The 72089-nt window shown below is 37.6% G+C and overlaps 2 protein-coding genes across 2 annotated transcripts; both read right to left on the bottom strand.

The window, feature by feature from the left end:
- Positions 1 to 23477: 23477 nt before the first annotated feature.
- Positions 23478 to 56935, bottom strand: LOC139694030 (organic cation transporter protein-like). The gene is made up of 12 exons (XM_071592428.1): positions 56688 to 56935; positions 39435 to 39715; positions 36642 to 36761; positions 35320 to 35423; positions 34985 to 35139; positions 32766 to 32934; positions 31131 to 31365; positions 30112 to 30289; positions 29477 to 29605; positions 25484 to 25665; positions 23908 to 24047; positions 23478 to 23652 (listed from the first exon to the last, which is right to left on the bottom strand). Coding segments are annotated over exons 1-12 (1734 nt in total). The 5' UTR covers positions 56689 to 56935; the 3' UTR covers positions 23478 to 23612.
- Positions 56936 to 59888: 2953 nt separating this feature from the next.
- Positions 59889 to 70298, bottom strand: Tap42 (immunoglobulin binding protein Tap42). Its single transcript, XM_071591997.1, has 5 exons — positions 70004 to 70298; positions 69615 to 69897; positions 68565 to 68839; positions 63626 to 63807; positions 59889 to 60253 (listed from the first exon to the last, which is right to left on the bottom strand). The coding sequence occupies exons 1-5, from the start codon at positions 70121 to 70123 to the stop codon at positions 60052 to 60054; spliced, it is 1062 nt and encodes a 353-aa protein (XP_071448098.1). The 5' UTR covers positions 70124 to 70298; the 3' UTR covers positions 59889 to 60051.
- Positions 70299 to 72089: the final 1791 nt, after the last annotated feature.

Here is a 72089-nt window from a genome sequence, read left to right as displayed (position 1 = left end):
CGAGGAAGCAAATTTAACAAATCTGTTAGTTTGCTTTACTAGATACCCTATTCCCTTATCTAACATTTAATGCGTCATCCAATGACCCTCTTAAATTTATGTTAAAAACTCTTGTTTCAATTTCGCATAGTATGCGACATTCAACTTAAAATTATGTCACAGAAATGTGCCATAATTGTTCAAGGAAGTAGCATTTCGCCAAACTGCATTTAAAATATGCATTGAAAATTAAAATTAAGGCGTTTTAATTATTAACGATTACTTATATTAAATACCTCTATCTCCTGTCCGGGGATTGAAATTTTGCTGATCGACCTTTAAGAAATTTACGGGTATAAGAGTCAAAATAGTTGAGGTTTATCCGTGGTAAATTGCAAGGAGCCAAAATAGCATACACGTTATATGGATAGCAATTTTGATTTGGATAATTTTTCAAAAGTCATATTACGCATATAAAGTTTACTAAAACGATAACATTTTCATTTTAAAAATATTACTATATTTCAAATATCACAAAACTAGGAATATTATTTGTCAATAATACTAACCTGATTTTAAAATTCTTCTTTGGTCAGATTCTCCATATTGTCTGTTGTTTTCAACGAATTTATCGAACATAAATCAAGGGAAGGAGATATTTAAATAAATCTCTAAACTGGTGTATGAGAGAAGAGTAAATAGAATGAGAGGAAAGGGCAGATTGAGAATGTCATGAGTGAATGTGGTCTAAGAGATTCCTCTCGAGACAAGGAATAATAAAAGTCTCAGGAGCAGAAGAAAATGAGAAACAATGTATGAATGTGACGGAAGCGAAAGAAAAAGCAAAGATGTAGCAATATGGAAGAAGAACTTAGTAAATATAATTATGCTTTTAGAAACAAATCAAAATTAGAATTTTTTTAGCTTTGCCTACCTTGAAAGGAAATGGCGTGAAAGTGGAGGGCGTAACTGTGTAAGCACCTGCGAAATTTAACTCCTTCTTTTCGAAAATTAACCAACACAGTATACATTTGCTCAGTACATCCTCTTCTTGGAGCTAATGCAAATATAAATTAATCACATTACAAAAGGAATGGAGTATGGTGAAGGGTCTTCTTATATCAGAATAAAATATGACTATGAATATGTATGACTGTAAATATCCAACAGTATTATCAGGTTTCGAGACCCTACCATACGTATTAACTTCAAATAATAGTAGCTACGGCCGGATTTTTGCACGGGCTCTGATCATTAAATCAGAAATATGGAGATATTGAAAAAAACGAAAGCCCTAGAAATATCCTAATAATTTTAGCTCTAGGTTCAATGCAACCAATGTCCAAATAATATTTTCTGAAATTTGCGTAATTCACAGCGCAAGAAATAATAACTAGTTTACTTCTTACATTGAACCATAGCTATAAATTTATGCTTTTGAAATTTACAGAACCGATGAAGGTAAGATATTAAAATCATTTGACCATCTTATATAATTATTTGTTATCATGAGAATGAAAGTTGAAGGATTACGAAGAGTATTCCTTACTGAGGGACTAAAAAATTCTGATTCTCTAACAACGAAGACAGCAACAGATTCAGTTTCAAACGGTTCATTTTCAAAAATAAATAACTGAAAATGTCACGCTCATGCGCTGCCATACATATTTTCTGCGTGCATCCTCGGGTGTGTAGCAGGGGGTGAATACACACCAGGCTAATTTTTACCCGCATTTTTTTAACCCTACCGCGGTCGGACAACTTTATTCTGATCCCTAATCGTTCGTGGAATGACATCTTAGATCTATCTGTTTAACACTTATCCTCCCTAATTTTATTGAGATAATCTCGCCACGTAGTACGATGGGGTAATAATACATTTTCAATATCATTGCCAAAGGGGCATAGTACTTACGTCGGGTTCACGGGCGGTTAAAACTTCTTCCCTATAATGCCTAGGTAAAATCCCTTCAATTAAAAGGCAAAAAGACACGCTAATATCAGTTTGATCCCACCCAATGAAAGAAAGCAAATATGTGATGTCGTAGGTCTCATATTAAGGTTTTCAAAGCAAACTGTCAACATTTTAGTTTAATTTTCACTCACACATTCGCCAACAAATGCATTCCGTTACCCTAAAAATCTGCTACAATCACCAGGAAACGTCGACGGAGATGATTTCAAATAAAACCAACTCTACTTTGTAATATTTATGGCATGCCGATTTAATCGCAATCAGAAGTTTTCTCTTTCATCTTTGAAGTGAAAAAAATACAGCACCATCTTATGAATGCAACATGTACTCTAGAGAAACCCTAAATCGCTACTTAAGAGCATTCTTTGAATCTCTGACGTCAAAAACCGAAAACACTGAGCATTCAAACTGAATCCCATCGCCTATTCTGACCCCCATCTCCGAAAGTAAAAAAAACGCCTTTGTAAATAACGTCGGGAAACGTCATGCGCTGACAGCGACGATTCGTTTCCAAATCCAATCATATTTTTACCAGGGTGGTAATACACTTCCGCCTTTCTCTTCACAGAAATCGCTCTAGTTTCTCATTCCACTCGGAGTCTCCGCGACTAATGCCTAAAACTCGTAATCCTCTTTCAATTTCCCAACTTCCTTTTCCGCACCTCCGTATTCATAACCATCCCTTCATTCCGCGCTTCCTCCTCACCCGTCCCCTCCTCCCTCACTCATCCCCTCCCCGTCAACGCGTCCCACCCCCATCACCCCAACCCTCTCCACCAACCGAACGCCACTCTCTGCAAGGAAAAATAAAGCCTCGTAATCCTTCAACGAGTTTGCCCGGCACGCCAAAACCCTTTCCTACCCTCCGCTTCATCCTGTAACGCCTTCCCCCCCAATCCCTACAGCATTACTCTTTGTTGACCCCCGGCCTCCTCCTTCTTTCTCCCTCGCCCCCATTCTCCCCACACCGAGGCTAATTCTCCCGCTCCCACCTGGCCGCCTAAACGGCGAGGGGCGGGGGATTGTGGGAATTGGGCGGGGAGGGAAGGGGGAAAAGTGTCTCCCCTCGTCGGAGGACGAAGCATGGCGGGGCGAGAGGCGACTCGCGAGAGGAAGAAATGGGGATACTCGATAAGCTAAACCAAGGTGTGCATGGCGGAAAGTTACGCTACCAGTGTAGCATGAACCCTAACAGATTGGTTGGACCACCCAAAATAAAAAGACATACTATTTGGCTGAATTTTTGGTGACATATATATATTATATATAATACATATATATTATAACAGAATGCATACATATACTATATATTATAACATAATGCTGATTTTAATATGACCCTGAAAATTATGCGACCAGTATCCACCGTAGTTTCGAATGTGCGGATTAAGTGAATTTCTCAGCTATATTGGATGCATTAAAATTGAGATAAGTATTCAGAACATTCGAAAACTTCACATTTTTTTCCCTCCGATCATCTAAAATTAGTACAAGAATCAGAAAAAATAGAATGAGACATAATTACTACCACCCTTTAAGATGTTCTTCGGTTGATCTACATCCCCGAACACCCCCAGCCCACGCATATCCTTGTAAATTGCTTATCGAATGACCGATATGAATTCCAGGTATTAATAATTAGCCTTCATTAACATCAAATATCTTATTAAAAAATATGTACGGAGACACCTAAGTTACCCGTCAGGCACCGGTAGTTACCTCCAGTTGGTAAGATAAAGATGAAACTAACACTAGTATCGTTCTTTCATTGATATTAGAAATATGTGCTCTTGCGTCTTCATTGAAACCATTAATATGTACAGCTAAATTCTTTAATACCGACTAGTAGTTTAGTACACCGAAATTAGTTGGTATTAAAGAATCTAAAAAGTGGAAAGTTGCAAGTGTATTTATCTGTTTCTACTATTATGGAACGATTCCACCACATCACACCTGAATCTCTATTGGCCATGTACAACCTAACTCAATATTATATGACGAGAAAAGATTTTTGTACGAAACAAGTTTCTAATTGTATCCTAAGAGTTGATGTAAAATGTTAATTCTGAGGAAATTGAATGTAGACAAATTAACCAGGATTAAAAAAAAAGGATTACTGGAGGCAGTTGAAAAAAATTATGAGTGAGGGCAGGGAGATAAATAAAATAGAAGAAAAATGGGAACATTTCAGAAAAGCTATTTAAAGGATATCGAAAGCTGAAATGAATCTACATATACGAACAGTAAATGGGAAAGGACGAAGATATCACCAATCACAGATGAAATGGGTAACTAGATCGACGAGAGGAGAAAATAGAATAATTTAAATATATAATAAGGAAGAAGGAAGTACAAAAAGTTAAAAAAATAATCTGATGTGGGCAAATGATAGGGCAAAATAAGCGTAGGGGAGGATGAAATGCGAGGATATCGATAATTTACAGAGGAGGGGTGAAATGGGTGCGCTGCACAGGAAGGTGAATTCACTTCAGGAAGTAAGTAGAGAAAATCCGTGAAAATTATAAAAGGCAGGAAACTCATTAATAGACCCAGGAACATTTCAGGAGATATGGAAAGAATATATGGAGGGTCTATATTGCAAGTATATTAGGCCAGCATGTTTCGACATTGAAAGAGAATATGACGTAAATAAGGATAGCTTGGGTTCAGACATTCTTGATTGCGAGATAGTAAGGGCGTTAAGGGGATTGAATTTGAAAGAAGCCGTGGAGGTAGATAATATCCCCGGAGAATACTTCTCTACATATAGAGTTAGGGAAACGTGGAGGGAAGATTTTTTATGGACTAATTCATAATAATAATCATTTATGAGAGAGGAATTTGGCCGAGAGACCGTCAGATCAGTGTGAATTCCTCCCAAATAAGGAAAGTTAGCCATTAGTGAGAACTACAGAACAATAACTTTCTTTCACACGCAGATATTGTGGTTCCCAGGATCATCAACAAGAGGATCAAGAGCAGGGGAAATAATATCTTAGGGGATAATCAGTTTGGGTTCTGAAAGGGGAGGGCACGGGTGATGCCATAGCAGTAATAAGGTTAATAACAGAAGAAAAACAAGGCTACCATCACGATGCATTTGTTTGTTTTTTGGATTTCAAGAAAGCGATCGATAGAGAAAATTGAGTGGAATCAATGCATTCATAACAGAAGATAGAATTACACATAAATAGAACGTATGTTGTGAGGTTTTCGTGAGGGAAGAAGTTGAAGTAGAACCTTAGTGTGAGAGAGCAAAAACTAGAGCAGGAAGCAGTTTACTCGTATTTATCTAAAAAGTATTTTGGATCAAGATAGTCAAAGTGACGTAGTAAGGATGTCGAGAGAATTGCGGTAGGAAAAAAGGCTTTCACGAAGACGAGAATATTGATGAAAGGGACGTTAAGTAAAGACCTTAGAAAAATGATCAGTTAAAACTTAGATAGGAAGTATGGTGTGGCACGGCGCGGACACGTGGTCGTTGAAGAAAGATGATAGGCATACATTGGAGGCTTTTGAAATGTGTGTGTGGAAAATAATGGAAAAGATGAGGGCAGAAAGGAAAAAACGAGGAAGTCCTGGGAGGAGAAGGGATTGTTGGCTGCAATCCAAAGGAGGCAGGAAAGGTGGATGAAGTGCATTTTGCAAGGCGATTGAGTAATCAAAACTGTGATAGAAGGGAGGACGTTAGGCAAGCGAGGATGAGGGAGAAGGATGGGAATGATGAACGGATTGAAGGGAGGTATGAAGTATGAGGAATTAAAGGAGGGTTATTTGCAGGGTGGGGTCAGGTAGTGTCTTGGAAAGTAGGGGTGTTAGGTTTTGTGTTCATCCAAAACCTGCTACAAACGGTAGACTATCAGATAATGCTGCTATGGATCCGTACGTCTATAGACATAGCTCCATTAGTAGCAGGGTCAGTAAAAGAGGTAAATACCAGAGTCAACAGGATGACACATATACATTGAATTTTGCAGAAGGAAGCTCAAGGGACTCCGCTAACTCCCATTGAATTCAAATTGTTTGCTCTCGATACCTTTTCAAAGTTGTGAAACATTTATCATTCACAATTCAACTGAATTATTACTGTAAAACGTAAATGTAAATAGAAATTTTCATTACAATAAGAGAGGCTTTTTCTGAATTGGGGGAAAAGTTTCAAACATAGGAGGAAAAGGAAATTCTCCCATTAACTGAATGATCCCACTTGGTGGAGAATTAATTCTGTAAAATCTATATCAACCATCAATTTCTCAAATTTGGATAGGCACGACCAAAATAATAAAGGATTCTGAATTCAAATAACAAGCTTTTGTGGGTAAGGTGAATGAATTGGCGCAATTTGGATATTGTCTCTTTAACTACAAAAACAAAAATTTTATGAATTCATGCTAATGGAAATCGACATTATACTTTTCATAAACAAACCAGCTAAATGCAATAGGTTGGTCAATGTTTTCAATTGGAGAGGTTACTGCTTTTTAAATCTCAATGAAGTGGTCGGAGCTTAAGAGTTAAGCTCACCGATGATGCCGAGATAAGCTAACAATTTGATAGCTTATTAAGATATTTTCCATATTTTTCAAAAATATCGTACAAAATAATCGCATTTTTCTACATTTCATATCTCATGTTGGAAATTTTTTTCGGCACTCTGCGTAAAACTGCGAAAAAATAAAATACCTCATTCCTTAGTAAAATAGTGGAAAGGAGTCCTGTGAAAATTTTCTACACAAATTATAAACTTGTGACGGAAACAATGAAATCCAATTTATCAAAATTTCAATAGATATCTGCCTATTACTGATTGACTGGTGTGGCAGATTTTTTCCACCCATATTGTCTGAGGTGGTTTCCAGGCAATAAAAATACTTTCATAGAAAGCACTAAGCCGGCATATTTCCATATCATACTTGATCTTTACCATCCAACAATGGAATAAGACGTTTAGAGTATTTTGTTACCATCAGAAAGAAAGTCTCATTTTATCCTGTGATTTGAACGCTAGCCAGACTGGAACAATGGAAAACTCTTAAACACAGTTTTTCAAGCTTCGAGAAATACTAGTATTCTGTGTTTTCCAAGTTTTATAAAAACATTTCAGTTTTCTCCAGGATTTATTAGTCACATCCATCACCAGTAAGTCAGAAATTCGTTCGTAGATACAAGTTGCTCAAAGTATGAAGATTGAAATTACGATTTTTTTCTCTAAACATATTTAAAAAATCATATATCATAAATACTATTATCTGTAGTATTATTAGTAATCTACCCGGTTAGGGTAGGTTGTTGATGGACCCTGGGAATATATTCTGTGGTACTCCCAAACTTAATCGAATATGATACAAAATAACTTTAACCCCTATACAAAAAATATGATGGATAAGTCATTCTTTAGCTCTGCATACTTCTTTCATCCTTACATTTCATCAAAAAGACCTACTTTTTACTTCTTTCTGCCTCGTTTTCTCACACTTCTCCTCTCTATCACCGTCCTCAGTATTCCACTACCTCTCAGTATCTCCTACTCTCTATGTACCTGCCTTCTTCAAAACTCCTTTTATTTTCTTCGTTCTTCTCGACGACCACATTTCAAAAGCCTTCAATTTTATCATCCTAAATACAAAAAGCATTTAAAAAATGTTTCCAAAAGTCATCTCAGACATTGTAACGTTTCCCCGTCACCCGATGGAATTTTGAACTTATTATGCAGTTAGAAATGACAAGCGGGGAACATTTTTCTTGAAATGGTGTCTAAAACACAGATTTTTCCGGAACAGCCGCTACATTTGCTGAGTTTTCCAGAATACGAAAATTCCCTGAATTTCCCAGGTTGGCTGACACTTTGCCTACCCAAGTAAAATTAGTAACACACAATTTTTTTACTGAATCGTGCCTCATGGAAAAAATTGCAGGAATATATATCATTTAAATTTGGGGCCAGTAATATATTGTTAAATGCTTCACTTTTAATATTTGGCGGCAACACGCATTTTTACAGTCAGCATCGGCTGACTCCTGACTCCACTCTCGTACGCTCTCAAGAACAAGCACTGTTTGCTAGCCTATCACTATTTTAATTACAGTTATCAACCAAACAGCTTCTGTGACAAGACTAAATCTCTCACGAGTATGAAGCACTCTCCAATAGTTCGAAAATGTGATATAGCCATCCCCAGCTAATCATACGCTTTGTCCAAGGAAGAAATAACTTAGCAAAGACATTGTCCCACGAACAATGAATAACATGAAGGAATCCTAGCTAGAGGACCGAGTCCTCATTTCAGCGATGAGATGACTCCTTGATCAGAAAAACTTCACAATAAACACCGTTACCACACACGCCCAGTTGAGAAGAAATGAAATACATACAAATTTAGTCATCAACCTTCCATCAGCGCCCAAATTGACCTTTTTCGCCAAAATAAATTCCGCGAATCGAGTTTTAACTCCTCAACTTGTCGAGCTGAAATAAGTATTGATAATACAAAATTAACGCTACAATGGTGGAAAACACACCATTTCGGATTTATGAAGTCGGAAATAAACACGTGAACCAATGTGAAAAATGGAGTCGGCTAAATTCGCTGGAAAAATTGAAACTTACTTTTAAGACTAGTATTCCATTAGTCTACCACGAGTCTACCTTCCGAATGGTTAAACGATGTTATCAATCACGATTTTTATCTCACAAATTGCCTATGAGAAACTTCAGTAAGTTTTCAAAATTTTTCGAGTAATATACAAACTAAATATTTTGAAAAATGTTATCTCGTGGCAACCCATGGTTATCGAGGAAAAGATGAGGATCCTTTTGATTGATAAAATAGAATGCGCTGTAATTTAAACTAAATTACAATTCTTTTTTATACGCACTTTTTAACATTTAATCATACCTTGCATGCCGCCATATGGGGGCGCAGCAGTATGATACATAATTTTAAATATAAGTAAATAAAGAATCTGTAATATTGATTGTTTGCACAAAAACCTCATAAGGCAACTGGATCAATGCATCAGAACCGTTTTGGTATTTTGCTATAATGCGTAGGTTACCTTCAAGTTATTTGCATTGGAAACAGCCTCAAATGACAATTATGCCTGCTCATCGATGTAGTCCTCTTGAGAACATCTCAAGGTTTTGTTTTAATTCAGATTTACATCTTATCTTGCTTTTTTACCTTTCTCTGTCTCTTATATTACACACAAAATGTTACTCTATGGAAACTTTGATCATCACTTATTGCATATATATATATAAACAAAATATAAATAGCATTTTGGGTGTAATGGTGAAGGGATGGTGAACCTCATCTCTATAAAATCCTTTGATACATGATAACTTTATAAGTAGGACATTTGAGTTCACAAAGCTGCGACTTTAGCGTTAAACCGGCTTTGTATCGGAAATATTTCATAAGGTTTTGGTTGTCACGTTACCATTCAATAAAAATTAGATTTGTGACATACCACTCCTTCAATTCATTCCTTTTCGGAATACATTGAATTTTGGTTAATACAGGAAACTTATTATATTTTATTTATATCTGAAATGCACATAAGCGGATGACTCCGTTAAAAGTTACTGTTGCGGCATCTCCCGCAGTTTCTTTGGAAATCTTGCATAATATTGCCTTGGTTACGACACGGAACCCAATTACTTCTATTAAGTCTCCCATACTACTCCCTCCTAAGATCTCCTTTAGCCTCGACACATTCGCATATGCTTTCCTGTTCCTGACACTTCCAATATTCCTTTTCTTGAGAATCGTTTCGACGATAATCACTCATAAGTTTCTCTCGAAGCGTTTGTACTTCTTTCACATGTGTTTTGATTCCACTATCATCCATTTCATTAGCATAACCAAACTATCAAAGAGTTAACCATATTCTTTTATACTTGTCTATTTGGTACTGATCTATCCAATCTACAATACATTCTTTCATGACCCACACTTTCCTCAATTCATTTATTTTTTACCAAAAACACTCCTCGAGTACCCCACACCTAAAGAAAATGCTTGTTCTGGCAATCAAAGTTTCAATTTCATACAGCAATGCGGTTTGCACAGTTATATAAACCCTATTTTTCTGCCGTAAACCAAGATTTTTATGTACTACACATTCTACCTATAACCTTGCCACCAGCATTCACGTGCCTGTTGATCTATCCATCTAAATACTATTTTTCACAAACGCTCTGCCAATCCATATAAAGCCATCTAAATTACTTATTCCGTCATTTATAGTTGGCATGCAATCATTCTTCTTGTTCGCCTAATCATACATAACTAATTTCGTTTCGAGATATGACAGTGAAATAAAATTGAACCAGGTACCCGGAATAAGGTCGTCACGGTTAGAGAGCCACGAGCTACTAATTTAGACAAATAAAATTGTTTTCGTTGTTATCTAAGAATCGAATGGCTTCATAAAATCAATACATTAAAAACACCATTACCACTTACGGATGAAAAGGTATTACCGAACCTTTAATTAGTATCAACACAGAAACCAATAAGTGGACAGTATATTTCGATTATTAAGGGCTACCTTGACGCAGGAACCGAGTGAAATGGGATTACATGAACGAAATTTTATATTGAATTAACGCCTTTAGAAATTGATTACACAGCGTATTATTTTATTATCTGCAGGCCAAAGAAGAATGCGAAAATCAAAATATAAATGGGATAGGATGTGAAATACCAATACTTCATGTGCTTGACGACCCTAAGTCAAACTTTTAAAGGTCTTAGATGATGCATAGAGATGGATAGGGAACGGGAGTAGAAAGTGGGTGGCAATGACCGACTGAAAGGCCGAATTAGTTAGAATAGGAACTTGGAATGTTATGACAATGTTGAGGAGAGGAAAATAAGATAATATAAGGCGAGAGATGGAACGAGGAAATATAGATATTTTAGGCCTATGCGAGGTGAGATGGAAGGATAGCGGAGATTAATGGAGTAATAATTAATGGGTAAATTACAGCGGAGGGAACCAGAGCCAACGAGGCGTTGCCTTAATGTAGTATAAAGAGGTAGGAAGAACCGTAGTCAACGTAGAGAGGGATCGGGATGGTACGGTGGCTAACGAACTGGCTTCCCAATCTGAGGGCCCAGGTTCGATTCCCGGCGACGATAGATATTTTTCAGTGGTTTCCTGACCCCCTACTTGAGGTGTTTTCTGGAGGACACTGAGTGAGCACGCCGTCCGTCAGATGGGACGTTGAGCAGCGGACCCCTTGGCGCCTTTTTTTAAGAGCAGGTTTTACGCCGACGCCGGGTTTCTCTCCACCCTTCATCCTTTCCTGTCCATCCGTAATGGCGCAAATTACCTGAGCTGTCGGTCGCCTCACATAAAAACTACTACTACTCAACATAGAGCAAACAACGGATAAGGTATTACTAATTGAGATAAAAGCAGAACCGACGAACTAGGTCATTGTTCAGGTATACATACCACCTAGCAATCATAAGGAGGAAGTAGTCGATAGGATATATGATCAGTTAGAGGACATAATCGCATGTGTTCCTGCAGGGAAACATTTGATAGTGATGGGGGATTAGAAAGCAATGGTAGGCGAAGGAAGAGATGGTGATGAGGTGGTGGACTACGGTTTAGGTACGAGGAATGACCGTGGGGAAAAATCGATTGAAATCTGCAGATGACAGGGGTTAATCATCACCAACACTTGGTTTAGACACCATATTAGGCGTTAGTATACATGGAACAAGTCAGATGACTCAGAAAGGTATCCGTTAGATAATATTGTGGTTAGGCATAGGTTTAGGAATAGTTTGGTCCATTCGCACAGCTTCCCGGGAGCGGATGCGGACTCCGGCCACAATTTAGTTAATATGAAAGGTAGCGTCCGATCGAAAAGGATAAGCAAGGGGTGGTGGGTTAGGAAATAGAATGTGGAATCGTTAATTGGACTGACGAGGAAGGAATATCAGCAGGCTGTAGAAAAAATCATGGATGAGGGAAAAGAGCTGAGTACTATCGAGAAAATGTGGAAATTTATAATAAAAAGGCATACTGAAAGCCACAAAAGAAACTATAGGAACCGTTAATGGGAAAAGGGCAATGAAATCATGGATCACGGATCATGGATGAGATGATTAGAAGGATGGATGAGAGAAGCAAATGGAAGACGATAAACACAAAGACGGGCAGAAGAAAGTACAAAGAGCAAATAATAAATTGAGACGGGCAACAAATAAAGCAAAAGAAGCATGGTGGAAGACCCAATGTGAGGATATGGAAAGTAAAAAAAAGAAGGGTTGAAATCGGTGTACTTTACAGTAAGGTAAAATTACTATCGGGAAGTAAGAAGGGAAGATCTGTGCTAACAGTTGGAGATAAGGCGGGTAAAATAATCGTTGACACAGGAAAGATCCAAGAGAGATGGAAGGAATATATAGAAGAACTGTATAGTAAAGAACTTAAACCAACAAAGTTAGACATAGAAATGGGACATGACGTAGAGGAAGATAGCTTAGTTCCAGGCATACTCGACGATGAGATAGAAAGGGCATTAAGGGAGGTGAAGCTAAATAAGGCCGTGGGGGTGGATAAAATTCCTGCGGAACTACTGAAAGGTTTAGGAAAATGTAGGAGGAAGAGGCTATATGGGCTGATTCGTAGTATCTATGAGGAAGGAATCTGTCCAGAAGACAGATTGTGAGATCAGTGTTCATTCCTATTCCGAAAAATGTCAGGGCTACATCATGTGAGGACTACAGGACAATAACTTTAATATCCCACGCAACTAAAATTGTTCTGAAGATCATCAACAAAAGGATAGAGAGTAGGGAAAATGATTAGTTAGGGGATGATCAGTTTGGGTTTAGGAATGGGAGAGGTACGCGTGATGCCATTGCCGTCATGAGATCACTTATCGAGAGGAATATAGAACACAAATAGGAAGGATTTTCCTGTTTCGTAGGTTTCGAAAAAGCGTTTGATCGAGTGAATGGGGAAAAACTAATGAGTATATTGCAGAAAATAGGAATAGATCGGAGGGACAGGAGACTAATCCGCAACCTGTACATGTCTCAGACTGCTCAGATACGAGTGGGGAACGGGCAGTCCGGATGGGCAGTGTTTGGAAGAGGTGTAAGGCCGGGTTGCCCATTATCACCGTTGCTGTTCAACGTATATTTGGAGGAAATGATTAAAGAGGCATGGGAAGAACTGGAGGTAGGAATGAAAGTCGATGGGGAATGTGTAAAATCAGTTAGGTTCGCTGATTACCAAGCTTTAGTTTGTCAGTCAGCCAACGGGTTGCAAGCATTGCTAAGTGAATTGGAAACTCAGTGCGACAGATATGGGATGAGAATCAATATTAATAAAACAAAGGTTAAGCGATTTTCCAGAACGAAAAAAGCTAAGCTAATCATTAAAATAGGAGGGCAAAAACCAGAACAAGTAGAACAGTTTACGTATCTCGGAAGTGTTTTGGACCGACACGGTCAAAGTAGTAGGGACGTAAGGAGAAGAATTGCGCTAGGCAAAGAGGCTTTCACAAGGAGGAGGGAGTTGATGAGAGAGACTTTGAGTAAGGATATTAAGAAAAGACTGATAAAACTTTGATATGGATCGTAGCTATGTACGGCGTGGAAACGTGGTCATTGAAGCAGGAGGATAGACGTAGATTGGAGGCTTTTGAAATGTGGGTTCGGAGAAGAATGGAAAAGGTGAAATGGACGGAGAAAAAATTAAATGAGAAAGTACTTGGTATGGTGGGCGAGGAGAGGGGTTTGTAGGGAGAAATCCTATGGAGGCAGGAATAATGGATGAAGGGCGTATTGAGCGGTAGTGGGATGTTGAAGACTGTAATAGAGGTGAGAATGTTAGGCAAACGAGGAAAGGGAAGGAACAGGATAGGGATATTGGACGGGATGAAAGGAGGAAGGAAGTACTCAGAGATGAAGAGGGACCTGTTGTAGAGTAGATTGCTAGATTTTGTTTTGTTAGGAGTCACAAAATATTCAATTGGTGGTTAAGTCCATCCAAAATCCTACCTTAACTCGTAGATTACCTAATAATAATATATTTCAGAGAAGCATGCCCCAGTGACAATAGTCTTCATTAAACGTTGTTATCAAATATTAACTCTCTAATTGGGGTCAGGTAGACCCCAATGTAGACCGTATTTGTGACTTTAAATGTTTTTCTTATATTGAACGAAAACTATCATCACAGAACATCAAAGTATACTTCGTAAAGGCCGAGGTAATCATAGATGCGGAGAGCGATTTGCACCTTTGGAAACCGTTCCCTCGTATACTTTCGAGCAATTTGTGATACGAAATTAGAGACCCGCACGCAACTGGCCAGAGTTGGCCAGGCATGAATAAAATACCTGAATCCCATGGGATTTCCGATGACAACTCAATTGATGAATCACTCCGCGGGTCTTAATGCCTTTATGTGCGGTCCAATGCCAGTAAATTACGTCACTCTCGTCAATGGTCTTTGTGGTGATGGTATTTATTTCCTACTGAGAACGTCTTAACTTTCCCACGTCTCTAATACCGTCGTAGTCATTCATGCGGCCCCTGCTCCTTATCCATCTCTTCCTTCTGCTCTTTCCTGTTCCTTACAACCAATCACCCCTCAATGGGGATTCACCACACACCGCCACACTCCCTCTCGCCCCACTCTCTTTCCCTTTAAACATCTAAACGGATCCCTCTTTCCTGTCCATTGTAGGGTCACGTTGTCCCTCTTCCGATCTGTCCTCTGGCCGACTGAGTCGACGATTCAACTCCGCCTCGGTGAAAAATATCCAAGTGCATCCCTTCTCCCACCGATCTTCCTCTCTAGCACATGAACGAAACTAAACGCGCCCACACCCTTGCCTACGCAAAAGGATTCTAACCACATCCTCGCCCTTATTTTCTATCACTTCATCGTCTATAATAAGTTTTCCGTACCATCTCACTTGTCATGAGTCACTAATACGGATGTGGCATGTGGGGGCGGCGGAACTGAGGATCGCCCTTTAATATAACGAAGGGGGAATGTATCCAAAAGTTTAGGTTAGCAGGGCACTTATAAAAATTTTACCATTGATATCAATTCAATTTTATCACTAAATTTTTTCAAATGTTTACAGTAGTCTAATAAGTATCGAACAGGCGTGGGACAGGAAATAAGAAAACCTTACAAAATGTCCTCGGTAGTATTGGCCTCCCTTGATCCTTTCGGGCAAAATTCGTCAAATATACGTTTTTTTTATGGTACTTAAACTTAAAATTGAGCTCATGCATTAATAATTATGTGTAAAGTGTGCTAATAATACATAGGAAGTCGTCACAGGAGCGAATTTAAAATCTGTATCAATTGAGAAACTGGAGTAATGACAACAGAATTCCAAAGAAAACAATTTTAGAACATAAAACCCAAAATGCTAGTAAAAATTTGGAATTGAATTTACTTAGGATCAGAAAGTTAATAAGCTACTTGAAAAGATACCTGCACACTTAGGAATATAAGTAAATCCTTCATTTAAGGACAAAAACTGACGATAGAGATCGGTAGAACATGCTGTATACTAGTATCCTGGTGGTAGGTCGGCCGATTAAACGAATATATTCACTATTAGTAGACGCATGAACCTTTCTCCGAGGGAAATAATTAATACAAATGACTAATTACTCCTTAACTGTCAATTTTTTGGTACCAAATAATTATTGCATGAATTATTGCAAAATATGCATGTCCGATTCCCGCGAATCACAGTTAAATATGGCATCTATCAAAATGGCATGTTTATCGTAAAATCTCGATCACTTTTCCCGTTGATGTGTCAGTGATCCGCAACACCCTCATAACAAAGGTCAAAGTAACATTTCGCAAAACTACTTCTATTTCAGGCGATATGTGATGAAACGGTATCATGATTTAATTGCGTGCAGTTCCTTTTATCAGGTAGTGTGAGAATGAATTATGTCCAAATATGCCGATTTCCTCGAACCGTTTAAGATGGATGTTAGACACTTCCCTTTACGCTCGTAAACACCGCTCGAGTAGACAGAATTAACACTTTGATTTTTATTTCCTCATCTAGTAAACCTCTATTTAAGGTTTTTAACCAAGGAACAATATTTTAAATTCCTGCCGGGAGAATATGTTCAAGCGATCGAATTTTTCGATATTACGATTGAAAAAGTCATTGTGCTCTATTGTTCAAAACTGCAGCTAGATATGCAATCATACAGTCAACCATGGCCAAGCCATCTCTTTTCTAGTATGTAAATGGAAATTGTTTAGCACCGAAAGATTGAATTATAGTCTTTAATTGTAATATATCATAAAGTATGGCCCTTTAAAGAACTGAAATTGAAAATGTTTAGGAAAATATAAGTAACAATATGAAAATAGAAATATGAGTAACAGAAACGATGGTCAAGGGCGGGGATGGAGAACGCGGAGGTGATTTTCGGGAACCCAGAACGGACACCGCTTGACACTGGCACTACAAACCAGCAAAAACAATATCTCTACGTGAAAGTGCCAGGGGAAAATCCAACGCATAACTTTCCGGCACAAATAAGCATACAGACGGCCAGGTTACATTTAGCTTACCGTTATTAGGCAGGGAGGACCTTCTACCAGCGATGGAAGACATCTTCTACCGAGACTCGAACAGTGGTGAAGAATTAATATACACCAGTCACTGCATATTTATCCCTGTTGAATGAAAAGCCATTCGCATTGCATAAGCGATCAATATTCCTGCAAGTAAAATATCACACTAAAAATTGAATCTTAATATAAATCAGAGGTTTCTTTTAGGGAGGGTAGGTTAGGGCAATTTATTTGTTCCCTGGGTTTTAAATTCTTGCATAAATGTGTCATTTTAACAGCAAGGAATTGTATGTCAACTGCGATAAGTAAAAAACATGGGTGGAAAATAGTTCATCTACGAATTGCACAGTATGGAGGGAATGCACTAAGCGATATACCCTCCCAAGTCTTCCTTAAAAAATCTTACCCCCGCTGGTAAAAACTGAAATCATATCTCTCTGGCGAACCATAAATTTACCGTATTCAATTGCAATACTTCAAATACAGTCGACCGCTAAATATTTCAAAATACATAATGGTACTGAAACTCTCTTATACAAACGTGTCCTTCTTACAACCCATCTGTCCATTTTATCCCCCATCACGATAAACTCACGAGCAGGTTTCGAAGACTGACTTTTAATTTCGAAGGTTCCGATCGTTCTCAGGATTTCCTCCGAGCACATTATGCATCTTTGCATTGGCAATAGACTCCAGGTGTGTGTTATGTCGATTTACGCAAATGCATTATTATTCTCCCTTTTTTCTATTTTCCCCCAGGCAAACAATCGGGATGGTGAGGTGGCTTCCCTACGCAAAGGCTCGAACATTGGCGGTGGCCGGATTTTTCAGTGGTTTCCCGATACCTATTTCAGGAGATACTTATTTTACCTATCATAGGAGTACTAGATGGAGAGCACTTCAATTGGGGTACATCGTCCGGCGGTTGTGACGTTTAATTCTAGATCCCTTGGCGCCTATTGTCAAGAGCAGGCCAATGCCAACGCTGGGTTTCTCTCCACCTTCATATCATTTTCCGGAAACCCTACCCCACCCGAATTACCCTAATGGTGCAAATAACCTTTTAAAAAATAAAATAAAATTTTTAAGAAAGTGAATGGATCTTTTACCGTGCCTTTACTAATTTAATGATATCCTTCTGTTGAAAGGTAAGACGTCAGCATTATTTTCTTGAGAACTTGTGGTGTACGTACTATCATCAATCATGTAATACCTCTCAAAAAACCAACTCTATTGTCGGCATCGGTGACCAACCAGTTTTTATCGCCAATTGGCACAGTGAGAAAGTCGGCTACCACCGCCTAACCGCAAAACCTGAAGCTGTCTACGTAAATAATGAGTGACAGGCAATAAAAAACCTACTGAATGGTTTTATTATTATTCCTAATAGGTACAGGAATCAGATATCTGATTAATCGGAAAGTCATTTTATTAAAAGTGCTTGCTTAAGTTCATTGCCGATAAATTAAAACCAAGGCTTCCACAAATGTGAAAATACCTCATTGACAATCCTCAGACATAAAACTCTTCGGGAAGTGCAGCAAAAGGAATATACGATACATTAACTGTTCAACTCAATTATTTTATTTATTTTTAAAATTTTCATTTCACTACCCTGCAAGCCAGTGTGTAGGAGGGGGTGAGTCTAACACCAGACTAATTTCGACTCGAATATGACCCTACCGCGGTCGGACAATGTTATTCTAATCCCATCTTGTTCGTGAAAAAAATGAAATCTTACATCTATCTGTTCTACACTTAATATCTCTAATGTTATTGGCATGAACTCTCCTACCGTTGTACGATGGGGGTAATAATATATTTTCAATATCACTGCTAGAGACCTTCCAATTCATGCAAGAGCTTCAATCGGTAATTTAACCTTCGCTCCGTGAGTGATTCCCAGCCTAGCTGATCTAATATTTTGGATACGCTTCTAAGTTTACATGTATGAATCATAACAACGTTTTAAAAATCTATTTCCTGTGCGCTGCAAGCGATCCAATTCGGCAATCAATCCAACTTCGTGAGGGTCCCATATCCTTGCAGCATATTCTAAATGAGGCCTCACCAGCGACAGATAGCTATTCTTTTTGACCTTTTTATCACATTTACCCAGTACTCTTCTAATAAATCCTATTTTTTTATTAGCTTGCCCACATATTCCCCGTAGCATGTTCGTGTCAGCTCATTTTCGCTCAGCTAGATATTCCTCAAGCAGTTCTTGCAGGCAGACAGCTGGGAATTAAAATCCCCTATACATACTAAACCATCAACAAACTTTTCGTTTTCAAATAGTGAAACCTCGAATCCCTTTCTTGAGCCGAAGTTCGTCTTAAAAAAGAAACCTCTGCAACGAGTTCGATTTTGTAGTTGTAGAACAAAATATTTGGCCGATCAGGGTTAAAGGCAACCCATATTTGTAAACAGTATCAAAATTTGCTATTTTCCCGAGACTTTCGCTGAAGAGAAATTGATATTTAATTACGTGCTAAATATCAATTTTATAGTTGCATGGAAACTCCTAAAACAGGGATGACAGACCTTAGGGAAATAGTATACCAGCATACAACTAGAGGCAGACTAGCGTAGACTATCATAGCTAGAGGTAGTCCAGGGGTAGAGCGTTGTTCTACTGATCGAAGGGGCCGGGTTCGATTCCCGGGCCCTCCGGTGAGCTCCATCCAAGCTGTGCGATTTTTAGGTTACCTGATCTTCCTGGGAAACGGCACCGGGAAACGATTTGGCTCCCCTATCCTGATGTACGAATTTCACACGCCATCGGGCTTAATACTGGGACAAATCGCTCATTTAATATCGATAAAATCAACTGAACGCCACCAGTATTACTGTTCACTACGCATGATTTCAATAAACACAAATCTGAATGGGTTAGCGCCAATATCGATTGAACAGTCCTACCACGACCTCCAAAGAATTAGGCACATCACAAAAACTAGTTATGAACACGGGGTCATTCACGGAATTCTTAACACCAATGGTCGTGGTGATCCAGCTTCCGGTTTCCTCGACGCTTCCATCACGTCAAGGCGTTCGCTTAAAAAATGCCAAACACTTTTGGGAGTTTCTCACCTGAGGCTGAGCTCACATTTGATCGACTCCGTTCATGTAGAGCAGTCTTATAACCTAATGCCACTATTCACGCATTTACATAACTCAGAAAAAATTAGATACAGTGATGGGAAAACTAAACGGCTGAGATTTCACTTACCTTGATATCCACGATGGACCCGGAATTATCTCTTCTGAAGTCGGCTTTAACATTGATCTATATTATTCCTCTGTTCTTCCTTCGCTAATATGAAGTTAAACATGAATTTTCGGGTAATGTGAACCCAAGGTTGGCAGACAAGTTTTACAGTGACCCGTGAAAATACCAAGGCCCAAATTAGTAGTCAAGGATTTATAATCGCCAAGTACTGCGGTCCTAAATTTTTTACGAAAACTCCGAAGGCCTCAATGAATCTGCTGTCCTCACACTTTCTCTTGATCGATCACTGATTGTAATCTTCTTTCCTGCATATTTTTCTATCAAAACCCACAGTTTTAGAACTTTCAAAACGAACCAAAGCACTCTAATCAATTCGACGTTAAAATGCGTTACCTTCATATTAGAATTTGAATGTGAAGGGTTTATGGGAATGACAATTGAACGTTACTTAAGAATGAACAATGGAAGCGACGTAGACGTAAATTCTTTTAATTAAGGCTAAGTGGCTGTAATCAACATTTACTATTAATGTAAAGCAAGGAAATGTAGTTCAAGTCTATAAATGTTTTTCCAGATAATTTTGGTTTGTTTATTATCAAAATACATTCATTGCGGCCAATGGCACTGTGTTCTTCTGTTTCCAGTAGCATTTTCTTATGCATCGGTGGTTTTTCTTTCCTTACGCACCGCCAATTTTGAACTCAGGCAAATTGTTAACAGCAGTTAGAGAGGGAAGGAAGAAAAGTTGTCCCCTCGAAAATACGTTCACTGAAGTAACGTCTCGGAGCCTTCAGAAATTTTAGTTACGATATAAAGGATCATGGGAAGTTGTTATTAGTGTTGAAAATGAGAAGAATACGAATGTCTGCCGAGACTGATGCAGTTATAAATGATATCTCATTGGCTTGATTCCCAAAATTTCCAGTTGACGATGGACGAACTGGTACTCCGGAATAAAATTCTTATTATAGGTAGGTATGAAATGGAAAGTGGTGATACAATATCCTAGTTCCATAGTTCTAAAAGACCATAAAAAGCTATGCCTTGATACGTCTGTTATTATGCGAGTTGAAGGTATATTAGCTATACATTTTACCTAAGTATATAGTTCCTCTTGTGTTCTAGTGATCTGGAAATTCTTATAATGAATTTAAATTAATATCATTTATGGAATAAGCTCACTCGACTAACATTACTTAATGCCTGCCTTAACAATTTGAACACTGTAACAGTTACATATACCCCATAAGATTAACTTCAAAACGTATTTGTTGTTAAGGGAAAACTACTTTAAAAATCAAATCTAATTTTAATAAATTTAGTCATGCATTCTTAAAAATCGGTAATAAAATAGCAATGATACCAATAACTGGCATCAATAAGTATAGATACATATTAGCCTCAGTGACTGATACTAATAGCTAGTATTAATTGGAGTATAAACTTCATTTTCCATCGTTTATTTCTTTTTCTTTTCCTGGAATATTGTTTCCTTTGAAATGTTTATTGTCACAGCCTTCGACTGACAATATTTAGCGCAATTAAAGGAAAGGATAAATTGAGCTATAACTGCCTCTTTTTAGACTGACTACATAAAATAATATTTCCTTAAGCCGTGAAGAGTTTTTTACACCACTAAATGCAACAAAGGAGGGGAATATTGAGATTGATGTGGTGAATTATGGGGAAAGTTAATCTCTCGCCGGTGATCAGAGACACATTCTATTATTAAGACATTGACGTTTACATGGGGGTATTTCAGAAATAGGTATACAAGGAAATAAATCATATTGCCAGGGACCATGTTTGGGAACTTGCAATTCACATAATCACTCTGGTTACCACAAAGTGGTTTACAGGGAAGTTTTTACCTTGCCAGGGACTGGCTCTGGGCTACTTTAACCACTTACCAAATAGGCTTGCAAAGAAAGTAATCCAGACCAATCTGATCTTGTCCAATCAGGTTTTTCCCTCTAATTTGCAGAATTTCAGTAATGGTGATAGGTCACACTAGTATGCTATTTGTGCATGGTTTCTTTATACTATGAATATGAAAATTAAGGGAAACCTAATATTATTTTATTTAATTTGCTGAAGAAGGAGTAGACTTTTTAGATCAGGTGTTTAATACATAACCTATAGTGCTGTGCAAAACACAAAACAATGGATGATAGCTGTATTTTTGTTTATGCTGTTCACTTTTTGTAATTTTTATTCTCATAAACTAAATATTTTCTGGTTAAAAAGGACTTATGATATTGTCCAAATGTGGATTTTAATTTTGGAAGGACTTCCTTAACCATAAAATTACCTAAAAATAATAACCAACTCCTGCAACTTGGCTGTAATTTTATATGCTCATCCTTTAATTACTATTTTTCTTCATTTTAAAACCAAAAATGTATATTTTATTTTCAGTTATTTATTGTAAATTAGGTATAATATTTAGTTATAGGAATTTAGAAATAGAATAATTAAAGGCTCAGCATAAAACCTAACTGTTGAACTGTAAATATTAATTGTTTTTTCTTTGAGAGAAATAGTAAGCAAGGAAAGTGTTGGGGTGAAAGTAAGTGGAAAACTTTCTAAATCAGATCTGCAGGTTATCAGGTATTAGTTTACCAGTCAGTCAAAAGGTCATTACTGAGTGTATATCAGAAGCACTGTGATACATATGAGATGAGAATTAATTTTAAGAAAATGAAGCCAAAGAAATTCATTAAATATATGAAGGCTAAGATTAACATTAAATTTGAGGGCATAAATTAAAACAAGTAAAACAGTTCACATAGATGAGAAGTGTTATTGATGAGGGTTGGCAGAGTAGTGGGGACATTAAAAGAAGAATTGCATTCGATAATGTTGTAGGAGTTGATGCCAGGCACTTGAAGTAATGATATAAAGAAATAATAACGTAAACTTAATTGTGAAGCAACGTTTTGTATGACTCAGAAACTTTGGTCTTGAGGCAAGAGGGTAAGCATGGATTGAAGACTTTCCAGATGTGGTTCTGGAGAAGAATGGAAAAATAAAATGGGATGGAATGGAAAAAAACAATGGAAAAAAACAAAACAAAAACAAAGTTATATGCTATGCTTCATGATGAAGTTCTAAGTATGATAAGGGAAGAGAGATGGCCATTAGGAGAGCTTTGAAAAAGGAAGGACAAGTTAATTCAGGAAATACAGAGAGTCAATGGGATGATGAAGAGGTAACCAAGGACAGAATGCCCAGAAAGTTATTTTGGATGAAATTAAGGGAGATAGAAAGTATACAGAGCTAAAAAAATGTAATCGTAAAATGTAGTGTTGAGTCTATGGATATTTTTAATCATGCTAGTTAGTGTTTATAGTACCAGAGTACATTGTCCCAGTGTCCATCAAAAACCTACCGTAACCAATCAGACTACTGCTTATTATAAAATAATATTGTGAGTACTAGGAGAATATCTTGAAATACAGTGTGATTATTTGAGTAACTTCAGTGTGACCAGGAGAAGCTTAGAAAGAGGTGAATGACTGAAACAAATCATTTAATATTATTTTCGAAATGAGATGTTATTCACATACCCCTGTGTTCATTCAACTATTAGCACTAAATTTTGGTACATCATTTTTTATTAAATATCCTGCAAATAAGTTAAAAAAAGGATTTTTAATACTATGAATAAATAATGATAACAATGGATTTACTTGTGAATAAAAATCTGTACTTTTCAAGGTAAATTTTTTTAGGTAACAGTCAATCATTACAGTATGTCATTTTACTTGAAATATTTTCTCATTGAAATCTTCCATGAGAAGATGTATAAGGTTGGAGATTTTAATCTTCATTTTGTCCACCTGTACCCTTATTCTTGTGCCTGAAAAGAAATTGGTAGATATATTGGTAATGGAAGGCTGATTTCTATAGTCATAATTCAAGTGTTAATCCAAGTTATACCTGTATGTAAGTAACCAAATTCTTCTAGTTTTTTTAATCATAATTTAGTTACTGAATCACTGCTTAGTTAGTCAAGTATTGTGGTATGAATAGCACTTCCAATAAATCAGTATAATGTTTTTAATTATATTTTTATATTTCACTACATTTCATTAGCTGACAGACTTTTCCTTACTTTTTTCCAAAATCTTCTCCTTCTTGAATGGTATCAGGTAAATGTTGATTAATCGTCTCGGGTAGTAGCAGTCCTAATATGCCAGCCAATAAAGGAAATATTCCAAAAATAATGGGCGGAATTACGGGGCTGAAAATGTCCTGTATTATGAAAAAGAATATTTGAGTAAATTATATATTTACCTAATATCTGATAATTTTCAACTATTCTGCATATGTATATCTTGATTCCTCAAGTTAATAAAATATTAATTTCAACATTTGTCCAAATAACTACATTTTAGTGCCACTGAAAATTAATGTTTTTCTTTATTCAATTCCAATACCATGGGCTACCACCTTAGTATCATGCCCATGTGAAACTTATTTCATCCATGGGTTTACATTTGCACCCGCTAAATGCACATGTCACTTTAAGCTTGAAATGTTAACCATCCACTTTTAAGTTCTCTCCAGACTACTCTACAGGAAAAAGTATCGTATGAAATGATTTAGTGTACCAGTAAACCCTTAGCTTGCATATTTTCCATTATATTCCTCCATTGAAATATACTTTGCAAATTTTATTTCTGGCAATTACTTCATGGACTGACTTGGAGCACCCTCTGCAGAGTGCCCCCATGCCCACTGCTGATATCAAGGTTTGGACTGTCAACAAAGTTATCTATAAATCTTTGCATAGATTCCAAAGAAACTGCGGGAGATGCCGCAACAGTAGCTTTTTAACAGAGTCATCCGCTAATGTGCATTTCAATGCAACAATTTCAGAGTGTAAAAATCATCCGCCTTGACTGGGACTCGAACCCAGATCCCTCAATATCCGGTCGAGTGCTTTAGCCACTTAAGCTACCGAGGCGTCCTCTTAAACTCTGAAAATTTAGGGGCTTTTAAAGGAACTAGATGTTGTGACGAAATACCGTACATACAATGTCACAGGCATTCGTAGTCGTGCGCGAGGCGCCACTGTCCACGAGGTTAAAGCCAACTTTAAACACTTATGGTGTTAATACTTTGACAAATTCCAAAGAAACTGCGGGAGATGCCGCAACAGTAACTTTTTAATGGAGTCATCCGCTGGTCTTGTTCCAATTTCTCCAACAACTTCCCCTCTTCACTGCCATATCCAACACATATTCATAAACATTCCGTATTTATTTCCTTCAATCTTCTCAAATGCTTATAAATTTATGTTAATCATCTTTTTCCTGAGTCAACATTTCTTAACCTTACAATAATGTCTTAAGTATTCTATTATTTTCATCTCATGTAACAATAAAAGTCACTTTTCTTTGTAGTCAGCACTGTTTTTATAATTTTTCTCTACATATACCATGTCTATTTTATCCAAAATAATTATAATAATACTGCCATAATAATTCTGTCTAAAATGGGCCTAATGACATGAATTTTATAATCTTCCTTAATAAATGTCCTCCTTCTTTAGTGCTTATCTAAGATGACTTGGCTCACATATCACAAAACACTTCTTACCAAATGTAACCCTTCTGCTGTCGTTGTTAAGGGTTATACTTGTATGTATGAATATTTTTACATTCTTTGATTAGGAAAATACTCACCAAGGTGGTGATAAAAGGTGCTATCAATGAGCCAATCCTGGCACACATGGATGCTGCTCCAACACCTGCATTTCTGACCACAGTAGGAAACAGCTCAGCTGAATACAAGTAGTTGGTTGGAAAAGCACTGGACATCCCAATTAATCCAGATGCTGATAAGGTCACAACCAACCATTCATATCCTGTTTCATGGAAAATGAAATGAGATTAGTCAAACTGTTTGAGAGGCATTAGCGCTGTTCATGTCTGGAAACTGATGGTCTAGCACATCTTTTAATTTCTACATAACAACAAGTGGGCATTTGAATTTCCTGCAACCCATGTATGTTGGTCAATATGTCCTTGCCCAAAGCTGAAATTCTCTGTATGTGGTGGATTCAGACTTAAGGTTTTTATCATAGAAATATAAAAGATGTGCCTTGGTTTGGTTCAGAGAATGTAAACCCATCAACACTAAAGAAAGGGTAGCATTAATTGCAACCTGCCTTAATGTTCAGAAATGCACCTAATGAAGAACTTGATAATGATTACCCAGGACCTCATGAGATAAAAAATAAATTATTAAAGAATTAGCTCTCTGTAAAAATGTTACTGAAAGTACTGTTAAGGTTCTTTTGGGTTGGTTTAACTTTTTGTTACTTTACTCCACTGGACTAGCTGGAAGATTATTTTTAGGAGAATGGATACATTTAAATCTTTAATCATTCCACCTAGCTTGACCATGCATTCATCTCCCACATATGCATCCAATAACACATTGAACAGCCATGGTGACATTACATATCCTTGGTTCACGCCATGACTTATTTAAGACAAGTCACACAAGGTCCCACTAGTTTTAGACTTGTCCTATTGTTATTATAATTCTATTTAATAATATTCTTCCACAGCTTGTATGCTCTCCATTTACTATATCAAAAACCTCCAAATCAGTAAAGTTACAATCAACTTCAATTTCCCCATATATATAAGCAGGTATTCATAAAGGGGATCAAGTTGGTGCGGTGGCTATCGTACTGGCTTCCCACCCAGTGGGCGCAGGTTCAAATCCCGGCAGTGTTGAATATTTTTCAGTGGTATCTCAATCCCTACTTGAGGTGGTTTGTGGAGGGCACTTTGAGTGAGTGCATCGACCGTCGGATGGGACGTTAAGCTGCGGATCCCTTGGTGCCTTTCATAAAGAGTAGGCTAATGCCGATGCTGGGTTTCTCTCCACCGTTCATACTTTCCTGTCCATCCCTAATGGTGCAAATGACCTCAGCTGTCGGTCGCCTCCACTAAATACTACTACTACTAAGTATTCATGAAGTATTTTCTGAAGTACAAACAGATGATCTCTGCATTCCCTTATAGGTAAATAACCACATGGAACTCCGACTCTTCCCCTCTGCAAAAATGCACCCAAATCTACACTTTCCCAGGTGTTCTTAAAAGACTAATTGCTCATTAATTCTATCATTCCACCTAATTTCCCTGCTCTTAATTCAAAGGAACGGTTACAACATTCATCCAAGCTAAGGATTGGAAACATATTTCATAAAGCAAGTAAAAGGTAAATTTACCATATTCTCATTCAGCCCAGCCACAAGACTCTGTGAAATACATGGGCATCACAAAATAATTTTGAAAATGGAGATGGGAAAGGAGAAAATGGCACTGGGATGTGGAAGCATAGTGCAAGGAGACCTTAACTATTGACCATACAGCTCAACTCCCATTGCCTTTGTAAACCTCTAGCTTCACCCAAATAAATAATGTTTTAAAACCAGATCTTCCTGGGAAACTGCAGGTAGCACAGGAAAATTCATTGAGCCCCTTGCCTGAATGGGTGAATTTTAATTTCTATCAAGGGCTTAGAATGAGTTTATCTCTATCTCAACTATCAAACCAACCTTTAGATTGGTAGCTGGTTTTTTTTGTCATTATCATGTGAATTTGAAGCAATTGTTACAGGTTTTGGCTATCTGTTTGTGGAGCAAAACTCATTTTCTATATTTCTTGTTTTATGTATTTCACTGGAAGCCCTTTTGTATTTTACACATTGAGCGTGTTTTGCATTAAAGTTGGAGTAGTTTGGTGCAATTTTTCTTTCCAGCCATTTGAATTATTCTGAAAGCAACACTAATGATTCCTGGGGACTTATTTGCCTTTATTTTCTTAACCATGGTGTTGAAATGCATCCTCATATTATCTACTTTACCATTTTTGTCAACATTTTATTCCTCTTCAGTTATTTTTTAGCCCAAATGCATTCCTTTACAATAGTTAACCCTTAACTTTCAGAGTTTGATTGTTCATATCCTTTATTATGTCACATAAAAGGAAAGTCACAATTTTCTACATGAGATGTTTTCTATTGGCCTGCTAGCCTTTTCATGCCTACATATTAATGTTTTTGACATCTAAAATTATTTTGTTGTATGTGTCTCATCCTGGTTCTTCCTCTATCTCTTCCCATACACTTATCCTGAAAATTGCCTTCATTAGACCATTGTGTCACAAAACGTTTCTGACAAGTTTATCCTTTCTTACTCCAGTTTTCCTTAGGATTCTCTCTCTACTCTTTGTTAGTAATTTAATTTGTCCATTTAATCTTTATCAATCCCCTGAAACAATGCATTTCAAGTGTTTACAATCCTCTTTTATGATATCTGCATTTATTGCCCATATGTCAGTAACACAAAGAAGCATGCTCCAGATTTACAAGGAAATATTTCCTTATATCAAGGCTTGTGTTTACAGCTGTTCGTAGACTTTTCTTCTATTTGAGTATCTTATCCTAGTATATTCAACTAGTTACCTCCTCCTTGCTTTTCCGTATGTTTATTTGTATGACAATACTCTTCCACTTATTTTAGCTTTTTATTCCATAAGCTAATTTCATTCCTTATTATAATGAATAACACAAGACCCTCCAATCCAACTCATAGAAGAGGTATGTTTAAATGCCATAAAGCATCAAGAAGGTGGGGAAGGGTCAAAAAGTGGTCAAAAATGCATCACATAGTTAATGAATGCCTCCTTTGACAGTTAAAGAATAGGGGGAATAGTTATTTAGTATCAACACCATAATAGGTCGAAGAGGATGGTTGAAAAACTTATCTGCCTTAGACGGTGAGAGGGAACTAGGCAGGGGAAGGATTGAGTCCCGAGTACAAAATCCACTTATACCTGTATATGCCTGTCTACCATGCACCATTCTTGTTTCTTTTGCTTTTTAATGTCCTAATCCCTGATTGGACATTTTGATCTGATTTCAAAGAGAACAAAAGGTCTTTCTTTTGTCTAAACACCCAAGTCCCAAATATTTCCTAGGCAATAAGCTGTTAGCTGTACATAAATCTCTTTAAGATTTATCTCTCCAAATTAATCAGTATAAGTTAATTTCATGTAAGCTAGGGGCATAAAAGTTTCTCAGAATGTAATTAAAATGTAACTTTTCGTAATATTGTCTACTGCTAGTCAGAGGGAGCAGGAGGGGAAATTGCATCTCCCCCAAATAGTTAGACCCTCAATGGCTGCCCTGAAGTTGCTAAGTACTTAAGATCCAGATGATTTATTTCTCATCTGTTAGTTTATTCTGTTTAAAATCTACTTGGTTTTGCGGAATCATAATTTATTGCTGAAAAATAGAATGTTGGAGTCTCATGTTAGCTTCCCTTCCTGAGAATAGACAATCCAATAAAATTTATTTTACATTCAATCAATCCATGGGGCTACACTCTTCATATTAATACAACTACAATTTTCAACACAAAAGGTAATTTAGTTGGTGATTAAGCCAATATAAATAGCAGTGTGGTTCAAGCTGTAGCAATTAATTTGTATCATCAATGATTTATCAAGCTGCCATCATATGCTTCCATCGCACTCAAAACATTATTTCATTCCTTGACAGTCTTGGGAACAAGATGAATGATGAAATAGCTAAGCCACACATCTCATCTTCATAGCATTAAGAGTATAATCAAGTTTAATTTTATTTACCCTTACCTTTGGGAACAATAGTGATGAGTAGACAGGAAATTCCAGCTAGCAACTGAGATGATGTTAGTGTAGTTCGGCGTCCAAGGTGAAACATAGCATACATACATCCTACTGTTCCTGGTATCTGAATGGCACCTTGATTTTAAAAATTTCATAATAAGCATGCTTCTTAAGTTATCCAAAGACAATACTAACAGTTTATTATTAACCCTATAGGAGTTTTGCTAAAATACTATGTTTAATCATATCATTAAGATCTGAAATATTAGTTACCTTAGAAAAAATTTAAAATTAAATTCAAAAATACTAACAGAAATTTGACTGATTAGGTAATGCAATAAATGCTGATTTTTTTAATTTCCATCTGTCCAAAGGATTGTGCTGCATTTATATGTGATTTCATGATACAAATTGTTGGCAATAGTCTAAAGAGAAATTTGTCATCTTATGCATTATAGTCCATTTCAAAATCTTTTTATCTCTTAAATGCTTTGTGTAAAAACATTTAGTGTGTCAAGGTTGGATTTTGTAGAAAACTTCAAAAACAGTGTACCATGAGGAAGTATTTTCTCAAGAGGATTTTAAAATAATCACTCAAATTCAATCTTTTTTCATAATTATTCAGCAAGTTTATTTCTTACCTGATATTGCCACATTGATGAAAATATTTCCCGCCAGACGACCCATGTACTGAGCAATTCCAAAAAAGCCCAATCCACAAACCAGCCAACTGTACATTACAACTAATGTTTTCCGTCTCAAGTTTGGTGTTTTAAATAAGTCAAGTACATTTCCTCCAATTCGTTTTTCCTCATTTTCCTGTTCAAGACACAAGAATTAGAACCCATTTATACAATAAGATATGAAAATGAACCACCTTTATTTTTTACAAGGTCCGTCCCAAAATTAGTATGGCTTATTTTTTCCCGGATAGGACAAACCTTGTATAACTTAAAAAAGTACATGTATGACAAAACTGCTCCTTGAGTTTGAAACCAATAGATGAAATATTGATCTTATGCATGCTCAAACAGCGGCCTTGTATATTATTCAACCCCATCAACTATTATATTCTCCTGATAACAGACTTTAATACTTCTTAGAACTATATATTTTCACTTTCTTTCAAATGTCTATCTCACAGTCATTGATGAAGGGGATACAAAGAAACTTCATATTTTCTGATTACATCATTTTTTTGAGGTTTGCTTACCATCATGCTAAAAGTTTCACATGAGATAAGTCAACTTTAATGGAGTGGTTGTCTCTTTTCCCACAGTGCATGCACACTAACAGTAATAATTTCTATTTACCTATGGTCTTTTATGACTTCCCACAGCATAATAATTTACAGTTATCCCCCAGTAAATGAAGATTTACCTTGGCATTTTTCCCACAATAATTTAAATTGTGTTCAGAAAATTAACTTTGAAAGTTATAGAGTAAACTTCGACTAGGGCTTACAAATTTCTGTGATACAAAGCTAACTTTCACAATAGTACACAAAGAGCCCTCACCAAGCATCTAATGGGGGGAGAAACTCATCCCCACTAGGGTCCCTCGTGGCTCAAGTGGATCTATCTTATGATACTATTTTGATGGCCACTATTCCATATAATTGCAAAATGCTGCTCATGAAAAACTGTCTTTAACCTCCTACCTCATGTAACTTTTCTGGAGAATCTTTGGGATATTTCAGTTCCTTCGAATTTATTTCCCCTTTTTCAATGTGGACAGATTCATTCACTTCTCTTTTGCGATATTTTCCTTCAATGTTTGATGCAGGCATGCTGTTCCATTTCCTGCCATTAGTCTTGGCTGCTTCCGTCAGTACCTTGTTTGCCTCTTTGTGACGACCCATGGCAAGTAACCAGCGAGGTGATTCAGGAATCAGCCTAAAAATATGAAAATAGGTACTTTGTTTTAAGGAATTCAAGTTGAGTAGATAATATGAGAGCAAATATCAAGAGAATTTGAAAAATGGTCTGTCAGTAGTCAGTAAATGTAAAATTATGCGACTAACCCCTGGCAGACTTGAATGAAATTAACATGAGGAAATGATGGTTAACATATTAGAGTTACTGTGATCCAGCCAAATTGGTTGTGTGCTTGTGACAGTGATAGCATTTCATTTGTGTCTTACATTTACTGATATTGCATCATTCACAAAAAGCATTTCCAAATATTTTATACCTTTACAAAAAGCTACATGGCCATTTTATACCTTGAACACTTTTCCAGCATGGAAATTTATTATTTACAAAAAATATTTTTATTGCTTGATTATATTTGGCTTGTCTTCATTCTTAGTATTGTTGATAGTATTTTTAAATTGCCTTAACCGTTTTTGTGCAATGTCTAATTACTTTATATCATAGGAGTATTGCCTGTCGATTATAAAGAGAATTGCAGAATTTATTTAAAATGTCTGAAAAACATTATTCATAATAATTTGTTGAAAGTTAATAAATGTTATTTAATGAGGCACAAAAACGAATAAAAGAGATTAAAGCATAAAAATAAGACTGACTATATTAAATAATATTTCCTTTAGCCGTTAAGGGTTTTTTTATGCAACTGTAAAAGGAGGAAAGGAAGGGAATATTGGGATTGGTGTTGAGACCTACGGGTCAAGTTAATCTCTTGCCAGTGATTGGATACACATTCAAAACACTAAGACATTCACATTTACAGAGAGGGGAGGGGTTGTTTTCTTCATTAGGTATACAAGGAAATTAACCATATCGCCAGGGATCATATTCAGGAACTTGCACACAGTCACACTGGTTACCTCAAAATGATTTATGGGGAAGTTTTTCCCTCACCAGGGAACAACCGGCTCTGGGCTACCTTAATTACTTACGTGTTGACTAAGAAGAGACTGAATAAGTTTGTAAAGAAATCAATCCAGACCCAATTGGACTAATCCTTTCTGTTTTGGCATATATCTATGGCTTTCAGTACTTGTGTAGTCTGTAATATAAGTCTCTGCAACCTTTAACCAAGTGAAAATCCAAAAAAGGTCATGTGATAAGTACCATGGCAGTAAACAAGGAGGTTTACCATGAATAATGAGAAGTCAATGATTGAATTTTTTGTTAATTATTTCTAATTCCTGAAAGTTACCTTCCTGGAACTCTAATGGTTATGTATGCCATTGTCTAGAGATAGGTTTTTTGCTGTGCTATTGCCTATAGATATTGCCACAAAAGAAGATTTGAGTTTTAAATTCAGCTATTTACATGTACATAACTAATAGATATTAGTGACCATGCAAGCTGGAAATAACACTCACCACCAGTAAGAAAGTAGCAGTATTGATGGGAGGGAGATTGCTAACTGGAAGTCCCTCCAATGCCGAAATTTATATGAGAAAGCCGAAAGTGATGAATGCCCAATACTGAATGGGAGATGGTAAAGTATGGGTGCTGCAGTTCTCCACCATCCGCCAACAACTTCCATGCCTATAAAAATATTTGTTTATGTATTAGTCCTACAGATATTCCTAAATCAAGGATAAATTTGTCATGTAAGAAAATTATTTATAAATTTGGCTTGAGGATGGGATCTCCTTCGCACCAAGCTCATAAAAAACAAACTGGATCATAATGAAATTTTTTGCATGCTAGGAATATGTTGTTCCTGCTAGGTGAAGATAAAGTCGGGGCTCAAGATGTTTTTGGTTTAATAAATTGGTAATTGCTTTCACAAGAGCTTAAAACTATAAAACGTCTGACTATTCATCATTGAAAAGAGTAGCTGATTGAATGGTCATGCCAACCAAATAGCTTCTTGGGATTTCCAAAGAACAGGAAAGTGGAGCAAATATTAGCTATGTGGAGTGAAGAAGATTGGTTCATATCAAAGTCTAGGTTTAACTACTGGAGCTAATGAGCAGATATTTTTTATAGGTTTATTACTGAATTTAGTTTTCATGAGGCTGTTAAGCTCCTGTTATTCTAGTTCATGGCTCAGAAGGGATAGCTGTCATCAGGATTTCAAAAAGGTCTATTGAACATTAAATGCAGTTTAGTTCAATCAAAATCAATCAAGTATAAATTTCCCCTGGAAAAATATTAATTTTTCATCAAATGTACATGTACGTATGCATCCAATTTCCTTTTTATATCATTACCTTGACTGAAATGAAGCTGCTATGATGTTATTTGTAAACTTTCACATTTCTTTCGTGCATACTGTTCTTATCTAGGGGTACATAATATGAACTGGGGATAAAGGAAGTATATATCTGGTGTAACAGTATGATAATAGCATGGTCCTAAACAATGGTAAAACAGAAATGTTCTTTTCTCCAAGCTAGTCTATAACTTACGATTTTGACTTTCAAAGTAAGATGTGTGATATATCATGGTGATGGAAAATTTTTTGGGTTACATATCAACCAACATCTTAATTGGGATAAACATATCTTTCAGGTATGTAAGAAAATTAATCATTTTACTATAGATAACAGTTCTAAAACACACTGTAATTTAGTTGTCCGAAAAATGTTTTATTATGGCTTGTTTTACTCTGTAATTTCTCATGGAATTGTAATCTTATGCACATCATCATCATTTAATGAAATATTTTCAATTTAGAAAAATAGTAAGACTCATACATAATCAACCTTATTGCGCATATGGCCAACCTCTTCTTAAATATCTGGGAATTTAATTGTACCTTGAGTACATATTTATCATGCAGTGGCTTATACTAAGAAAAACTAAGAAAGTATGAGTGACTTACAATGAATAACAGTTATCACTGTCACAATACCTGAAGATGTTAAGATGTACATGTGAAAACATCACACCTGTCAAGTTAGCTAAAGTACCAACATCCACGTGCAGAAAATCGTTTTACAATCTGCGTAATCATTTAAAAAATGAGACAAGAATTTCACAATTCAAGAAGAGTATATTGCATATCTGGTGGATGAGTGTTATTAAAGTGCAAATGCATATTAATGTAAAACTGAAGTATTTATTAATCTCCTGTCATAACTGTGTTTGTACTTATATTTGGGAATTATGTGATCTATATCCCATTGATGCAACCTATACACCTGTCATGTATTTTCAATACTACACACTTAGTATATAGTTATGGGTCTCATTTTCTACAGCATTCTGCCGGCTGAATTTAAAACTTAAATGTGCCTTACATCCTTTAAGTGTAAGCTGAAATGCCTACTGCTGAACAGGATCTTCTCTAGCACCAGTGAATATCTTTCTTGTTACTAGTGTTGTTCATTCCCATTATATATAAGCCCTATACTAAACATGCAATTTTTCTTTTGTACTATCTGGTCCTAGGGCAAATCAATTATCATGTATGTGTACTATAACCATCAAATATATATTAGTTTTTGCAATTAAACACTAATATTTGAACCACTAGCTGATACTGTTAGGTGATATTATTTTCAGTTATGAAGGAAAACAGTTTCAAAATATTTGGCCCATATCAGGATGCTTCTTGTAGATATTTACGAGTGTTATTTCCTCTTACAGATTACAAAACTCGTCATCATGGTTCCTCCAGTTGCAAAGGCCAGCAAGAATCTTAGGAAGAGAAATCCTTCAAACCATGGGATGTATGCTGTTGCAATTCCAGTTACTGTCTGCAGTACAATTGCTGCCATTAGTGGGTTTTTTCGTCCAAATCTAGAAGAAGCAGGGGAGAAGTTTCAGCATTTCCAGGAGGGTGAGAGATCAGAAAAATATTTTGTAAATTTTCATCATATTTTAATATCATATCTATTATATAGTTCAACTATATAGAAAAGGGATTTGATAGTTCAGTGGGTAGAGTGGTGGACTACTGACCCTAGCCTATGAACTTACTTGTCTGACATCATTCCAAATACAAAATTTCCCAGCAAAATCCCTAGCATGAATGATGTCTGGGCAATGTTGGCTGATTGAGAGTGATGACAAACGAGATTCCACTTTGAAGAAAGATAAATTCCACAATTAATTTTAGAGCATACAACATTAAAAAATTACACTACATTGCATGAAGAAATAAATTCTGTGTTGCAAATGTTCAATTTTGCCATGAATCAGTGTGATGAGGAAGTATACTCAATTTTTCACGCTTTTGAAGCCGCAAAAAGGATAAAATATATCATCTCCCACATTTTTACGAGGTTTCACAGTTTGGAAAATTAGTCAGATATTGCTTTTTTCTACAAAAACTTGTGAAAAAATGGAAATTCTTAAAAGCCAGGCATAAAAAATGCGATTTCGGATTTTCCAGTTATAAGGATATTCTTTTTAGTTTTGATCTCACTTGACACTAAGGAAGGCATTTGCTAAAGTGCTGAATAAAAACATAGCGATATAATAGAACCAGTGGCGGTGATAAAAGTAAGTGGTAGGTGCATGGCAAAAAGGATTTCTAATGCCACTGTGGGGTTAAGCATGCAAATGCCAGCAAAATGGTTTTTCTTCACATATGGTGTGTATAGAAAAAGAACATTTGACTTGAGCAGCAAAACTCCAAGAGTATAAGGGATACTCCTCCTAGCATAACTTCATGGTTGCTAAACTTGAACAGATTAGGGTATGCATAAATGGTTGCTAAATATTCCAGGCATGTGGTATTTCTGGAGTGATTGTCATAAAAATGGGTGAGACAGAGCGAAGAATGAGTCAGTAATGAAATAATATGGTTCGGATGCACCAATGATGAATGAGTGTGAGACAAGTGTGCTCTGTGGTTGGTCATATTGAGAGAATTAATGAGAGTAAATTACCAACTATATACCTGTACATATCATGTGTCCTCAAAAATTAGATCACAGCCACACCCTAAGTCTATGATTGTGGTGTCCATCTCTATTCTAGGAGCAGAAAAAAATCACAATTCCTTCATCATTAATCATTTTTGTAATTCATGATGAATAGCTGTCATTAAAGTGTGTAGACTTGCCATAGTGTATGTATGTGATGAGCCAGTATGAATGTTGATCTTCCATAAGCTCATTAGATATAGATTGCATCATTTCAGTGTAAGTAAATTTTAAATGTTAAAATAGGTAAAAATCACAAAAAATTGAAGCAACAGAAATATCTCTATTGCTTTATGTATATTAAAATAAAACATTACTCATTAATTTGGGTTATTTTATAAATAAAAAATAATTGGTTACTGGGATACTTACCTCAGATATAATAGTTTCTTCAAAAATTGAGTGATCATAGGTCCACCTCTGACAAGGAACAGATATTGTAGAATTCCTTTCACCGTCAGATTCTGTTTTATAATAATTGCACTTTTCCAACTAAAACAAGGTATGTAAAAATTATCAGTATTATTTATAAGTTAATGTATGTGGCATTAATATATTTGTGGTGCAGAAAAAAACAGGGCTTTAAAAAACTGAGTCATCCTAAAAATGAATGGGTTTTGCAAACTTGGGTTTTGATCCCCATGCTCAATGGGTTTTATAAGTAATTGACATTTGGGTACCTATTTAGTGGAATAGAGTCTGGTAGATTTTAAGTACTCCGATGGATAGCCTAGGTAGAGATATATGTAGTTGACCTAGGTTTCTAACTGCCCAGGCAATTTAAAGCCCATCCACCTAGATTTCATCAGAATTAGAATGTACAATGAAACCTGCTAAGGGTGTAATTGTAGAGATCTTTTTGGAACTTCCTGGATAAAGAGGTTTTCCATCTTAAAATTTAATAGTTCAAAACAACGGACAGAGATATTGTTATGCAAAAGGAAAATGCAGAAAAGTGGAACTTTAAAATCAAATGATTTTTCTTTGAAAATTTGATTGCCCAAAAAGCAATAAAAACAATCCTGAAATAGATTACCTGAAGATTTTGGTCTGAAATTTTCTTTCCATGTGTCATAGATCCACATGCAGCTTAGTCATGCAAAAAAGAAGCGTACTAAGGGATATACTGTCCATCTGCATATTGTAGGTTCCTGCTGAAAGAGGGGCTAACTGGTGAAAAGGTGATCATTATAAAATGTGATTCCCATATTTCTGGCTTCAGTAGTTTCTACTTCATACCAATTCTGCCTCTGGTAAGTCTCAATGCATATAACAACAAAAAAACACATCAATACCCTTTTTATTCATTCAATTAATTTTTTAATTATTTTAAATTATTATTAATACCAAGAAACTGCCAGAGATGCCGCAACAGTAACTATTGACAGAGCATTACACAATGCAACAATTTCAGAGTGTAAAAATTATTTGCTTTGACTGGTATTCAAACCTGGATCCCTCGATGCCCGGTCAAGTGCTTGTTGACGTCTATCGAGGCGTCCTAAGCTTATAGTTTAACTGTTTAAGTACTCGGGTGGATATCAAGGGATCCGGGTTCAAATCCAGGTCAAGGGGAATGATTTTTACCCTCCGAAATCGTTTCATTGTTATATCATTATTTGCGTAATCATCTAAAATTGATTGGGTGGCATGGACTGGCAGATATGACCAGGGGAAAAGGAGAGAAGCAGTCATCACCACTTACACCTCAACACTAAATTCTTTTGGTATCTAATAATTTTCTTTAATTGTAAAAATAATTGAAATTTTATTGCCAGTGCACAACTTTATTTCTGGCACAAAGTATATTTATGAAATTCACATGGAATTGAACATTTATTCTTATGGAAAGACAAGGAATTGAACATTTACAAATCGTGTTCCAAAAGGAGTATGACTTATTTTTTCCTGGATAGACAGATAGACACGCGGTGGTTTCTATGGGGTTTCAAGGGAGGGAAGTCCCACGAAAGGCTGCATGCCAGAGACAATTGGCTCCCAGTCTTTGCAGAGTGCAAATTTGTGAAAAACATCTATAACATGACCTCATTACGCTCCATCATGATCCGGTTATTGGAAAATTGCCATGCCGTCAAAGTTGGCGTGAAACTAGTGATATTGGCGTGAAAATGGTGATAACGCCATGGGTAGATCAGGTGTTTTTGAGTGGCACAAGTTGCTATGGGTCGGTAGAGAAAGTGTTGAAGACGCTGAACGTTCAGGATGCCCTTTGATCTTAAAAAGTGACGAAAATTTTGCAAGAGTGAAGGCTTTGTTGGGCAGGGATTACAGACTAAGTGTTCGCATGGTTTCTGATGACATTGGCACTCCTAAAAATTTTGTGCATCAACTTGTGACCAAAAACATGGGCATGAGAAAGGTGTTTGCAAAGTTGGTGCCGCAAGTGCTTTAGGATGAACAAAAGGAAACTTGCAGGCGGATCTGCTGAGAGCTTTTCGACCATGTGAGTGAGGATCCAAATTTTTAGACAATGCCCTGCCAGACGTCTTCCTCTTACCCACCTCAAATCCGTGCTAAAAGGTCGTCACCACGGCTTGGTGGAAGCATTGTAATGGGCCGTGACGAGAGAGCATAGTAGCAATCCGGGTACCACCTTTCAGAAGGCGTACGAGGCGTGGAAAACCCACTGGCAGTGGTGTGTGGAAGCACAAGGGTGGTACTTGGAAGATTTTTGAGTGAATGTATAAATTCTGGCAATAATGTTTTTTAATCGATTCAATCCCATTACTTTTGGGACAGATCTTGTATATTCACTGACCTACCTCATAAATATTCGACCGATACTTCACTGGTAATTATGCAATTCGTAAGTCAGTGGCTTCTAACGTGTTATATTGTATTTTTGCTTACACATGTTGTATAGCTATGAACCTAAATATATACTGGAAGCAGCCCTGAAAATGTTGCCTTGCTCATTGTATTTAATTGGTCAATTTCATAAAGTTAGTTATTCTTAAATCACCCCAGGATATGGATACTCAACTTAGGTATCACAAACATGTCTTTCAGTACACACGAAGAATTCTGTGGGGGAAATTTCCAGCTCCACTGGGCCTTGTTTTCCACACATGCATATTTCAAAGACTATGCCCTGGTCAGATTTTGCAGGACCAATAACAATTTTGAAATTCATGAAAATCTTACCTCATTAGATGATGTGTTATGAGAGAAGATGCCTTCCGTTTCATTAAAACCTCCATCAGAGCAATAGAAGTCACCAGGAGGTGGAGCTAGGAACACAATTGACAGCTGATGCCAGGCAACAGGAAGTTTTAGTAATGAAAGACATATGCATACACGAGCTTGCCACCATCCAAAATCTCCTAAGGCATCTTTGACTATATTTTCCTTTTCATTTGTTGTACTTGGATCAGCAGTATCAACTGTTGTTTCATTCCCTTTTGATTTTCTTCCATCTTCACCCACTAAAAAAAAGTTAATATCATTTAATCAAAATTGATAATTTTGTAAGGAAAAATTATTTGTAGTCAGGCTAGAGGAATTGACAAGCAAGTAGGTTATGAATGATTAATTGGTGAAACAGTTTTCCCATGCTAAATTCTAGTATCTCCTTTTGAAAATAAGTTTTGCATATAAGTAATAGGGAGTACTTTCATAATATATTTGGTAGAAGATACTATATTTTATAAGTACATGAATGAAAGAAATGTTGACCTTCAAATTTCACAAATGAGTTCATTAAAGTGTATGACAAGAGAAAAACCAATGTCTATTAGCAACATTTTTCATGCATTTATAATTGTGGATCATTAATCAAAAGATCTTAACACGAGAACTACCAAACATTGAAATATGATTAAGGTGTGTTCAGGGTACATCATAATTCAAATTATTTGTAGCAATGTGCAGAAACTGAATGCTGCTGTGCCCTAACTACTCAATATTTTCAGTGCACTCAATCCTCGGTATATTCGCTCTTTTGCACAGCTAACTTTGGATTCACATGAGGATTCTCCTCTGAAGGAGTCATAGGTAGAAATGATGGGTTGACATGGACTATTGATAGAAGAACATAAATACCTCTTTGACTATCTGTAAAAGTGAAAAGCTCTGTGCTTTTGTGAGTGAATTAGAATTTCCTCCATAATTTAATGTTCATATGAGCTTGCCATAATTAAACGAAATATATGCCATGTTTTTGGCAAAGTATTGCTACAAAACAGTTGAAACTCATAACTTGATTAGTGGAGAATTAATAGCCATTATAAGCCATTGGAGGCCAGTGAAGATGTGATTTTGATGGGCATTTACTCACCCCATACCCTGATATATTAATTTAACTTGCCCAAGAAGTTCAGGGTAAATTCTACCTTCTCATCAAACCAGGCTCTGGGTTGATTACCATGGTTGGTTGAATATGTTAAACCATTTACATTTTTCAAATTTGTCATTTTTAGGGACTGAGGCGGTTACAGATGAAATACTGTCTGAAAATATCCACCTTACAATTCCTGAATTGGTTTTTGGTACACTAATGCGATGTGATGCTTTAAGTGTGTGGTTTTCGAGCGTTTTTGCTTCTATCTATGCACATGGTACCCTACAAGCTAGAGTGCGTAGCAGGGATTGATTACAGGCCAGTAATTGAATTTAAAAAATCAAATTTTCCTCAATTTTTAGTCACAATACATAAATATTTTTAGTCACAATAAATGTAAAATGATTCAAATAATTTAGATAATAAGAGGGATCTACATAAGTGAGAGATCCTTCTGTGCGCATGCAAGAGGAGTTGTTGTTAATAAGGAGGACTCTAACTAAGGCTAATGACAACATACCAGACTATATAAAATGACCAAAGGAAAATACTTTTTCCTCCCTAGTGCAGTCGGATATGGTTGTTCTGATTTCTTTTCTTCCTCGTTACGTCATGAAGAATTCATTTATTAAGTCATTTTGGGGTCAGTTTGTGTTTCAGTAAGAGGGTACCATCTTTGTGAAATTCGATACTTCATGATCGCTAGCACAAATTAGTCAATGATTAGATAGGCATGCGATTACCTGAAATGGGCACCATAAATTTCTTGGGTAGCGGACAGCGCATAAATCGGGCGTGAACTGTACACACATTAGTTTTCTGATTACGGAAAGTTTTGCTATCGGATTTTCTTCGGGTCTTTGTTGTTAGCATTCGACGCAACTGTATCCGGAGAGAGGGACTCGTAATTGAGCCGAAAGAACAGTCCTTCCCATCGAGGGGAGAGGCAATTGAGTTGAATTGCTCCATCTCCGAGAACGCTCTCATAGAGACGGCTCTGCTAATCTTTCGACGCTTTCATTCATTCTTGTTTTCTCGGAGGTCAACCTCTAGCTCCAAAAAGTCTTAAAAAGCTGATTCACTCAGGGAAACGGGAGGACTGTCAGTCCAGAGAATTTCTGAAGGGCTATATTTCTCCGCGCGTCCGGTTATTTATTCCGTTTCACCCCTTTCTCAGGGTCAGCCAATCGCGTGCAATGTCCCCGAGGAACGGGTAGAAAAGGGCACGGTTACTCAGCTACTCATGCTACCATTACGAAGAGATGCCCTCGTATGAGTTGGGGAATTCCGGTGGGTGATTTTATGCAATGAGTGCATTTTCCATCTGTTCGACAATAACACTTTCCGTTATGAACGGAAATCTACTCCTTTCATATATTAAATCGGCGTCACGTGGAGCGGATGTCATTACACGCGTTTGAAAACAAATTACGTGCTTTTGTCAAGAGTCATACTATGCGCAGAAAGGTCTAAGATATATCTACATGATTTTGATGGAAATTGATGCCAACACAAGAATGAAAAATGCCACCCCTTTCTCCTCATTACCCAACCCCGATTTGTAGACGGATTTTACCCAGAGAATGTATGAAAGATATAGTTTATTAAATATATTAAACTCGACTTCTTATATTCCTTGCATTGGTTCTTTTATTTATTATATTGCGCGAATAAAGTTTGGATAGGACCGTTAAGGTAACTTTCCGTCGACAGTACTTTTTTTCGAATATATTTTGAAAGTACACCGAAGCCATGATTCTCATTTGCCCATTAAAATAATTCCAGATATTGAATGGTTTTGATTAACAATTGAATGAAAGGGCACCTGTCCATTGAGGTTCGAATATATTTTGAATATACATTCATTTGTCCATTAAAATGATTGCAAATGTTAAATGGTTTTGACTAACTATTGGGTGAACCGACTCCTGTCCATTGAGGTTGTCTTAACCCTCTTTTATCTTGTTAAATTACGCACATCGAAAAAACGCTTTGTGTTTCTCTTAACCTTTTTGATTTAATTGCATCATAAAATCTATACTGACAGAAATTATTTTCTTTCGATTGGCTTAAATGAATTCCTGTCTAAATAAAGTGAAGAGCAATTTTTTTGTGGAATACAAGCACGGATAATCAAAAAGTTTGTCTAGGGAATAGAGGTTATTTTGGAAATATGTTTATTTGAACGTAGGCTTCCAGTGATTAACACATTGACCCACATATGTAACTGTCCTTGTATTATCTGCAGGCTGCGGCTTACGAAAACTAATTGAACTACTTATTGGGTCAAGCAAAGAGCAGATGTGTCAGGCGCCGATGTAGATTATTCTCTGCTTCCTCTTACACAAGTGCCGATGAGATTATTCTATGAGCATCAGATCTGGAGTTAATAGACGTTTGATTGTGCTGTCCGTGTACTAGTATAGCAACCGGAAGCGCAGTCGTAACAACCCTAGATTGTTCCAATTAAGAGCCATTTGTTAGTTTTATTTTGATCAGTGACCACGAAGGTTAAGATAATATCACAATTTTTTTTAGTATGAATTAATTTTAAATCCTGAATGAAACACAGGGAATAATTTTTAATATAATTTTTTAAAGTTTAAAAGACAAGTTGTGTCACATCCATGGTAGAAACTTAAGTTTGTGAGACGTTTCTTCCCGTGGCGCAACCCTGAAGAAGATGTTGAAATCCTCCCACACCAGTGGGAAGAAAGAAGGAAGTCATGCCGACTGTCTACGAATAGGCTCCTCAAATCTATAAGTCAGCCTAAAGGTCGTAATTTGCTTAAAGGAGTCTTCTGATGGTTATATGTAGTGAATCACTCTATACTTGTCTACATTTCACAATTTGCGGATTCAAATGTTTTATGTTACATTTTAAACTTATTCAGAGGACCTAAAAATCTTTGTAGCTTTGAGGAACGGGCCCTAGGCAATGAACCGCCAAGGATGCTTTATTGGTTTCTTCGATCCATAGCCATTATTCTGTAATAGAATAAGGGTAATTTGTTGTAATTTTAATGAGGCAGGTGGTGGCACTGATGTACTTCGCGAGATCCGTGTACGACTAGTATGACGGAAAGCTGTTTCTAGTTTTCCATAGTACGAGTTAAGTCTCAAGTACCTTCTTGGTTTGCCTCGGTTCATTATTCGTATTGGTTGAAGCTTTGATCAGGATATTTTCGCAAAAAAATTCATAATAACTTTGCAATTCAAATACTGCGGCTATCTATGATAGGGAATTCGGATAGAAACAAGGAGATTTCAATCCACCGCAGGTTATTATTTTGTGTTCTGTTCATGCCTCGCCCCAAAGATGTTTTTGTTAAGTTAATCAATTACTTTTATTTTGTGACGATAACTTTTGGTTATGTAGAGTATTGCAGAAACAAATGAGAAACGACGGAAGTCGAGGATTTTTTTCTTTACGTACCCTTTTCGACGTAAATTTTTTAAGTTATTAGGGTGGAGCAGCCACTTGTAACCCACTAAATTTGCATTCAAATGTGTTGGCTATTTGTTGGAAGTGACCGTCGTACGTAATTCTTGTGTAGGCTTTTGATCTATTTAATTAAAAACTCTCAAATTTAAGAGTGCGATTATTACCAATGTTGCCTTCTTTCTCGTGTGTCACTTCAGTCTTTTGGCTATTAGAATTAAATAGAATATTTTACATTCATACCCTACCATACATATCTTACATGAATATTCACGTTGACGTAAATTTGCACGTAGGATATTACTAGATATTACTATAAACATTTTGCTATTTTAACGCAACTGACTGGCATTCTTCCAAATTCTATGAAGTTCTCCTGTAGTATTATACGAGGTACTCACTCTTAAGTGGACGTACCCCAATATTATATTCTCATAACGCAAAAATCTACATTAATATCACTGTTCTCTCTGATTCTGAGTCAAGCAATACGGATACGAAAAATGTTTCCCTCTACATCTACTGGAAAAAGTGATTTCCCCCAAATTATATATATTATTATTATTAGGTAATCTACCGGTTAAGGTAGGTTTTTGGATGGACATAATTTCTAATTAAATAATTTGTGACCCCTAGCAAAACACAACATCCTACTTTACATCAGGTCCCTCTTCAGCTCTGAGTACTTTCTTCCTCCCTTCATCCCGTCCAACATCCCTATCCTGTTCCTTCCCTTTCCTCGTTTGCCTAACATTCTCCCCTCTGAAGGATCTCAGGCTTTCCCGGCGAATAGTATTCAGGAATTTTTCTCGGGTTTCCAACCGGGTCAGGTTTCGGAGTACCGACGTTTCGATGGCTGACTCTGCCATCGTCTTCAGGGTTGAAGTGCAGAGCATGATTCGATTTTTTCGATTTCAAATGTTTTATTTACCATTAAGGGATACAACATCAAGAAATACAATACAGATATGATAGTACATGGCAAATACCCGTTATAGGCCGGAGCCTCTTCGGGTATGAGATGGAAGACTTTTGAAGACATAAAATTGATGCGGTTGCAGAATTACAATTACAGGGTTGATCTATGTTAAAGGTGCTTATTGCATTGCATATCCGGGGTGGCGATTGGCCTGGTATTCACCCGAGGGAGTGAGGAAACCCGGAGAAACCTCACTCAGGCCGCCTTGAGTTGAACCGCATTGAATTAAGACATAAAGTACGTGCAGAGCATGGAAATTGCCGGGTATTTATACATGTTGCGTGGGTCAGGTGTGGCCTGATTGGTCGGATGAGTTTCTTCGGCCCGCTCCGGTCAATCGGCCTTGTTCCCGTGTGCTTCTCATCTTTTTTAGTATCGGCTTCCAAATATTACTTATCTGGAAGCCGGTGTCTCGGTTTAAGTTGTTTTTCTCCAGTCGGATCTCTATTCCTTCTTTTACCACGCGGTCCCAATAACCGTTGGCATGACATAGCCTCTTTGTGGCTTCAAAGTCGATTCTATGGTCATGGGTGATACTGTGTTCGGCGACTGCCGACTTTTCCGGGTAGTGGAGTCGTATGCATCTCTGGTGTTCTTTTAGGCGTTTTTCAATTGTGCGGCCCGTCTCCCCGATGTAAACTTTGCCGCACTCGCAGGGAATTCGGTAGACTCCCGATGACTTCATTCCGCGTTTGTCTTTGGCCGTGACAAGGAAAGATTTTAGCTTCCCTTGTGGTTTGTGAATCGTTTCCACCTTGTGTTTTTTCAGTATTCTTGATATCTTGTGTGATACTGAAGATGTGAACGGGATGCATGCTCTGGCGACGCCTAAAAGAACACCAGAGATGCATACGACTCCACTACCCGGAAAAGTCGGCAGTCGCCGAACACAGTATCACCCATGACCATAGAATCGACTTTGAAGCCACAAAGAGGCTATGTCATGCCAACGGTTATTGGGACCGCGTGGTAAAAGAAGGAATAGAGATCCGACTGGAGAAAAACAACTTAAACCGAGACACCGGCTTCCAGATAAGTAATATTTGGAAGCCGATACTAAAAAAGATGAGAAGCACACGGGAACAAGGCCGATTGACCGGAGCGGGCCGAAGAAACTCATCCGACCAATCAGGCCACACCTGACCCACGCAACATGTATAAATACCCGGCAATTTCCATGCTCTGCACTTCAACCCTGAAGACGATGGCAGAGTCAGCCATCGAAACGTCGGTACTCCGAAACCTGACCCGGTTGGAAACCCGAGAAAAATTCCTGAATTCTCCCCTCTGTTACAGTCTTCAACATCCCGCTGCCGTTCAGTACCCCCTTCAGCCACTTTTCCTGCCTCCATAGGATTGCCCCCAACAAACCCCTCTCTTCGCCCACCATACCAAGTACTTCCTCGTTTGTTTTCTTCTCTGTCCATTTCAGCTTCTCCATTCTTCTCCACACCCACATTTCAAAAGCCTCCAGTCTACGTCTATCCTCCTGCTTCAATGACCACGTTTCCGCGCCGTACATCCTGTAGCTACGCTCCATATCAAAGTTTTTACGAAGTTTTAGTTTACAAAGTTTTTAGTTATATATATATATTTTTTAAGGTAATCTACCGGTTAAGGTAGGTTTTTGGATGGACACAACTACCAAATAAATATTTTATTACTCCTAACAAAACACAAAATCCATCATCCTACTCTATATCAGGTCCCTCTTCATCTCCGCGTACTTTCTTCCTCCCTTCATCCCGTCCAACATCCCTATCCTGTTCCTTCCCTTTCCTCTTTTGCCCAACATTCTACCCTCCATCACAGTCTTCAACATCCCACTGCCGGTCATCACCCCCTTCATCCACTTTTCCTGCCTCCATAGGATTTCTCCCAACAAACCCCTCTCTTCGCCCACCATACCAAGTACTTCCTCATTTGTTTTCTTCTCTGTCCATTTCACCTTCTCCATTCTTCTCCACACCCACATTTCAAAAGCCTCCAATCTACGTCTATCCTCCTGCTTCAATGACCACGTTTCCGCGCCGTACATAGCTACGCTCCATATCAAAGTTTTTACGAGTCTTTTCTTAACATCCTTACTCAAAGTCCCCGTCATCAACTCCCTCCTCCTTGTGAAAGCCTCTTTGCCTAGCGCAATTCTTCTCCTTACGTCCCTACTACTTTGACCGTGTTGGTCCAAAACACTACCGAGATACGTAAACTGTTCTACCTGCTCTAGTTTTTGCCCACCTATTTTAATGTTAAGCTTGCCCTTTTTCTTTCTAGAAAATCGCATAACCTTTGTTTTCTTAATATTGATTCTCATCCCATACCTGTCGCACTGAATTTCCAATTCACTCAGCAATGCTTGCAGCCCCTTGGCTGACTGACAAACTAAAGCTTGGTCATCAGCAAACCTAACTGATTTTACGAATCCCCCGCCCACTTTCATTCCTACCTCGAGTTCTTCCCATGCCTCTTTGATCATTTCCTCTGCATACAGGTTGAACAGCAACGGTGATAATGGGCAACCCTGCCTTACACCCCTTCCTATCACTGCCCATCCTGACTCCCCGTTTCCCACCCGCACCTGAGCAGTCTGAGACATGTACAGGTTGCGGATTAGCCTCCTTTCCCTCCAATCTATTTCTATTTTCTGCAGAATACTCATTAGTTTTTCCCAATTCACTCTATCAAACGCTTTTTCGAAATCTACGAAACAGGCAAATACCTCCTGGTTGTGTTCTATATTCCTCTCGATTAATAATCTCATTACTGCAATGGCATCACGCGTACCTCTCCCCTTCCTAAACCCAAACTGATCATCCCCTAAGTAATCATTTGCCCTACTCTCTATCCTTTTGTTTATGATCCTGAGAACAACTTTAGCTGCGTGGGATATCAAACTAATTGTCCTATAGTCCTCACATGACGTGGCCTTTACCTTTTTCGGAATCGGAACTAAAACTGCTCTCACAAAGTCTTCCGGCCAGATTCCCTCCTCATAAATGCTACGGATCAGCCCATATAGCCTCTTCCTCCCACATTTCCCTAAGCATTTTAAAAGTTCCACGGGAATGTTATCTACCCCCACGGCCTTTTTTAGTTTCATCTCCCTTAATGCCCTTTCTATCTCATTGTCTAGTATGCCTGGACCTAAGCTGTCTTCCTCTACGTCATTTTCTTTTTCAATGTCTAACTTTGTAGGTCTGAGTTCTTTACTATACAGTTCTTCTATATACTCCTTCCATCTCTCTTGGATCTTTCCTGCGTCAACTATTACCTTACCCGCCTTATCTCTAACTGTTAGCATAGCTCTTCCTTTCTTACTTCCCGATAACGATTTAACTTTGCTGTACAGCGCACCGATTTCACCCTTCCTCTGCAGACTTTCCATATCATCGCACTGCGTCTTCCACCATGCGTCTTTTGCCTTATTTGTTGCCCGCCTCAATTTATTGTTCAATTCTTTGTACTTCATTTTGCCTAATTCTGTATTTATATTCTTCCATTTTCGCCGCTCATCCATCTTTGTAATCATCTCATCCGTGATCCATGGTTTCCTAGTCCTTTTAGCGTAAACGGTTCCAATAGTGTCTTTTGCGGCTTTAGACAACCCTTTCTTGATCATTTCCCATTTTTCTTCGATAGTACTAAGCCCCATGCCATCCTCCATGATTTCCTCTACCGCCTGTTTGTATTCCTTCCTTTTCAACCCATTTAATGCTTCTACATTCCATTTTCTAACTCGCCGCCCCTGCCTTATCTTTTTGAAACGTACGCTACATTTCATAACAACTAAATTGTGGTCTGAGTCCGCATCCGCCCCCGGGAAGCTGTGGGAATTTATCACACTGTTCCTAAACCTGTGTCTAACCAGGATATAATCTAGCTGATATCTTCCTGAGTCACCTGGCATTTTCCATGTATACCTGCGTCTTTTGTGGTGTCTAAACCAAGTGTTGGTGATGACTAACCCCTGTCTCCTGCAGAACTCAACTGCTTTCTCCCCGCGGTCATTCCTCGTGCCTAAACCGTAGTCGCCCACCTCATCACCATCTCTTCCTTCGCCTACCGTCGCATTCCAATCCCCCATCACTATCAAATGTTTCCCTGCAGGAACACACGCGATCATGTCCTCTAACTGATCGTATATCCTATCGACCTCTTCTTCCTTATGGTTGCTCGGTGGCATGTATACCTGAATAATAACTAAGTTCGTCGGTTCTGCTTTTATCTCCACTAGTAGTATTCTATCCGTTACCTGCTCTATGTTGACTACGCTTCTTCCTACCTCTTCATTTAATACTATGGCAACCCCTCGTTGGCTCTCGTCCCCACCGCTGTATATTATTCTATACTTATCACTCCAGTAATCCCCGCTATCTTTCCATCTCACCTCGCATAGACCTAAAATATCTATATTTCCCCTTTCCATCTCTCGCTTAACATTCTCCAATTTCCCTGTCCTCATCATTGTCCTAACATTCCACGTTCCTATTCTAACTAATTTGGTTTTCTTCTCCTGCGTCTTCTGTCCTGCTGCTGCTGGTTTTCCCTTGCAAGGGTTTCGTGGGATGACGACCGCGGAAGCCTTGCCTCCCCCGCTGCCGGGCACGACACACGGCCGATTGGGCCGAGCCCCGTGGTTGCCAGGACTCAAAATATCTCTATTGTCCATCATATTTTTCTAGGGAATGATAATTGAGGTGGTTTCCCGTTGCCTTCCTCAATAGTGTTTTTAACGTGACGCCATCACTTACTGGCCGCCCCACTGGGGTCAGACGCCATTGCGGCCGCCTCACTGAGGAACAGACGCTGCGTGGACTACCTTTCGTCTGGCTCCTAACCTTCGACCTATCTGGCATGGGTGACCCTACCAGGAGCAATTTTTATTACTCCTGCCAGCACAGCTCTAGGGGTCATCGGAACGCACAAGCCCTTCCACCACGTCAAGGTTGTAGTCCGGGGAGGGTTATATATATATATATATATATATATATATATATATATATATATATATATATATATATATATTATTATATATATATATATATATATATATATATATATATATATATATATATATATATATATATATATATATACACACACATACACATACGCACTCACAGTTCTTTGATTTGGAATTCTAAATCGACAAGACAATTAAAGTTTTCCCTCTTATTTTAATCTTTCAATGGAATAGCTATCTTTTACGCTTTATGGGAGCAACGTGTTATCTGCTTCATTCCAGTTTTAAATTTTCATAACCAGTCTGTTGTTACAAAGTTCTGTGTTTGACATGGTTGGGAAATTGACAGGTGCGCCTCCGGAGATAGTTTCTTTCTATCGCGATGTGACGGCTCTCACAATAGGTAGATTTTTCCGCGCGTTGAATTCTCTCGAACCAGTTTCGTCGTCAGGTGAACACCAATACATTGTCAATTCAAAAAGGATCTGGTCATTTCTTACCGTGGAAATTCGGTGCACAAAACACTATCGCTTGTTCAGATTCAAGGTTAGTCGCCGTATCCGCCACTGGGAAAGGAACTGGCCCCCCTACCGTGATATTTGAATGTCACACGCCGTCAGGCTTAGTACTAGGTGAACTCTACCATCACCCATCTCACGAAAACCTTGCGAAGGGAAAGAAAAACCGACAGCAGCATGACAGAAGACGCAGAAGAAGAAGGCTGAATTATTTAGAATAGGAACTTGGAATGTTGGGACAATGTTGAGGACATGAATATTAGGAAATATGAAGCGAGAGATGGAAAGAGGAAATATAGATTTATTGGTCTATGCGTGGCGAGATGGAAGGATAGCGGGGATTACTGGAGTGATAGTTATAGAGTAAAATACAGTGGAGGGGTTGCCATAATAATGAATAAAAAGGTCGATAGAAGCGTAGTCAAACTTAGATTAGTGCACACAGTCCGATGCCGACATATATTAGACGACGCTCGTCCTACTAGTCTCTTCAAGAACGCCGCGGCTGACGGAATGACGGGTCTAGGAAAGTAAAGCATTTTGTGCTTCTATTTAAACCCAAAAACTTTCAAAATTATATCTACATTAGTTGACATCTTTAATATTTTCGAAGATAATACTCAACTAAGGATGTATGATAATAAACAATCGTTGGTTTCAATAAAAAATATTAAATGATCTCTGAAAAGTTATGAAGATCGCTAAAACTCACTTTAATGCAGAGATTCTTTGGCCGACGGAAATCAAAATCGGGTGAACCAGCATTAAGATGTTGACTGACTATAAAGCAGATCATTATGAACACTTTCACAGCAGGTGAATCTTTACCTTCCTGTGAAAATCTTAACATGACCTAAACATACGAATCTGTAATGGCGTAGCGCACAGGTTTCCTTCGTCGTAAAAATATACGTAACCATGCTAGTTAATATTGGTAATCTACCGGTTTAGGTAGGTTTAGATTGGAAACAAACAATTCACCTTTCTCTCCTTACATAGCACAACCTAACATCCAACCTAGCGCTAGGCCTCTCTTCATATCTTCATACTCCTTTCCTCCCTTCATTTCGTCCAACATCCCTATCCTGTTCCTGCCCTTTCCTTGTTTGCCTAACATTATCCCCTCAATAACAGTCTACATCCCACTGCCAATCAGTATACTTTTCATCCATTTTTCCTGCCTCCTTACAATTTCTCCCAGCAATCCCCTCTCATCGACCACCATACCTAACACTTCCTCATTTGTTTTCTTCTCTGTCCATTTCACCTTCTCCATTTTTCTCCACACCCACATTTCAAAAGCCTCCAATCTACGTCCATCCTGCTTCGGTGACCATGTTTCCGCGCCGTGCAAAATACGCTCCCTGTAAGTTTTGACGAGCCTTTTCTTAACATCCTCACTCTATGTCCCTGTCATCAACTCTCTCCTCCTTGTGGAGGCTTCTTTTCCTAGTGCAATTCTTCTCCTTACGTCCCTATTACAGAGACCATTTTGGTCCTAAACACTTCCGAGATACGTAAACTGTTCCACCTGCTCTAATTTTTGCCCTTCTATTTTAATGTTAAGCTTAGCTTTTGTCTTTCTGGAAAATTGCATTACCTTCGTTTTCAATATATTTATTCTCATCCCATTTCTATCGCACTGCATTTCCAATTTACTCAGCAATGCTTGCAACCCCTTGGATGATTGACGGACTAAAGCTTGGTCATCAGCAAACCTAACTGATTTACGAATTCCCCACCGACTTTCATTCCTTTCTCCAGTTCTTCCCAAGCCTCTTTTAGCATTTCCTCCGCATATACGTTGAAGAGCAACGGTGATAATGGGCAACCCGGCCTTACACCTCTTCCTAACACTGCCCATCCGGACTGCCCGTTCCCCACCCGAACCTGAGCAGTCTGAGAAATGTACAGGTTGCGGATTAGCCTCCTTTCCCGCCAATCTATTCCTATTTTCTGCAATTTTCTCATTAGTTTTTCCCAATTTACTCAATCAAACGCTTTTTCGAAATCTACGAAACAGGCAAATACCTCCTGGTTGTGTTCTATATTCCTCTCGATTAATAATCTCATTACTGCAATGGCATCACGCGTACCTCTCCCCTTCCTAAACCCAAACTGACCATCCCCAAAGTAATCATTTGCCCTACTCTCTATTCTTTGTTTATGATCCTGAGAACAACTTTAGCTGCGCGGGAAATCAAACTCATTGTCCTGTAGTCCATTTTATATGTATTTATTTATATTTATATATACATAAACATACACAAATTGTCACAAGCACCCTTTTTCCTTATATTCAAAAAGGAGAGAGAGTCACTAATCTCTTTCTTGAGCATAAATGCAGGCCTCTATTTAAATACTTTTCGAGCTTCCCCCTCTCCTTCCTCCCCACTCTTTTCCCCATCCCGTTATTCCAATTTTCAGTCTGTCTTTCTCCTTATTTTTACTTCTTAACCCAAATATCTGCTTTCTTACTGCTGTCCCTTAAGTTTTCTTATCTTTGCCTCTAGAAACGGCCCACTCCGTACCGTTTTCTCCTGAGTCATTCCCTCCCTATTCTTTCGATATCGTGTCTTGAAAGTATCGGTATGTATCTACCGTACGCTAGCGAGAATCTTCGATCTGTAAAGCTATTGCCTCAAAATTGCGTGCCCATGAACGCCAACTGGACGGAGACTTTGTGCGAACAATCTATTCGTCTGTTGCTTAAGTAACAACAAAACAAATAAATTGTGATTGGCGAAGGCCTTTAGAAAATTACTCTTAAACATTTTTAATAATTCAAAATGCAGCATTTTGCAACGGGCTCAATGGTTGATGAAACGCTTAATAAATATTTTTTGATAATGAAGAATCCCCGTGTTTCATAAAGTTCACCGTGTTTTCTTGAGGGTTGGGGGGTGGGTTTTGTCTTCTGTGCTCGAATATTCATAATAATTATCAATTTATTTTACTGATCTAATCCTGAAATTTGAAAATATTATTTGTTATATACATAAGCTAGCTCTTCTAATCCATACCGTTTTCTCTACTATTTAGCTTGCGACTGTTACTCACACCTTGGTATTTAGTTTTTATTTCCCCCAAATGCGGACAATGCCCCAGGGCAGTGAAAGTCGGGTGATACGAAATAAAAAGAGCTAGGTGTGAAACGAAGTTTGTACGTTGAGGTGCTACTTGTCTCCCTTCTTGCGTAAATGGCTGCGTTTTCTTTTCAACCTCACCTTTTATAGGTTTAGTTTTCTATTCAGGGAAATATAAAGACAAATCATGAATTCGAATATTTCTACATTAATATTATTTCACAAGTTTTCCTTGATCATTCGAAAATCACTCGATAGTCGTTTTGTACTGGACAAATGCTTTGGAATGACCAAGGAATCTGAGCTTACGTGAGCCTGACATTATCAGTGTGGTTCATCACGATCTTACAGAATTGAAAGTATGGAACAATTGTTTAAGAAAATGACAATTACTTTCCGGTTAAGCAGCAAGATCTAGAACCGTATTCTACTTGAATTGAGTTGTTCTTATTGCGACGTAATATTTTAAGTGAAATATATGATTACATTACCAAACCTGAATATTTTTCAGCTGCACGGAACGAATGGCATTTAAGTGGATGTTCACGATTCGCGTCATTAAGTTCGACGCCGTTTCCGGATCTATGATGTTATAGCACACCAGGATGGCATGTTTGTCGTGGAGGACGTGCACTGTTTATTTTCACCCAAATGCCACATCTCTATTTAATTTGTGTTCGTGCTTTAAAAAGAGGACAGTAGTTAAGACAAATTACTTGTTGTTGACAGATTTAAAATTCAAAATGATTGCCTATGCAGACAAATGAATTAAAGAGGAAATGAGATTTGAGTAGTGGCTTTCATAACACAGGTTTCGTAACGTATTCATTGTTTCCTTGCGAATCGCTTGTAAATGTCTCTAGAAATATCAGCGCAATAGGTGTTCTGCACTGCCGGAAATATAGATTCTTTGGTCATTTATGAAGTAAAATAAGATGTCCAAGGGAATGGGTTAGCCCATTACGATGGTTAAATAGTGCGAATTAGCCCCCTCAAACAAATCAGATTAATTTTTTTATCAGCTTGTCTGCCAAAATATTATATACTTGCATTTATACCAAGCGTGGAATTGAGATTCACGAATTTAACGATACTGGTGGAGCGTAATACTCCCTGTTTCAGCATTGTGGTCCCAGATCCAGCTTCCATTGTGATATTCGACAAAATTCAAAGGGCAATCAATCAACAACTTTGCTACACGCTCACCTACATACTGGCAATCAGTTATTCTAAATTTGCGTGGAGGTTTCGCCTATGAAGTAACATTTGACCAGAATTGGATATAGTCCCCGATCTCCTCATTTATAGTCAACCAATCACACCAATAATCTACCATTATTTAGTATTTTGTACTCAAAAACCCTCTTGTAAATTCAATTGAAAGAAAAAGAGCTTCGATTGACACACCTGACCGGGAGCTGTAAGAATGAAGTTCAAATATCGGTCGAGTCAAATGCTTTTTTTTTCGCATCTCCCCTCATGTATGTTCGAGTGTGGTAATATTGAAATCGATAAATTACATCATACGACGAAAAGATTAAAAAATTAAATATATAAACTCTAAAATCACGGTTAATTTAACCCAAGATATTGGACTTTCCATTTGATTCATTGGTTTCTGAAAGTAGGCCATGCGCCCGTGCGGAGCATACTTCGAGTCCATGACCTACACAGGAGAGAGACCAGCGTGATGGCATTTACTCTGCCCAAATCATATCGAGCGCAAGTCATTGTGAATCCTAAGTTAGCTAGTGCTGGTTATAGCTCTAACAATAAGATTTATTTTGTGCGCCGCGGACACATTTACGGCGGAAGGTCAGGCTTGAATGGATGAAAAATGTTGGTCACGCAAGTTACGGATGGAATGAAATAAGGACTTAAGTTCAATTTTTCACAATCAATGGCAGTATATACACGTCAAGATCGGAAGAGTTGCTCGAGGACCGACCGTACTTTTATAATAATAATCGTAATAATTATAAGGGGGAGACGACCACTAGACACGATTTTGTAAGGGCGACTAATGTGGATGTTCCGAGGCAGGATTTGAGTTCGAAGGGTGGAGAAAAACCCGGTTATGACATTATCAATCTTGTAAGGCGCTAAGGAGTCATGCATTTGAACGTGTTATCTCACAGACGGAGAGACACGTCCTTACTAGAATAATAGTTCTCTTCCCGCACGGCAACTTCTCAACGGGGATCGGAATGTCGCTGAAAAATACGTCACTGAATGGATTTGAGTCTGGTGACTTAACGCAAGAAGCCGACATATTAGTGCTACAATCATTCACATGTACCCGAACTGCCTGTTGCCGAGGACAAGTGACGCTTACATACCAAGGGAAATTAAAAAAATAGTTGTGAACGGCGTTCTCTTCGAACGAATGCTTTGTATTGAACTTTCCCCGATCTTAGGTTTGTTTCTATTATGTTCTGTTTGACGTTCCAATAGAAAGGAATTTTCGTTCATACGTTTGGCTTTCTTTTTTCTCTCGCTCGACAGCAACGCGGTAGAGCACCGAGTGTTTCGACCCCTACTGAAGAATTCTTAGAGATTATAACAGACATAATTCATAATTTTGCGATAAATTCGATTGCGGTTTGAGAAAAACAGGAGTCACCCTTAACGACTACATAAGTGCCGCCGACAAGAGAAAACGACACCCCGACACACTAATTCACTGATAGAAGTTAATTGAAAGAAGTAAGCTCGTCGTGGTCCTCGAGTGCACAATTAGCGCCGATAACTTCAACAAGGACGAATTGTGAACCTGACTCGCGTTGGTGAAATAATCGAGCTTGTGTTTTCCTTGTGTCGCAACAGAATGTTATTCATTTTTCCCGAAGATTCAAGTAAGTCTGCCAATATCTCCCTTCGCACAAATTTCGCGGATTCGAATCGCTGGTATAGGTGTCTTGTACATATATCCACCAAGTGGTCCGTATCTTGAATAACCGAATGACTTGAATAACCAGTTTTCAGGAGGATTGGAAAAGGTGAAGGCGACGATCTTTCAATCCAATCGATCGGAATCTTTTTGCTGACGAAATTGGTTACCAATAATTTTCTGCATGCACCGGAGATGAGGGGAGGGGATAGAATTAGAGAAGGATCAGGCAAAACGTACTGTGGTCAGTTCGATCCCCGTCGTCGTTGGGTCCTCCGGCTGATGCCGCTGTGTCGGTACGCTTCACCCAACTGCAATCTTGCAGGACGATGACAAGGGTGCAGGGCCACACCGTTTGGACCCAGCGCGTGGTTTATATCTGACGGATAGATGTCCTTCGGCGGTGAGCTTGTCCGTTTGTGTGTGCAAATGTGCGTGTGCGAGCTTTTCGTGGTCGTTCGCGGTCAAGTCACCGACGGCGGCGTAATCGAGGGGACTGACAGGCACACAAGTCCCATTTCCGTTCCGGCCCGAACCCCTCTCGCCCCATACTCCGTCCCCTCCCCTAATGTTCCTCTCCCACCCACCAACCCCCTTCGGGCTCCCTCTCTTTCCTCGAGAGCACCACATCTCCTTGACTCTGCAATGCCGGGCCACCCCACTAGCTGGGAGAGTAGGGAATGAGGGGGAAATTAAAATTGCGCTCATGGTCGGAGCGTTCGCATCGGACGCATTTTTCGGTTTAACTTTCCATGAACCGTGGCCGTGGGTGTTACATAGTTCCCAGAGGCCACTCCAATTGAAATGAATTCGAGCTCAACGTTCGGTATTATGAATTTTTTTCTTGTCCCACTCGCCGACGACAAGTTAGATGGGTGATTCACAGGGTGGATATTTCGGAGTTTAGGTGCTCAATAGAGTGTTTCAAGGCGAGGACACGCGCTTATGCGTACTACAAATTAAATTTACAGAGCTCGCTGATAGTGCAGGTGCAACACTCGCATCGAAAAATAAGGATCCATACCGAAAAAAAATCAATTCAAAACGCGAAAAAGGAATTACCACAGAGTAATTTTGAAGAAATATCCTTAGAACTGGCGGCGGAAGGTAGCTTTATCGAAGGGACATAGTGTGAACGAAGATTTCCCCGGTGAGGTGGTCGAAATGCTAAAACATAAATGCCGAGGACGTTGCAATATAAGGGATACATTAGGACATACGCTCCCCCAATTCGTCAAGTGGCGCTGTGGACTGAGCAGTCATAACGAGGGACAAGAGGTCCTGTTATATGGAGGGGCCTTCAGGAAAACCTAAGGACCAATGGCTGAACAGACCCTTTTCCCCACTATATTCAATTGGCAATCTTTGATGCCCAAGTTCTCAGGCCTGTGGCATTCCAAAGCAGGCAGATGATTCCAAACATATATAGGCATAAATTATCAAGGTCGCATCACACATGATATTGTTAAGGCTGACATCTTTGATGGTTGACATCTTTAGGGATAACTGGGTAATTTGTGAGAAGATAGTCATTTGGGAACTGGAAGATGAGTTGAGGGAAACTGAAGGTAGTGTAATGTGGGGTCCTACTCATTTTATCCCATTCAAATCGCAGGTAACCTCAAGGAAATTGCCTACCAAAGCAAAATGCAACATGCAGCAAGAACACACATTCGATATGCATCCCAAATAAATGCTAAAATGCAGAATTCTTCAAGCCACCGCCGCGAAAATCTACGCAGCCATATAAATGCTAAAATGTTTATAACATTATATAACTGCATTGATTTGATGAGCATTTTTTTCATTGGCCTCCAATCATGATTTCAATCTTTTTACATATTTTGGAGAATTAGAGCCGAACATTTTTTGTGCTCATCGAATTCCAGCCATAATTGAAAGCAATACTAGTACACAAAAATCTCACACAGGCAACCTTATGAACCTAACCTGACACCCAATCCAGGGCTAACTTTCAGTCAGAACAATCATATTAGCCCTAATGCTACTTTGGCCACCCTTGAAAGGACACAGGTTGAATGCTTTAGAGTTGGAAATTTGGCAATCCCTTCAGTCTGACAGGTTTGAGGTGGTCAATGAAACATTATACCCCTCCCATTCCTAAAATTCTTGAAGTCTCCAATATCTTTCCGCACCAACCCCACCCCCACCAAGGCAGTGATGATCATAGACCATCCCTTAATAAAGGTCAAACCATTGTAGACAAAATTTAAATATTAAAATGAGAGGGAATGAACTAGACATTTAAATTGATGCTAGTTCTCACCTGCAGGTGGAGGCAATGCACTTAGACAGCATTTCAGAGGAAAAGAGGCAGAGAAATGGAGGCATTAAGAGAATTGCCTTAGCAAAAGAGACATTTGCAAGAGAAAGAAAACTGCTAATGGGTAGACTAATTAAAGATGCAAATAATATATCAATAAAAATTTAATATGGAGTATAGTGTTTTAAAAGTGTGAGTCTTGGTCTTTAAGGAAAGAGGACAAGCGTAGATGAAGGTTTTTGAAACATGGGTGTAGCACAGAATGGAGGGAATAAGTTGGATATAGTAGAGAGGTCAAATGCTGAGGTTCTTAATGGGAGTGGGAAGAGGAAGTTACTCAGTAAACAACGAAAAAGGCAAATTAAATGGCTGTAGGATACACTGAAAGGTAGAGGCATGTTGAATGCCATGATAAAGTGGGAATCTTGGGTAAATGGGATAGAGGAATGGATGGAGTAGACTTTTTAAAGAGCACAAAGGCTGGCAGAAGTTGGAAAAAACTGAAGAGAGAAATATCGTCGGGTAAACAGTAATCCAAAACTTACTATTAAAATGCCTTGAATAAATTCAAATAAATCCCTTGCCTTGGCTCCCTACTTCTAACAATTGAAATTCTTCCGTTACTATGATTCCAAGAGAAAGAGAATGTGACATTCACAACATGCAAAGTTTTAAACTCCAAACATTGTTAAATCATACTATTGTTAGATTATAATTAATTAATGCTCACTTTCATCTATATCACAATGTCAACCATGCATGATGTAGAGATTTCCCATCCGTAGTGCCAACCGCACCACGTTTGATTAAATATTTACAGTTCTACTTGGGAGTGATTACCTAAGATCAATAACATTAGCATAAACATGATTAATCAATGATCATAAACATGAATTAGTTAATATACCAGCTGCAAACCTTCAAATAATCAGACGAAATTTGGATAGAAAGCATTAATTGAAAATAAACGTCAAATTTCAGCAGGTAATTGCTAGATTAATGCATATGCAAAAATAGCTTTGGACATTTTTCAGCCTTTCTGGCAAGGGAATAATTAGATACTATTAACCTCTTTACACAATTTAATAAGAACTGAAAAAGGACATGAATAGATGAGGGTAAATAAACTACCAAACAAATAAGATAATTAGTCTTTTATTTAAAAAAATTAATCTTAAATAGTATTATTGAGAATTAAATTGCCTTCTTCTTAAAAGAGGATAATAAAAATATCAATCATAAACAGTTCCAGAAACAAGGAATATGCAATTACATGCAATGCACTATTTTCATTGATTGCAGTTATCAATTTACAGCATTTCAACTTCGATTCATTCTGTTTCCCCATCCACGACGGTGAGTGTCTTTGTAGTCATCCCACTCCCTAGCCTTCTTCAATTCATCTGCTTCTTCCAGCTCTGTTTTTGGTCTATCTTCATCATCTGAGCCCTGATCCTTCTGCGCCTTTTCGTTGGAATTGTGCTGACATAAATTGGCAGGTCTACAGCATGGGTCTGGAAACCTGTAAAGAAATCCAGCAAAGAATTATCTTTGGACTGGTTTCATATATTTCACTCATGTCACAAGTGCTTATCAAAGTTAAAAACTGTCAGCTTCAAGAAAATCAAATTATAGAGGAAAATGTACCAAATCTGGCAACTACACACTTAGTGGGGTTGACTCTTTATCACTCAGCATCCTGCTTCAATTGGTGTATTGAGTCATCACATGTAATTTCTCTAGCTTATGTGAATGAAATAGCTGGTTGGCTTAACCTCACACTTTTAAGTGGATTTTACGTAGCCCATTCATAAACCTCCTCCTAATTATCAAGTACAGCTTCACAGAAAACTAATACTTGAAGGTAGATTTTCAATGCTAAATAATGACTATTACTGTTCTACGTATTCTGTGGATTAACTCTTGTCTGTCCTTTGATATTTCCTTCTTCCTACCTTCCCCATACTTTCATGCAGTCTAAAATAACTTTGTACTCTCTTCCTTCCTCCATACAGCTTTCTAACATTCTCCTAAATGACTTGTAGCAATCCACTACTTCTCAATATTTCCCTTGCCAGCTTTAAGAGCCATTTTCGAATTTCACCCATCAATATCTTCTCTTTTCTACCCATTTAAGACTTTGTCATTAATCTTTGTCTCTGTCCAATTTACCCTTTCAATTCTCCTCCAAACCCAAACCTCTAAAGTCTCTAAACTATGATCATTCCCTCATCTCAGAGGCCATGCATTGGATCCATGCAACATCAAATTTAAAGTTGTAGGAATAAAAATATCAAGACATTTTCCTGATTTAATTGATACTATACATGGGCGGAGTATAGTTTTAATTACCAAACTGAATGGTAAGAATTGTGCATAACTAAAATCTAAGAAACATAATTTGAATCTGAGTCATGGTCAAGAAGGAAATGGTTTCATCCTCCTTCTAGAAAGAAAAAAAATGCAAAATTTTATTCTTTAAAAAAACTCTGAAAATGTTTCTCTTAACAGCATATTTTGCATATTATAAACTTGGCAACTCATCACATGAAATTTGGAAATGGAATTCATCAAAACTGGGCACACCACCTTGATTTTTTTCCTCATACAATTTTGTGATAATGTTAAATCATGCAAGCATGCATTTTATACTTGACATTACATTACTCCTCTATTCCAATAACATTCATCTGCACTCAATATGAACCAATACTGCTTGCAAAGCACCTAAAATCAAAAGATGTTTTAGATGGATACAGTCATCATGAGGTACTTCCTCTAGACACAGATGATCTGAAGATATTATGCTGTAACTACAGCAAGGTCATAATAAAAAAATGCTATGAGGAAAAACCAAAGTGTCTTCTTTCATTACTTCCTCTAGCTTATATAGAAACTGTCCTTGGCATCATTTCTTGGCCTTTGTTCCAGGGAGAGGGAGAGAAGAATCAAGAGTTATTCAGCCTTCTGAAAGGCTTTCTTTTTACCTCTAAGCACATGGCCTCACAGATAGCCCACCCTTGGCGCATGATGCAAATAAAGCAGAAAGGGGAACCATTTTCACTCTATCATTATCATTATTTACTATTATGTGGTCACATACAACAACAACAATACCATCAAAAAACACATTAGAGTACCTATATACATTTACTTGACAACCAAGGCAATAGTGCCAGTCACAATATGGCCATGACTCTCTCGTCAAGCTAAGCCGTTGTGCATTATGTTTCCATCACACCAAAGTATTTTTTTCTTAACCCAAATAATATTTGAAAAAAATTAAGGTCTGAGCTTCATAAGTGACTTGAAAATTATTTTCCTAACAATGATATCAATCAAATCTCAACAAGGAATAGCATTTAAAATTAATCGTCTCTGGCATAACTTTGTAAAATTGTTACATGGTGAATAATATCAAAATAAAACTTTGTAAATCCACATGAAAGATCAACTTTAAAGTGACCCAGGCTTCACAGTGTAGCATGGTCAGGCAGAAAAGTTACTTCTTTGCCCGATGATGCTGCACTTCATTGAAACCAGGGTCGTATTAAAGTTTATTTTTCGTCGTCATATTAAAGTGGATTTACAAAGTTTTACTTAGGCATTCCAAACATAAGATTAAATACTATTTAGAAAGGTAAAGGTTTCAATATCATCTCATTAATTTCATGCACAAGCAAATAGGATGAGAGCCTTTGAAGACAAATATTTAGAGTATATTTCCTGATCAAGATACTCTGAAAAAGTGAACTGGTGGGTGTATTTGACAAAAGGTGTGCCTTGACTGGTCATGACACAGAGGTATGAACAAACAGCTGTCATTAACCAGGTATCATGCAGATCCTCCATTGTCTTTCTTCCATATGATGTAATGATAATATCATATGGAACAAGCAGCATATACAAGCATACCATATTTAAAAAAACTTTCCAAATAATGCACGTAACAAAAATTGCATGTATTTAATGATAGTAAGGAAATAAAAACAACGCTAGTCCTTAAAAGTAAAAGAATGGTATCCCACAGTACAGGCACAACATGCACATACTTAACAACAAGAAATTTGATAGAAGTTCTCAAAGACCAAGTAGTACATTACGCTATAAACCTTCCAAAAGGAATTATGTATGTCATTTGACTTTTTGTAGGTAAAATATTGAGTTTAAATACCTTTCATGTCAACAGATTTCACAGCATATCAAAAAATGATCAAAAGTGTCAAAAAGGGAACTGCCAATTAATTTATTAACCAATAAGTGGTAAAATGCACTGCTATCTAGAAAATTTTCTAGCTATCCAAACAGCATAGATTTAGCAAAAAGGCCTAAATGGATAAAGTTAAAAAAAAGTCAGTAAGAGAGGGCGATGTGGAAGCATAATGAACTCCCATTTTCACTTTAGCAGTGTGTAAGAGCCTACCCAATTTGATGAATGGAACCACTCAATAGAGGGTAATGTGTTCAAGTTACGATGTTCCTAATCCCATGCTAAGGATGCGAGATAAAAGCCAGGAGTATAGGATTTTACCAGCATTCTTCCTCCTATCCACCAATAGTAATTTTTTAATGCAGAGGCAAGAAAGATTTGTATTCTGGCCTCCACATATCCAAATGACTTGGATGATTAATCCTCCTAAAGCCCCCCTTAAATACCAGTCGACCATGAAACATGTCAGAGTAAGGAATCCTTTTAAAATTGTGCACTGCCATACGGTGTCAAATAAATGGCACCACAAGCACCTCCCATATACTCTATAACTTTATCTCTCTTGACCATGCACTCCTAACCAAATCATAAATATATCCGAACACAACAATAACAGTCCCCACCATCAGAATGAGCTAAACACACAGCTGATACACAAAACGAGCATACAATAGAGATACTTACTCTCCAGATTTTATCCTTTGCTCATAGAATTCATCCACAGTATATGTGGGAAGACTGGGATATCCTGCACCAAAAACAGCTTTCTGTACTTTATCCTTTGTAAGGATTACAGTTTGCAAGGGGGGTCTCTTCTTCTTAGCATTAGAATCATCCTCTTTAACTTTTTTCCCTTTTATCTTCATCTGAAAACATAATGAAAATACAATTCATTTATTTACCACTCATAGAAACATTAGCAATGAACTTGTAAACAAAATAATATCAAGCGAGAAAATTCTCTCACAAAGGAACAATCTATTAAAGGTACTTAGAGAAAATTAAATGAACCTGGAAAGATTCAACGGATATGGAAGGAATACATACAGGATCTCTATGGTAAAGACATTAGGCCAGCAAGCTGAGGCACAGAAAGAGAATATTGTGAATGGGAATACCAAAGGTCCAGGCATACTTGATCGAGAGATAAAAAGGACATTAAGGGAATTGACATTCAATAACACTGCAGGGGTGGATGAAACTCCCACAGAACTCTTCAGGATTTCCCTGGGAAGAAGAGTATCTCTGAGCTAATTGAGAGCATTTATTAGAGAGTAATTTGGCCATAAGTTTTTGTTCAGTTTGTGTTAGTTCTCATCCCAAGTGAGGGAGGGACAGCCTCGTGATAGAATAATACGTAATAGTTTGATTTTATACACAACTGAAGAGGTACTTAGGGTCATCTACAAGACAATGGAGTCAAGGCCAATGATTAATTTGGGGTTGATCAATTCAAGTTCAGGAAGGTATTGTATTTGCATTTGTTTGTTTCTTCGATTTCAAAAAGACATTCGATAGAATAGTAGTTTTAGGGGAAGCGACCAATAGCAGAGGTGATTTGTGCCATTAGGGATGGACAGGAAAGGTTGAAGGGTGGAGAGAAACCCAACGTTGGCATTAGCCTACTCTTAATGGATGGCACCAAGGGGTCTGCAGCTTTTAAGCTGCTGATGTCCCATACGATGGGCAGCGTACTCTTTCAAAGTGCCCTCTGGGTGGGAAGCCAGTACGTTAGCCACCACATAATCCTGATCCCCACATCTGATAGAGTGAATTGGGTAGGATTAATTAAAGTATTGCAAAAAATAGGAGTACGTTGGTGGGATAGGTGACTTATTTCTATAACCCATACATGTCTCATATTGTACAAGTGTGAGCAGTAGAGAGTAGAGATTTGCAGTGTAAGGAAGGAAGAGGAGTAGGACAGGGATGTTGATTATCACCTGTGTTTTTCAATACATAAGTCCAGTAAATGGTTAAAGAGAAATGGGAAGAACTGAAGATGGGAATGAAAGTTGGTGGAAAATTCATAAAATCAGTTGTGTTTGCTGATGATAAAGCTGCAGCTAATCAGTCTACCAAGGGAAGGGTTGCAATAATCGCTGGGCAATTTCAAAAGTTAGTGCTATAGGTATGGGATGTAAATCAATGCAAACAAAAGAATGGTTATAAGAATGTAAATATAAAATGAACGTAGCTACGGCAGTGAACAATGCCAAAACAAAATAGCCACGGACATAAACTTGTTTAAAGCAGGCACAGCTATTTCATTTTTCCAAAGGTTATAAGGTTTTCAGCAAAGTAAAATCCTAAATCAAATATTGAAAGAAGAGATCATAAACTAGACCAGGAAGAACAGTTTAACTTATGGACCGAAATGGCCAAAGTAGTACGGAAATAAGAAGAATTACATTAGGCAAAGAATTAATGGTTTCTGGCGTAACTTTATGGAACCGATTCATTATAAATAAATGAAAGGACTAACTTTGTAGTTCCACACGAAAACGATTTATTCACACGACCCGGGTTTCGAAGTAAAACTTCATCATCAGGTGAGCTCTCTACATTTGCAGCCCTTCTTATATATACAGCCAGGGCGGGGGTGGGGTGGAGATAATCAGGAAGGTTTGGGAGGGGTAAAGTCAGGATTGGTTTGCGTGCCGGAGGGGAGGGCAGTTTGGCGTCCCCTCCGCGATGGTGATGGAATGTGGAGCGGGAGGGAGAAGTCTACATTGTAGAGCTCTCGTGAGTCAGGGGATTAGAGAGGGTTAGATGAAGGGGAGGGGGTGGTGTCATCGGCCACCGTGAGGATTGGGACTTTAAGGAGGGGAGAGTGGGAGGCATGCAGAAATTCGTTAACAATATTTTCATTTAAACAAACACTATTTAAAATTTCTAAATGTTCTAAGGCGTCCAATCTATAGCCTTTGCTTTCAACATGTAAAATTTCGAAATCAAAATCACTTTTATGGTTATTATCAATCAAATGCGTTGCGAATTGAGAGTTCATCTTTTTATTTCTTGCACATGCTTGATGCTCCTTCACTCATTCATGGAATTTCCTCCCTGTCTGTCCGATGTATATTGCCCCGCAATCGCACTTTAGCTTATATACTCCACTCTTTTCCTTATATGGGATTCTGTCCTTTGTGTGGGAGAGCAGGCCCCTGAGGCTTGATTTGTTATAATGGGCTATCTTAATTCTACATTTTGGAAGTTTCTTACATACTTTTTGTGAAAAATCGTCTAAATAAAGGATTCTGTGCCACTTGGCTGCGGGGTCCTGTGGCGGTTCAGTACTGTAAATATCTTTCAATGCCATTTTATTCAGTTTTTTTGCGGTATAGTTTCTGTACTAGCTCCTCATCGTAGCCGTTGTTTCTTGCAATCAATTTAATCGTGGTAAGTTCTTTTTTGACATTGTTTTGCGAAATTGGGACGTTCACCAACCGGTGTATCATTGAATGGAAGGCGGAGAGTTTTTGCGAGAAGCAATGTCTTGACTTGAAATGGATAACTTGATTTGTGTATGAGTTTTTCCGAAAGATAGAGAAATCAAGCCGGTTGTTTAATTTTGAAATTCTTAAATCAAGAAAATTCAGTGTATTATTTTCTTCTACTTCACAGGTGAATTTTAGGTTTTCGTTCAAAGAATTTAAATGTGTAAGAAATAGCTGAATTTGCCTTTTGGAGCCTCTCCACACACAAAACACATCGTCCACATATCGATACCAACACAACACATTATTTGTTAGTTCATTACACGAGGAGAACAAGTTCTTTTCGAAATGGTTCATATAAATGTCGGCCAGAATCGGTGATAGAGGGCAACCCATAGCTAGGCCATTGGGCTGTTTGAAATATTTTCCGTTAAATTTAAAATAATTTTGCGAAGCACATGTCTGTAGCAGTTGGATTAGTTCACAGATAACTGGGTAAGGCAGAATTCTGGATAAGTTTGGTTTCTGCAATGTCTATAGCTTCTTTAGGCGGCACACTGGTGAAGAGGTTGGATACATCGAAGGACACTAGGAAGCACTTGTTGGGGATAGTCACTTTGGAAACATGGTTGATAAAGTCAATGTAATTACGCACACCGTATTTTGCTTCAAATTTTGAATGCTCTCTAAATATGTCGTTTACTCTTCTCGCTAACAGGTGGTTGGGGGCTGTTACGTTAGAAATCACAGGTCTAATTGGAAATCCCGGTTTGTGAATCTTGGGTAACCCAAAGAACCGGGGTGCTGAAGGATTCATTTGGGTTAGCTTTTCTACATCATGCCACTTAAATAATATTGAACATGATTTTAACGAATTTTTGCACTCTTGTTGAAACTTGGTGGTTGGGTCTGATTTCAGTTCTTGAATCTTGTGCTCTTCGATAAATGTATTGCATTTCTCAAAAAAAGGACGATTATCCTGACTTTACCCCTCCCAAACCTTCATGATTATATACGAGTCTTTCTTTCTATTTCAATAATGGACTTCATGATTATCTCCACCCCACCCCCGCCCTGGCTGTATATATAAGAAGGGCTGCAAATGTAGAGAGCTCACCTGATGATGAAGTTTTACTTCGAAACCCGGGTCGTGTGAATAAATCGTTTTCGTGTGGAACTACAAAGTTAGTCCTTTCATTTATTTATTAGGCAAAGAAGCTTTCACGACACAGGTTTTGGTGACAAGGTTATTGAGTAAGGATGCTAATGATAAAAATTTGATATGCGGCCTGTTATTTCATGGTGCAGAAACGTCTATTTATCTAAAGCAAAGGAAGGACTGTGGTGTACTCATATTACCACTTATGTATCTATCAAAGAAAAAATGGATGAAGAAAGGAAAGATAGGGAAAACGCTGTAATATTTTACCATTTGCAGACAAGGAAGCCATATTCACAGAGGATATATGACAAAAAAGGACAAGTGATTAAAAAAGAACTTAAAATTTGACCTTTATGGGGGGATTTAAACCCAAAATCGTTTGATTGGTCGGAAAGATCATTTCTCAACATTCTATTTAATGCCTGGGTCAATCAAAATTAAACCTGCAGACAAGAAAACTGAATGGGTACATCTTATATATAATAGTTGATAAAGACTAATGTGAGGCACCCTGTAGGAGAAGAAAAATGTGAGTCAAGAGAATCCCGAGATACATGTTTTGGGAAAAGTTAAAACGTCAGATTTTGGAGAGAACGAAGAGGAGAGAATAAGGTAACAAAAAAACCTCATTCTTCACACCTATTTATCATTTTCTTCATTTCTTTTCCCCACACTGTTATAGGATATGGCCAAGGGGACAGTATTTAATCACAATAATCATGATAGTTCCTCAAAAATCTTAATTACTTATCATTTAAAAATTTGGAACTTGGAATAAACAGATGTTACACTACTTATCTTCCAAAATTATTGTTTCTTTTTTGTCATCTTGTCTTTTGTCATGTTTTGTTTCTTATCTCTCATACATTACCACTCCTTTTTATCTGATTTTTGTTTCAAAAACGTTATAGGTTACAATATTTACTGGTCTATTTGTAACAATTTATATGCACCTCATTAATTTACAGGGTACAGTCACTACATCACTAAATTAAATAATGAAGAATCCATAAAAGCATACCTCCTCCATGTGCTGAAGAATTGGTCTTTCCATTTCAATACTCAATAGTTCTTCCACAGCTCGATTAATCCAATAGCGAATAAGGGTAAGTAAATAGTCTCTTCTCTGTTCCTCATTGCAGGACCAATCACCATTTGTACTTCTAATCAATTCATCAATATGTGCTTCATATTCTTTCTGCTGTCTGTACCTCCGAAGTTTTTCATTTCTACTCAAGACCATTGAAACTAAATTAGGAGGTGCTCCAGAAGAAACAGCCGTATTTGAGTCTGAATCTGCAATGAAATTGAGGTAGAAATTAAAAGGAGCATGAATAATCGACGAGAAAGTAGATATTTTAAATAAAACGTTGTTTAATATAGCACCATTTTTATCAAAACACCCTTCATATTATGCCTCAAGAGTAAAACTCTTGAGGGATAATATGAAGGGTGTTTTGATAAAATTGGCTTCCCACAACAAAATTATTCTTTACCTCAGATCCAAAAACAATTCCATAACCATCGGGATAAAAATATTCAATAGTATAACTATTAAGAGCCGCAGAAACGTTAACATAAAATCTTTTCATTATGTTGGAGAGAATTCTTTCCAATCCACTAAGCAGATGTTCATAGCTTAATACACAAAAATACAAGGTCGATTTATGGGTAAGGAGGCGGTATTAATGAAACGTAAAAAAACCATAAATGGTGACATACATACAACGGAACAACCATAATTACTATTACCTACAACCACAATGACGTGCATACTGACAGACTAAAAGTGAAATAGTTAATTTTTCAGTCAACCATTTGTTGAACCAAGGAAGAAAAACCTAGCAGTATTTGAGCAACAATAACATCATATAGAAAATTCATGTTTTGACAGGGAAAAATTGCTAATGCAGCAATCATTTCCATTAATAATCTCCATGCATCTAATTCATGTATTGTATTGGCATGCTTAAGATAGGAGAAATTATTCGTGGACGTAATATTTCAATCATCGAGCTTTGTTACGCCATACCATGAGTCACATCAGAATCCGTTCCTAAATTGCACTTACCTCCATCTTCCACTTCTTTCCCAGGTATTTTAACATCCGTTAATCCATACTCTTTACACCTTTTTAAGAAGTCCTTGAAATAAGTTTCTGCGGCATCGAGGTGACGAATTCTATCCTTCTGTTCCAGGCGTATTGTCAATGATCCTAAAAATGCTGGTAAGAGAAGGAACTTCAAATCTTCGGTAGCTATTTCTTCAACACCTTCATTTGAACTAAACACTCCCAACAACGATACTGTTCTTGTTGATTCTTCGAAAAGCTTAATTGCATTTTTAATCTGAGCCTACGTTGTCAAAAACAATGCATTGGTTAGTATGAGACTTATATTTACTTATTAATTAGAAGGAATCAAACACACAATAGTTTAAATTAGTCTAATAGTTACTCACATAAATTTCTGAGCTACTACTAGACTCCTGGCTTTTCTCAATCGATTGAAACATTTTAAAACCATCTTCAAAAATTTCAGTGACCTTCTTGGGATCATCAGCCACACCAGCTTCCGCCATTTTTATTTAATTATTCCGCCTTCTCACTTTGCACTTTAACAACTACGTTGATCATACAAAATTTTCCTATTAATCCATTAAATAAATGAGCGTAGGCACTGGTAAGAAACAGACACAAAACACAGACGCGGCGACATTCACCACGGAACTCTCGCCTGCTCAACGCATAGCGGCCATATTTATTAGGTACATTAAGGAGGGGGTGTAACAGTTGTAGCGGAGCGGATTTTCCGCTTCCTCGCAACTGTTGAATTACCCCAGAGTACGTTGAGCAACAGCAATGGCGGATGTTTGAATCCGTATCATCCGCAAAAGTTTTGATTCTTGATGACTGGCAATGATGCGGTCATGTACGAATGTTATACAGCTTAAATACGTTCATATGGCATGTTATACATCCAAATTAAGTTTCAAGTATACTATCTTTCAAAATGAATACCAAGACTCCACTAATTGAAATATTTTAGTTTGTTCAAGAAGCTTCTCGGGAGGACGACTACCTAAACATAAATAGGAATCAGTTGGTAATTATTCTAATTCTTTATTGAAACGCTACTACAGGGTTCGCAGTACGTTATATTTATACTGCAACGTTGATGACCACTTATAGTGCACATCACCATACTATAAAGAAAGTTTTAACCTATTCTTCTTGCACATCGCATTGTACTTTCTGCTTCCATGCTGCAATTTTTCAATACCTATCTCGGCAGTTACTCTTTTTAATTTTTTTGATGTTCTGCCCTGTTTTCATTCCATAAGGGCTGCCAAAGCAAAAGTAGCAAAACTAGAAAAATATAGGTGAATTTTTATGAGATTGATTGGTTGAATTGTAGCATAAAATGTGGCAGTATCTTTGTTTTATGAGTTTAAGTTATTCGATATGGTAAATGAGTACTTAAATAATGAGTATTAAATTGGCCAATCTTCCAGGCTGTATTAACCGGGTCTGAATGAAATGAACACTTATGCTGATGATGTATATTTAGCAATTTTGCCACTGATGGAAAACTTTCAATATTTAAAAAGATTTTGTTCTTGAGAAAGAAATTACTTGAGTCATAAGTGTGAGGAATATATATTTTATGAGTTTGCTTTTAATTTAATATGACCATCATTAAACTTTACATGTGCTATTATTTTCAACATATTTAAACAGTTTTCACAGTCTCATATACATGTGTAATAGCAAATAATGAAAGAAGAGAGAGCATTTGAAGGTATTGGGAGTGAATTCCACAAATCTACATTCCAATGACAGTCTCTCTGGCCGCTAACCCTCCATCTCCTTTTTATTCTTTGGCATTTTTAGAAGTAAATATGAGTGAAGTAAACTCTCAAAACTGTTCTGTTAGGTTTTATTTGTTTACTTCAATGGAAATCGTAAAATTGTATAAAAATTTGGAGGAACTTATGAAAGTTATCCAGCCGCTATCTTCCTTCTCAACCCATTCTGTAATAACAGCATTATTACATGGAAACTCCAGTCCAATGGGGACTCATTGAAATAAGGATTACGGCTGAAAGGCACATTGTGCCTGAACAATAAATTACTCTGCCTTAGGTATTGTTATATGTCATGTTATTAGCCTGTTACAGTAGCCTGTGGAGAACTCCAAAAATTTGATAGTATAGCTACAGACATACTTTGATTAGATTCCAGTAAAGAAAATATTTTTATCTGTTGAAAATTAAAAAACCTGCATCTTCATTTTCTAGTGATCACTACATAAAGATACAAATGAATTGCATTTCATTTGAACTTGTTTGGCAATCTTCCTTTCCATTTGTTTTATATGTTTTTGTTATTATTGACTGTTATGGGTTCATTGAAACTTTTTCGTCTTTATGGTCCATGATATGTTTATTTCGATGTATGTAATTCTTTAACTCATGAGAATACAATTAATGGATCCTGCTTAATCTTCTCTGGGATAAATACATTCAATAATATGACTAGAGTTAT

This window comes from Hetaerina americana, unplaced genomic scaffold (genome assembly GCF_022747635.1).
Source record: "Hetaerina americana unplaced genomic scaffold, ioHetAmer1.1.p SCAF_5, whole genome shotgun sequence".
Classification (NCBI taxonomy): Eukaryota; Metazoa; Arthropoda; class Insecta; order Odonata; family Calopterygidae; genus Hetaerina; species Hetaerina americana.
This window is presented reverse-complemented; position numbering and strand designations above follow the sequence as displayed.

Coding starts and splice junctions, on each gene's coding strand:
- LOC139694030 (XM_071592428.1), bottom strand. Junction 32,935..34,984: donor GATGACGAGTTTTGTAATCT/GTAAGAGGAAAT, acceptor ATATTTTTATAG/GCATGGAAGTTGTTGGCGGA. Junction 25,666..29,476: donor CATCACTATTGTTCCCAAAG/GTAAGGGTAAAT, acceptor TCCATGAAACAG/GATATGAATGGTTGGTTGTG.
- Tap42 (XM_071591997.1), bottom strand. CDS start 70,123: ATGGCGGAAGCTGGTGTGGCTGATGATCCCAAGAAGGTCACTGAAATT. Junction 63,808..68,564: donor TTCTTCAGCACATGGAGGAG/GTATGCTTTTAT, acceptor TTATGTTTTCAG/ATGAAGATAAAAGGGAAAAA. Junction 60,254..63,625: donor CAAAGGATAAAATCTGGAGA/GTAAGTATCTCT, acceptor ATTTCTTTACAG/GTTTCCAGACCCATGCTGTA.